This window comes from Cryptomeria japonica, chromosome 4 (assembly GCF_030272615.1).
Source record: "Cryptomeria japonica chromosome 4, Sugi_1.0, whole genome shotgun sequence".
NCBI classification, from domain to species: Eukaryota; Viridiplantae; Streptophyta; class Pinopsida; order Cupressales; family Cupressaceae; genus Cryptomeria; species Cryptomeria japonica.
In genome coordinates this window covers 353444434-353516522 of record NC_081408.1, presented here as the reverse complement: position 1 = coordinate 353516522, position 72089 = coordinate 353444434, and the positions used below count along the sequence as shown (strand labels likewise).

The following is a 72089-nucleotide window of genomic DNA, read 5'->3' as shown; positions in this document are numbered from 1 at the left end:
GGTGCACATTGTGAGCCACTCCCTAAACCCACTTTAGTACCTAGTCCTAGGCTCATCCTATTCAATCTAATCAGGAATGAAAATATAACAATACAATTATTCACTTTTCATATGCTCAATAGTATCAAATGTCTCTTTTACACAATGCCATATCAACCTCATACATGGCCTACTCACTTGGTCATACTAATAAGAGATTGGATCCTCTTAATCTCACAACGAAGTACAATAATATGAAATGATACAAGGTATCTATTTCAATATCCATAAGCACTCAAGCATTCATAACAATTGCCCATATCAAGAACTATCCAAATTCATTACACCCAAGTAGTCACAGGTCAAGCAATAGTAACAACACTACCAAATCCAATGCAAATAAACATGCCAACATGAAATGCATCATCTCAAGCATAGGTACACATACTCATGAGGGTAAGTGCACAAATTTGAGTCCCACTTTGGGGGAAGTGCACACATTGGAAAGTGTGCTGCTAGGAATAGGGCCCTGTTATTTAATAAACGAGGCCCCATTATGCTTCAAGGACCCGAGGCAAAAATAAAAAAATGGGGCTCCATTTAGAAACATAACAAGGCCCTGTTATTTAAGTCAAAAAAATAATGGGACACCATTTACAAAACGAGGACCTGTTTATCAAAATGGGGCCCCGTTTCTTAAATTTTGAAAATGGAGCCTACCATGTGCATCACATTTTGGTTTGGGAAAGGCATTGGATGCCCAACCCTTAGCCTTGGACTTGCAAGTACAAGCTGGTATCAATGACATGGTGAAATACTGACTTCTGGCATATGTTTGATGCCCATTACCATAAAAAATTTCAACAAAAGTAAAACCCATTTTAGACTACACTATATAGATTCCGAATATATAATTTTTTTTAAATATTTGTACTAAATTTGGTCCATTAACTTGAAATACCAGTTTATCTTGTTTATTTAATATCTTTTTTGGTTTAATGTTTTTTGAAAAAAAATTTATATGTCATCAATATACACAAAATTCTTTCAATTTAAATTTTTTTATCAAAAATGATAAGTTTAGGTCAAATTATGTGGGTCATACACGACGAGTTTTTAAAATGACAATTATGGCCAATAAAAAGTTAATAAAAAATAAAATATTAAAAAAAAATACAAAAAAATATGCTCATCAATTTTTAGTGTGTTACAAATCATTTCCCAAGAGGGTTTGAAAATAAACTTTTATTTGTGTCAAAAAGTGTGGGTCGTACACGTGCATGGTATGGTCCTGAAACAAGCATTTTTAAAAAGTGGTTTTTAGAAATCCCTTTTGAAATTCAATTTATATTATCTGGGTATTAAAATAAATAACATATTTGGAAACTAGACTTTGAGTTCTATATTTTGTTTTACTGACTTTTTTCAAGATTCAATCTCTAAGTGCTTCAAATTTTCAGCTCAAATGTGGCAAAATCTGAAAATCAGGGAAAACACTTCCACTTTTTGGCCAAAAAGTGGATTCAACTTCTTGCACTGACCCATGATCATAGTGACATCTCATGAAGTCATACACACAAATCATGTCAATTAATAACTCAAGGAGCAACCTCTAGGTCTCCGAGTCAAAAACTCAATCTTGGAATGAACTCAAATCAAAAGCATAATTGCAAATTCACTTTGGCATCTCATGGAAGCATGCCTAAACATAAAAATCCATCACAACATAATTGAACTAGGTTCATACACCAAAGCATGAAGGTGGGACAACTCATCAGACCTCTAAAAAGGTAAAAAAAGTCAAAAGACAAATTAAAGAAACCAATTGTGAAAGTCTGGAAGCAAATGTGAAATCCAAATAGCAATTTGAAAATTCTATCGGTAAATGTGAAATTCAATAAAAAAAATATGAAATCGAATTAGAAATTGCAAAATCCTATCAGCAAATGTGAGAATCAAGTCTTCAAATGTGGAATTTTGCACTGGGAATGGGAATTCGATAAGAGACTTAGCTAGGGCATCGGAATTAACAAGCATAAGGCATGAAAGGACTAAATCCATGAGAAACTCATTTGAGAACACCCTCAAGGCATCTCGAAAAAACAAATACATTATCCTAACAAAAATCTCAAGGGGATTTGGGCCATATTAGCCATTACCTATACCAAATAGGCCATAAGAGGATTTTAGTATGGATTTTGTTCTTGGTTTATTGAGGAATCATAGAGGACATGTTTCCATTTTTGTGATGATGGATAGATTCTCGAAGATGGCACATTTTATTCCTTGTGTAGCATTCTAAATTGTACTCCCTTACATTTGTGGCCCTCACCTTAGTGTTTGCATCCCTATGCTTGACTAGGACCTAATTATGCTTACATCATGGAAACATGGCCTTATTTACAAACTATATCAACTGCAACACCAGGGACCTGAAATTATAGGAGTGCAATATCTATAGAGGATGAAAAGTATATCCAAGTCCACAAGACCATATCTGCAAATGCAGAGGAATGCAAAGTATTCTTCCAAACATACATTAATACATACTTTTGCATCATCTAACATTAATAAACTTCTAGGAGCCAAACTATCTCGAAAACAACACCTTCTCACTCAACACACCATCTTCATTATAGTATCATGCATCTAATCCTCATCCTAATATCTTGACCCATCTGAACATCAACATACCATCACTACCATTAGCATTATCAACAATATCAATATAGACAACTCAATGTAGACATTAGACACCAAGGAGGTGGGCATCCACAAACCATCTTCAACGAATATTCATTATGTTCTTCACATTAACCTTTTCATACTAGTCAAGTAAATCATGACAACAATAGACAAACAATAACCAATGTAGTCTCACACTCACATCCTCAATAAGTTGGTCAACCATACATACAATCACTCATGTAAGTCACACCAGTACTGCCAACAAACACTTCCTCAACCACAACAACAATCATTGCTTTCCAATACACTAATCAAGAATCAATCATCTCTATACTACTACATATCTAACATGACAAATGTCAGCATCATATAAGAACAAACAACTTTCTCCATAGAGAAACATTCAAATATTAGTGTTGTCAAACATGTCACTATTGTATGTTAGATATTAACACCAAGATGGTGGACATAAAACACAAAGAATCTACTCAACACATCCTTGACAATCTGTCGCAATCTTCTACACAAGAACATATCAGACATACTCTTCACAATCCATAGCCTTCTTCCAACAATGTCTTATTTAGTTGCACCAAGTGACAAAACTTAGCCAATAGAATCAATAAGCAAGCAAAAAACCACCATTGAGAAAGCATCAACCAATCTCAGTGTAGACATCATACAACTTCAATGTAATATTCCCACTAATTTTTTCGGTTTTTGAGCACAACAAATATTACAATGCACCCATTAAAGTTAGGAAATATAATTCCAATACTACTAGAGGTAACCCTTCCACTTTCTGATCACCAAGAGCCCAATGTGGGAAGGTGAGAGCATACGGTGATAAGGGGTTCGTTAGCTCACTAATCCGTTGGAAATTACAATGCAAATACAATACTGGGCAGCAAGCGAGCCCCTTCCACTTTTCAATGGGATGAAGAACAAGAACTTGGCGGTAAACCACCCAAGGTAACAAGAGCATAACAAAACCAAATCACTCTACTGCTTATGCAACGGGAGGACTTTTATATAAAACTATCACTCAATCACATATTTCAGCGGGAGGACAATATCACTCAACCACTTGCTCAATGGGAGGACAAAGCTGAATTACAAAACATACAGGCGGCTAAGCCATCCTCTTCCACTTGTTCAGCGGGAAATGCAACATAGAATGAATTGGTCAGTACTATTGAAGCAATTATTAAAAAGATAGAGATGTGAGAGAAGATAGAATGAGGTACATACCTCAAGAATTCAATAACACATTCTCACCACAAACAATACTTGTTGTTCTGAAATCAGAAACAATGAAACACAGAACCAACCATCCCAAAAACCACTAAAATACTTGTAACTCTCTCAAAATTGAATGGAATCATGCCAAACCAAATGCAAATGAAGCGCATAACATAAACAATCAGATCAATACCTTGAAACTATGACTGGAGAGAAGCAACTATGATGCACACAACCCAAGGTAATTCTGGAAATGGTATTTTGGCTTAATATTTTGATTTGAAACTATAAATTGGAGAGTTCTCCAAATTCCACACCAATGTAGGAGAATTATTGTCTCTTTGATACACTTCCAACAACCCTCACCCAAAACGATGCACTCAACAAGTAGATAGCTACGAGCAAATACACTTCCAGCTAACACACACCAGCAACACCAAAAAATGCAGTAGCACACAACTCTTCACCAACACACCCAAAAATCACCAAATAGCTCACAATGTCAAACCACAGCTAGGAGTGATGTCTCACACTCGAAACCGGAAGGAAAGATCTAGGAGGTATTCACCGTCGAAGAAGTCTGGAGTCATTCCGACAATATAACGATATATTTTCTCTGGATACCAAATGAGGAGCCAGTCACCTGTTTATATGGCTTTTCAATTCTGGAATTCAAATGAAATTGCCTCCAAATTCTCCTCATTCAAACTACATTTCATTTCATGTGGTGGACCCAAGAATGGCGCCCACTTCCTAAGTCCAAAAATCACGCCTAGGAAGAAGACCACGATTTTGGCATGATATAACTTTGAAGTAAATTGAAATTAAAGTCTCCTTATAAGCATCAAATAATTTGCCCAAGCAAGACTTAGGAGAAATATCAATTTCTGCACAATTCCCCATAACATCAATCAGTAATAAAATAATTAAATAATAACCTTAGGATAATGAATAATATTTAATTAAATCGCTTATAACTCAAGTATTGATTATCAACAAAATCCGGATGAGGCTAAGCAATGATATTATTGAACTGTGCTGGATCAGGACCAAATCCAGGACTGCCGAAAATAGAATGCCTAAACTGCCACTTACTAAAAATAGTAAGTCATAAAATAATGCTCTAAAAATCGTGATCTTTGCAACTAGAGAAAGAGCTTGGCGAGCTTAGCAACTCAGCACCATCCCGACGACCAAACACTGACTTACTAAAAATAGTAAGTTCACAATCCATCCCTGACAAGCTTGGTCGAAACTCCAAAGAACATGGAAACCCTAATTCACCTTTACATACAACCTACGGGTCTCCGGAATAGGCCATTGGACCACTGAATGCATCATCATAAGAAAGGGGACATTACAATCCGCCCTTCCCAAAATTGCTTGTCCTCAAGCAATCACAAGCCAAGATTTTGTTAAACCTCCTCATTCTCCCATGTAGCATCCTCAATTGGTAAGTCCTTCCACTTAATGAAATACTCTCGAATGGTCCTCCTTCTCAACAATCATTCTTTGACATCAAGGATGGCCTCAGGAACTAGCACCAATTCTCACTTTTCATCCGAAGGAGGCAAATCAGAAGAGACTATCACATTGTGCCCAAGCGCCTTTTTGAGGCATGACATGTGGAAGGCATTATGTACTCGGCTACTTGCTGGTAGCTCCAACTCATAAGCCACAACTCCCACTCTCCTGATGACCCTAAATGGTCCATAAAAATGTGGCTTGATTTTTTCCGCTCCACTCTTCTTGAGAGTAGACTGTTTGAAGGGTTGAAGTCTTAGGTAGACCATATCATCAACCTCAAATGAGCGCTCACTATGTTGCTGATCAACATACAACTTCTGTTGATTCTGTGCAATCTGGAGGTTGCCCTTCAATGCCTTTAGAATATCCTGACACTGTTGAACCATATCCCTAGCTTGAGGTGCTCTGCTATCTCCAAACACCAAATCAACAAAACTAGGGGCCTCATAACCATATAGTGCCATGAACGACGACATCCTGATGGACATGTGATAAGTGGAATTATAGCAGTATTCACCAAGATGAAGCCATCTTACCCATGTCTTATGTTGCTCTAAAATGTAGTTCCTCAAATAAACCTCCAACCACTTATTTACTATCTATGTTTGTCCTTCTGTCTGGGGATGGTAACTCTTGCTTGGGGTGAGCACAGTACCACATAATCTAAAAATCTCTTGCCAGAAGAAGCTTAGGAACTTGCTATCCCTATCACTCACAATATTTTAGGCAGCCCATGTAGCCTAAACACCTCACAGAAGAACAAATCAGCAACCTGAGCTGCTGTAATGAGCTAGTTATGGCAAAAAAATGAGCAAATTTTGTCAATCTATCCACCACCACATAGATACAATCCTTCCCACTAGCCTTTGGCAACCCAATGATGAAATCCATGGAGACACTTTCCCATTTCTGACTGGGAATTGGCAATGGTTGCAATAAACCAGTGGGTGTTGTGTGTTCATCCTTGTTCTTATGACAAGTATGACATTCCCTAATGTACTTCAAGATGTCTCTCTTCAACCCTTTCCAAGAGAACCTCTCTTGGATCTGCTTGTAAGTCTTAAAAAAACCTTGGTGGCCAGTAAGAGGGATTTCATGAAAATCCTATAATACCTTCTCCTTCAACTTAGATTCAAGTAGAAGAAGGACCCTTTCCTTATACAAAATCAATCCATCAACCAAACTGTACTTTTCAACATGAAAAGTGCCTTCAACAATGCTAGTTGCAAACTGATTTTTAGCATAATCAGCAAGCAATAAGTCCCTCCAATCAGCAGTGAGCTCACATATAAAGCTTAGATGAGGTCTCCGTGAAATGGTATCTGCCACTATGTTGTTCTTCCCTTTCACATACTCAATGTTGAAGTCATAAGCCTGAAGCTTACTAACTTACTTTTGTTGCCTTTCATTCAAATATTTCTGGTGCATGAAATTCTTAAGACTGTTATGGTCAGTCTTAACAATGAACCTATGTCCCACCAGATACTGCCTAAATTTCGCAAGGGCATGCATTATGGTAAGCATCTCCTTGTCATAGATTGAATATAGCCTTTCAGGCCCTCTCAACTTTCTAATTTCAAAGACAATATGATGCTTGTCTGGCATAAAAACTGCACCAACACCTTCTCCTAACGCATCAGATTGCAGTTCAAAAGGCTTGGTGAAATTTGGTAAGGCCAAAACCAGGCATGAGCTCATGATTTCCTTAAACTGATCAAACACTGTTTGTGCCTTTGCAGACCACTCAATGGCTCCTTTCTTAATGAGATTTGTGAGGGGGGTAGCCAACTGAGAATAACCCTTCACAAACCTTTTGTAAAAACCACATAGACCCAAGAATCCTTTCAATTGAGTTATGTTCTTAGTTGGTGGCCAATAAAGGATAGCTCTAATATTTTCAGGATCCACCTTCACACCCTTGCACTGATGATATGCCCCAAGGAGAGCAATTCCCTCATTCCAAACTCACACTTATATTCTTTGGCAGACAATGATTCAGACTCCATAATGCTAAGAATTTCATCTAAGTATTGTAAGTGCTCCTTCCAAGACATGCTGAAGATGAGAATGCCATTGAAGAATATGAGCACAAACTTCCTCAATTGCTTCTGAAAGATCCTGTTCATGTAGGACTTAAATGTGGCTGGAGCATTAGTCAAACCAAAAGGCATGACTAGAAATTCAAAATGCCCAAAGTGGCATCTGAAAGAAGTCTTTTCAACATCAGAAGCCCCCATTCTAATTTGATGGTATCCCGATCTGAGGTCTATCTTGGAGAAGTACACAACACCATGCAACTCATCAATTAGCTCATCAATCCTCAAAATGGGGTACCGATTCTTGATGGTTTTTTGATTTAAGGCTCGGTAATCCACGCACATACGCATGGTCCCATCCTTCTTCTTCACCAACACAACAACCGAAGCAAAGGGGCTCTTGCTTGGCCTAATGTAACCCATGTCTACAAGCTCCTTAATGGCTTTCTCAATCTCGTCCTTCTACTTCTTTGGGTAACGGTAAGGAGTAGTCATGATTGGCTTAGTACCTTCTTCCAACTCAATGATGTGTTTATTACCACGCTTAGGCGGCCTACTCGGGGGTGGAGTCTCAAACACCTTGCTCCTCTTTGAAATCAATGCCTAAATGTCTTCAGGATAACTTCTCTTTTCTTCAGATGAGGGGGATGGCATGATCGTACACTCTGGAGATCTTCTAAGTGGCAAATTTCCAAATACCTCTCTCTTGTATGTGATTAGAGCTTGAATATCAGTATTGTAGCTGCCCTTGTCTTCTAATGGGTTTGATGGCATTATCACACATTCTGCTGCCCACTCTACTTGGTTATGATGGATCAGCCTCTTCATCCTCTTCAAGGATACAATCTGAGGACCCCCATTAGACATCCCTCGCAAAACCACCTTCTTCCCTTCAGTCATGAACTTTAACTCCATGGCTTGCAAGTTAAGAGTGATCTCACCAAGAGATCACAACCACTGAATGCCAAGGACCACATCATCAGTTCCTCCAATATTGACAACATAGAAGTCATCCTTGACTTCGTAATTACCAAGCTTTATTGACATGTTTGACACCATCCGTTTACAACAAATTGTTGATCCATCAATCACCATGACCTTGAAGTCTTCAACATCATCAGTGATAAGACCTCTCTTGGCAACAATCCTGGCATCAATGAAGTTGTGAGTTACCCCGGTATCAATTAGAGCAACAAGTCGATGCTCTCCCAATGCTCCTCTAACTCTGAATGATTCATTCTTGTGGAAGCTAGAGAGTTGGGCAACTATACCCTTATCATCTTGATCACTTTCAGGCCCTTCTGGAGCCTCTTCATACTCACTTTCCTTTGAATCAAGCTATTATTCTGAATTTTCAGAATCTGATCCATCGGCTGAATATGCTTCCATTTGCTGAGCATTACCCTTTCCATGGCATCATTGACCCGGAACCCAAGGTTCCTTGCATGAATAACACAAATTCTTCCTCCTAAGTTCTTGACGGAGCTCATCATCCATCTGGGGAGGGAACTTCTTAAGCTGATTAGAAAATTTCTTCTTGTCTTTATGGAATGGGAAAGGCTTTGACTGAAATTTAGACTTAGGGATAGCCAACTCCATGCTTCTATCCTTCTTGATTGCATTAGCCAAGGTGGGCGGGTCAAAGGCTTTTACCCAACCTCTCAATGGTTCTTCAAGTCCTTCAGTGAATAGGACCACCAGTCTTTTCTTTGAGATACTACTAACCATAACTGAAAGACTTTGAAATTCAATTATGAAGGTGTCCATAGAACCCTGTTGTTTGAGTTGTGCAAGCTCTCTAAACTCCACCTCCAGATCCTTGGTATCAAATATTTCTATCAACTTGTTGGTGAGTTCAACATAGGTATGGATCAAGTTATGACCAAGGGTGATCAACCAATGGTACCACTATTCGTGAGCGGCTCCATCTAGGTGAAAGGTGGCGAACTTGATGACCTCTTCTTCGGGAATAGGTCTCAAGGACAAGTAATTGTCCAACTTCTGCACCCAAGCTCTAGTTGTGCTCACACTGCTTCCATAGAAGTGTGCTAGAGTGACCTTCCCAAGAGCTTGTTGATAATCTCCGGGAGTGGAGTAACAATTATCATATCTCCCTTCCCTTCTCTTCTTTTGATTCATGTATTGGTCAAGAGACATAGCATTTTGAATCTCTTGGGGAAATGCTGCATACTCCACAAAATTGGCCCAAATCTCCTCAGCTACAAGAAGTTCAACTTCAGGAGGTGGTGTTTCCCTTGGAAGAAAAATGGGTTGCAATGGCCTAGACACCGATCCAACATGCATTCCATTACTATTGCTGCCATTGTTGCTACTATTTACATTACCACCAGAGTTGTTGGAAGTGCTGACATTATTACCACTCATATTCTAATTTGGATCTTGATCATGCCCCCCTCCAGCACTCTGCCTAAAGGTAACTATCATCTGGGACATCATGTCCATCATAGTGTCAAATTTCTTCTTAATTTTCTCTACAACCATAGTTGTTTCATTCAGTCCAAATAGTCTTTCCCCCATTGAATTTGTTGAGTCCACTGAATCAACTTCCTTATCTTTGTTTCTCAAGGCTTCTCAAAAAGTCTCTTCAAAAGGCACTACAGGAATTTGATACTGTTGGCGTCTCTGTTCTCTGTTGTAGTAGTGGATGTCTCTATCACTCATGGAGAACTTTGTTTACTCTGACTTCACAGGCTAGCAAGAAAACCAACTCTGATGCCACTGTAATATTTCCACTAATTTTTTCAATTTTTGAGCACAACAAATATTACAATGCACCCGTTAAAGTTAGGAAATATAATCCCAATACTACTGAAGGTAACCCTTCCACTTTCTGATCACCAAGAGCCCAATGTGGGAAGGTGAGAGCATACGGTGATAAGGGGTTCGTTAGCTCACTAATCCACTGGAAATTACAATGCAAATACAATACTGGGCGACAAGCCAACCCCTTCCACTATTCAATGGGATGAAGAAAGAGAACTTGGCGGTAAACCAACCAAGGTAACAAGATCATAATAGAACCAAATCACTCTACCGCTTATGCAGTGGGAGGACTTTTACATAAAACTATCACTCAAATGCATATTTCAACGGGAGGACAATTAACTCAACCACTTGCTCAGTGGGAGGACAAAGCTGAATTACAAAACATACAGGCGGCTAAGACATCCTCTTCCACTTGTTCATTGGGAAATGCAACATAGAATGAATTGGTCAGTACTACTGAAGCAATTCTTACAAAGATAGATATGTGAGAGAAGATAGAATGAAGTACATAGCTCAAGAATTCAATAACACATTCTCACCACAAACACTACTTGCTCTTCAGAAAGCAGAGATAATGAAACGCAGAGCCAACCATCCCAAAAACCACTAAAATACTTGTAACTCTCTCAAAACTGAATGAAATCATGCCAAACCAAATGCAAGTGAAGCATATAACATAAACAATCAGATCAATACCTTGAAATTGTGACAGGAGAGCATAAACTATGATGCACGCAACCCAAGGCAATTCTGGAAATGGCATTTTGGCTGAATATTTCGATTTGCAATTATAAATTGGAGAGTTCTCCAAATTCCACACCAATGTAGGAGAATTATTGTCTCTCCGATACGCTTCCAATGAGCCCTCACCCAGATGGATGCACTTAACAGGCAGATAGCTACGAGCAAAATACACTTCCAACCAACACACACTAGCAACACCAAAAAATGCAACAACACACAACTCTTCACCAACACACCCAAAAATCACCAAATAGCTCACAACTTCGAACAACAACTAGGAGTTATGTCTCACACTCGAAACCGGAAGGAAAGATCTAGGAGGTATTTACCCTCGAAGAAGTTCGGAGTCATTCCGATAGGATAACGATATATTTTCTTTGGATACCAAATGAGGAGCCAGTCACCTATTTATATAGTTTTTCAAGTCTGGAATTCAAATGAAATTGCCTCCAAATTCTCCTCATTCAAACTAGATTTCATTTCATGTGGTGGACCCAAGAATGACGCCCACTTCCCATGTCCAAAAATCGCACCTAGGAAGAAGACCACTATTTTGGCATGATATAACTTTGAATTATATTGAAAATAAAGTCTCCTTATAACCATCAAATAATTCGCCCAAGCAAAACTTAGGAAAAATATCAATGTTTGTACAATTCCCCATAACATCAATCAGTAATAAAATAATTAAATAATAACCTTAGGATAAAGAATAATATTTAATTAAATCGCTTATAACTCCACTACTGATTATCAACAAAATCCGGATGATGTTGAGCAATGAGGATCACTGAACTGTGTTGGATCAGGACCAAATCCAGGACTGCCAAAAATAAAATGCCCAAATTGCCACTTACTAAAAATAGTAAGTCATTAAATAATGCTTTGAAAATCGTGATCTTCGCAACCAGAGAAAGAGCTTGGCTAGCTTAACAACTTAGCGCCATCCTGACGGCCAAACCCTGACTTACTAAAAATAGTAAGTTCACAATCCATCCCTGACAAGCTTGGTCGGAACTCCAAAGAACATGGATACCCTAATTCACCTTTCCATACAGCCTACGGGTCTTTGGAATAGGCCAATGGACCATTAAATGGATCATCATAAGGAAGGGGACATTACATTCAACATTATTGCAACAAGAAAGCAACCACAATTACCATATCCTCAGTGACACCTCAACATCTATCAACAATCACCATATCATCAATGACACCTCAACATCTGTCACCAATGTCACCAGTCAGGGACCCCACATAGAACAATCACAATATCATCAATGATATATCACTATCACTAGCAAGGGACTACACATAGGACAACATATATTGTTAGACATCAAGTTGACATCAATGACAACACATATGGCCAATATGGTTTAGCTATGAGAAGCCATTGGTTGAATTTGTTAATAGGTCTTCTTCAGATGAACTCAAATTTGAATTGTATTAGTTTCAATATGTCCTTGATAAATCCTCTAGAATTTAAAAAGGAATAACTATTCCACAACCCTAGGAGAGAATATTATGGAAACCATAATTTCATAATACATTTTTTTAAAATTTTATCCAAATGACCTCAAATTTTGACTATATTAGCTTCAGTGTCCTCAATCAAACCTCCAATTAAAAAAAAATGCAAAATTTAGAGAGATGTAATTCACAATTCAACCACTTGAACTAAAAAAATACCTTGTGTTCTTCCCTTATAAATGCAAAGATCGCGCTTTGCTACCACTGATGAAATTACTTAGAAAAGAGAACAAAATAGGAAACACATTACAAATGCTTTAGAATAATAATCCTCTTTAAGAGTAGCACACCTCTAAAAGTGTACAATAAGAATACAATTTGCAATATGATGATAATAACTAACCTCTACATCATATAACTACCATACTTATGCCATGGACACCACATAGGACAACCTAACTACATAAATATGACTTTATAAATTATCTTACAACTTATTCAAGGGTTATTCTATTCACAAGTCAACTTCACATTTCCTCATTTACAATATAGGATAAGGATTAAAAACTCACGCAAATTTTTAAAAATTTCTTAATTCCACTCTTTTAGTCTAAACTTTAGGGCTTTTAGGCTTTAATTGAGAAACATACATTTTTGTTCCATAGTCATCATTCTAGATCTTCTAGAAGGAAGACACTGACACTTCTAAATTAGGGTTAGTTAGCCCCATGTTTTCCCATCTCAAAGTAGTGTATCCAAGGAAGTTATCAAGATTAGTAGGTAGAGAATCTGGCCAACGATCACAACATCCTTACATCCAAAATTCAATGTTACATATAAAATTATTGTTAATTCAAGAAGTAGAAACCAAAACACTATCAAGTCTAGCCAAAATATGATCTCTCCCTTTTCTTCTACAAGTCCATATAAACCAACCTTTTGTAATATGGATATCCTAGAGGACCAACTCTTTGTAGAGGGAAAATAGGCCTCCCTTGTCAAGAAGAAAGAAAGATTCCCCTTTCTTTTTTGAGTCGAATTTGGCATCAAAATCCTTGACCCATCCACTTCACTTCTTCAATTTGGCCCCAATATTGATTCTTATCTTATATTGTCTAATGACCATAAGCATTAATAAAAATAAAACCACATATTAGAGGAAAGAACTTAGACCACACTAGCCAACCACTAATCCACGAAAATAATTTCTTACATGTTAATTTCCTTGCTATTCCAAATGATGGCTAGACGACTAGGTACAATTTTGGCTTCTCTATGCATTATCCCCCATTTGCCGAAGCATGTTTGGAATTCCTAAATAGAGTTTATTACTTTCCTATCATGCAAATATTCAAATTGATTTTCTCCAAGAATATTTAGAGAAACCTTTTCTTAGAAGGGGAGTACATTTATCTAATGTTATATGAGAAAATATTTATTTGATAGCCTTCATTTTCTTAGTGTTCACCAAGCCATTATTAATTGACATTGACTATCAACAACTATATCAATCAAAGTTGTAGATTGTAAAGTGGCGTGTTTATTTGATCTTCAAATCTTTGCATATCCAAAATCCCCTTTTCTTCTTTCATCTCTTTTATGAGTTATAATCTTGCTTGAAACTTCTAGTTCCACATTGGATCCTTCTTGGTGATATGAAAAGTTGTTTGGCTTCCAAAGTGCCTTAGTATTGAAATTAATTTTTTGAGGATTGGTATTGTTGTCCATGTTCATTGAAGGATCCATCTCCATTTTGGTTCAACTACTAGCTTTTCAATATCTCCTTCAAATTTATAAGCTTTTAGTAGATCTTATTAGCCCTCACATTCATTCTCCTAGACTTAAGCTTTTTTAACAATGTATATACCTTCTTGTGAATATCTCTCTTGATTTACAAAAAAATTCTTTGTGAGGGAATTCATTTCTAATCATTTGCCTCTTTTTGGATTTAACAAAACCCTCCTAACCTTTCTTAGAATCTTCATGAATCTTTTGTGTTAGCACTTTTCCATGAAGAGTAAATTATTCCATGATGTCTATATTCATGGCACCACTAATATCTAAATGAAAACCTTTCACAATCCAAAGCTTGAACCCATTCTACTTAACTAGATTTCAAGATATTGCTTTTGGAAGAGGAACCAAACAAATCGAGTTCAACACATATTATAGTATAAATAGATAGAAAATTAACATTCAAGTGAGGTCAACTACTAATCCTGAAGCTTTGATAATTGTCCAAAAACACGTTGGGACCAACACTCTTTAGGGAGAGCATACATGTGAATTGAAACTAGTCATAGAAAGTGTTTTCTTTGGGTTTGAAGTCCACATGTCAATGCTTCATGAATAGTCTAGTATTTTGGCATAACTAGGTGCCACTTGCAAAAGTGCATTTTTATCTAATTCATTAGCATAGATGGCAATAAAATATCCTTTTGTACAAGTTAATAACTTGAAGTTCCCCTTAGGTTTCTAATTCTTGGAATCCTAGATATATAACCCTTCCAAAGGTAGCTACATACTAATGAATCTGTAAAACAAGTTTTACAAGATCCTTCCATGTAGAGAAACCACATTCTTTAGAAATACATGGGCATCAATATCGATGATTGGAGAGTCATTTAGAGTTGCCATGTACTAATTCAATTTCCTTACCATGAGATGAAGATCCAAAACATATTAGCGCATTATGCAAAGAATAAGGGGGGATATATACCCCATACTTGAATCCATGGAGAGTAAATCAAAAGAAGGGATAAGTGAAAACCAAAAATTTTAAAGAGAAAAAGAAAAGCAAAAAAATACAAAATCTTTGGCAACTTCATTTTCTTTTCATCCCATAATTTGTTAAAAATATATTCAGATTATAAAGTAAATATACCTAAAACTTTATCAATATTTATTTGCACCATAAAAACCCTATTAAACAATATGTTGTTAAAATATTAACTTTAGATGTTAGAGTGATCTTATGTTCATTATTTCTTTTGACATGCAATCAAAATGGACCATCCTAATAAAAAGTTACAAACCACGTACAAGATTTTTATTTACAATTTTCACTTTGATAATACCATGAAAAAATTAAAAAAATAAGAATAGTAGCATGGAAGGAAACCCACTATAAGATTATTTAATTGGAAAGCCACAACATAAAGGGCAACTTTAGAAGCTTATAATTGTATGCATTTTGAATCTTTTTCAACCATGGGGGCCCATGAATATAATTCACACCACAATGTTATCTTTTAACAAATCAAATTTGTGCTTAATTTCTTACCCCAAAAGACCAACTTATAATATATCACTACAAATAATTCTGGCTGATCTACACTAAATGGTTATTCTTTGGCATGTGTACCACAAGTCGTATATGATTAAAGGCAATACACTGTCCACCCACACTAGATACAAATGAAGCCCAATTTCATTAGAGCTTGAAAAGTGCTAATAATTTAATATATATTTTTTTGAGAAACATGTGTTGATATGCATAAAAACAGAATCCTAAGAATTTTTGAAGTGTCAAAGAAAGATTTGTGCACATCACATTCATCAAGAAAATTTTCCACCACCTGTAATGCAAGTAAAAAATGGCTGGCTATTAAAGAGACACAAGCAAAGATTTTCTACTAGATCCACCTCTAAATTACTGCAGAAACATCATTAAATTGTTACCAGCACAATGAATGGCTTTTCAGGTACCATACAACCTCACGCGTGTTGTGATGCGTGCACGACATATAGGGCAGTTTGACAAATTTTGGCTGCATTCCCTACAGGTCTGTTACATGGCATCAAGGTCATTGAGAGAAGCTTAATTCAATAATCTTGTAAGTGCTTCCTTACAAAAATAAAAAGTAAATAAAAATCTTAATCTGGAAAATACTCACTATATGTCCACAACCAAATGCCATATTTTTAGGATTGGTCAAGCAAACGGGGCAAGCCTGATTAAGAAATAAGGTACTCAATATTAAGAACATACCCAGCAATTCCATACTTAGATACAAATATAGAGCAAAGATTCAGAGGGAGAACAATTAGAACTCATGCATAAAGAATGAATTGTTCAAGGAGAAGAAATCTCTACCTGTCTCTCACCGTCCAAATTTGTTTCTGGTTGAGAGATCCCTACTGGACTGGTGCTCTCAGAAGCTCTAGGCTGGGAAATTGATGGCTGACGAGAACTTGACAAAGAAGCATCATGTGAAATCACTGATAATGGAGGTCGAAGTGGCACTATGCTTGCAACCTTTCCAACTTTTCGCCTATAGAGATACAGCATTAAATGAACTTCGTCTGTTAGGAAGCAAGCTAAAGTCATCATTCAAAGGACTTGTTCTGACTAGCACAGTCGGAAGTATTCAAATACCCCAGAATGTTGAATTCTATTGTTGCTTTATATTGAAATGGGGTTTCCATAAGTGCAGCAAGCGCAAAATTAGCTTCCTTCTGAGATTGCTCTAGGTCGCTTGACATAAGCTTTGTGAAGTTCACAAACTGCAAGATGAATGCAACTCTAAATCAGAAGCTAGCATGAATGCCAGCACTATATTCCAAAAATATTGACAATACATGAAAATTAAACTTGTGACAAAGCCTAGCATGCGGAAGATGGTAATTAGCATCATAAGTGGCTACTTTGCAAGACCCTTGCTTGAAATTCTCATTCTGTCTGGTACTAACGATGCTGCTATTTTCAGTGTCATGCCTTGCGGATCCTCTCTAGCTTGTGGTCGTTATGTATGCAATCTCTGTAACTTCAAACTATCTACTACATTGACACAAACCTATAATGTGATTTAGTTTGACATTAATACTATACTGCATCTCTCTAAAACTGCTGCCACCAGCAACTTAATGGCATCAAGAATACACATGGATCCACATGGATGTTGAAGGATACATGCAAGACGTAGAATTAATCAAGGTTATCTGAAATAAATTGGTAAATTGGAACCTGGAAATCGTCAAATGAACGTCGAGGGATTTTATCATCAAATTGCTGCATTGTTTCTCAGGGCCCGTCACCAACTCCAACCAAAACTATTGATAGTGCATATTGACTGTGCATTGAGAGGTATAAGATTTAATCATTGACATAGCATATAAGAACTACCCTGTATAAGGCATATATGGTATCATACCTTGCAGCAACTATAGCATCTATTGTCTTCTGTTCTTGTGGGCTTAACTGACCGGGCTCTAGATCACTACTCCTGCTTACCTATAAAAAGTAGTGAATCATAGAAAGAGTGCAGATATGAGACGTTGCAAAACAAATATATCATAGCACATCACCAACGAAAGAAAGTACAGGTTTAGGAATAAATTCCTAAGAACTGTATAATATAGAGTGACTTGGCCGGGCCAAAAGAAAACAAATGGCAAACTAATTACCTGTCCATCAGCAACAATAACAAGAATATGATATTGGCCACCACTCTTCTCTACAATATCCATTGCAACCTCAATAATTGGAGCAAAAGAAGTTGGCCCTGCAAAAAAAGTCGTAAGAAAGAACATATGTTGTCAGATACAAATCTACATAGAAATCATGTTCTCATTGCCTATGCAATGAATGAGGAAGGAAACTGAATTTTCAGGCATGCATGTATTCAATAGTCATTAGCCCAGCTTATAAATTAAAAAGATAAATACAAAAAATTATAATGTTTCTTTGTCACCATGTGCCTTGACCACTTTTCCCAGTTACTGAATTGCCAACAAAATTTCAATGCATTCAGTGAGAGGGAGCTCCAAGATGATCTAGAAGATAGTGAAGCCTATTTTAAAATTGAAGAAGAGACACATAAAATTAAATCTTTATTGTGTGATGACCAAAGTAACCTTGATCTAATTTAGATCAAAGACCTAAAGAATTCTTGGTAATAGAAGACAAAATGGTAGAAATTTTGACTAAGATTTGATGGCACACACAAATTTATTGAAGACCTTATTTGCGAGGCCCAAGTTGAGAAGGGACAAAAAGGCATTGAAGGAGGATCTGCTCTTGCATATTTACACACAGTTAAAAATGCTTTGGAAAAAATGAACTATGATTATTTGACTTACATTTGGATAGGAATCATACCCTCAAGTTTGTAGAAGAGACCCTTGATGCATTGAAATGAAAAGAACAAGAAGTTGATGAGTTCGCCTTTGAGATTAAATCAACAACCATATATATTAGAAAGTGTCCAAATGACACTTCTAGAAGCAAAAAAATCAGCTTGATGTTGCGAAACAATTCAGAGAGTGAGAGAGTGAGAGAATGAGGAAAGGACTAAAGACATTTGGATGCAAGGGGTGGATAAATCCAAATTTAAGACTTTAGGGAGGTTGGTAGTTCAGAAGAAATATCATCGATTGAAGCAATTAAAAGTTTTGAAATCTGAATCCGACAAAGATTTAAATCCAGCACATGAAGCTTTCACATCCAGGTGTTCCTTTTATAAAATCTATATTTAGAGTTTAAGGATTAGGTGTCTCCTAGAAGTGACACTTTTCAAGACCTCAATAGTTCAAAGAATGGCTAAATATAAGATTCAAAGGAATTCTTGATTTCAATGTTGTCACCGACACTTAACAAAGCCAAAACTGAAATGAGAAAATAGATCTTATTGGATTTGACCCCTCAGCAAGTCTAGATCTCAAGAGAGAACAAACTAAAATATGTGAAGAATGCTTTGGAGGGATGAGTCTAGCAAACATAGAATCTAGTTAAAACTCATTTCAAATCTAGGAAAGGCACATGAAGGAAGTGAATAACAAAACTTGGATGTTAAAGACAATAAACCAGCTATATAAAAGGCTATTGGATCCAAGGAAGACTTGGGGGATAAAAGATAGAAAATACTAGGTTGAAGGCCTCCAAAAAGGGGACTCGATGGAGCACTGAAAATAGATTAAATTCAGTTTGGAGTTTGAGAACAAAGTGACCTAAACAAGAGGAGACAAATTAACCAAGAAAGCTCAAACCAAGAAAACACAAACCTGAGAAAATGATTAACTGAACTTTAAAATTAGAGAGAACAATTATCAATCACACAAAACAAGGGAATACACAAGTGAAGCCAAGAAATCCCAAAAGCGTAAAGCAAAGGGAAACCAAGAGAAAACAATAATAGAGATTTTAAAATGAGCACACATACATTAAAGGCAATGCACTTGGAGGTGCATACCAGGAAATCAGAAATAAAAATCAGGGGAATACAAATGAGTGTTAAGTGGATCATTTGTGTTCATGAGAGATGGGTTTTTCTGAACCTCTACTCATAAAATTTGGGTTAATAATTTTGACTCAAAAACTACGCACTTAAATCCCAATAAAACATCACATGAACAAGGGGAAAGGGGAATATCAAGAAATATTACCCAGCTCACATTTTCGTCAGCATTTTCATCCTTAAAGGGGGTCTCTGGTTCAAGACAAACTGGGGTGTGTTGTGGCAATAGTAGGACCCATTCAATGGGGGTGTGGGAGCTACTTCGACATATCTTACAAGATGGCTTTAAAATGAAGCAATTTCTTTGGATTTTCATTAATTGAGATCCATGAAACTGTTTTTAGTGCTTGATTTTCAAATAAAATAGAAGCAGTCTTTGGACACAACCAAAGCTACCATGTCAGCCTACAAGAAGAGATATCAAGCTATTACTGTCTAATCTTTACAACACCAAGTAGTTGATTTATACAAGTGTGTCTACAATAAAGTGAATGAAGCATTGTTGGAAGATGAAGTGGTTTATCTTCCAGTGTATACTGAAACATTGAATTGAAAGTGCTTGCCAAGAGGCAACAGAATCGCAAACTTGTTTAGAACTACAGATTCACCATGATTACCACTTGATGGAATTGGAAACAGTGTTCTTGATCTGGTGATAAGGACTGTTTCTCCCATTTTTACCCATTTCTCTCAAAATTTGGCACCCGTGACTCCTTTTTCAGTGATAATTTCAAATCAAATCACTAAAAAGCCGAAATTTCATTTATTCCATCTCCGAGAAGACTTTTTTGTGCTTGCCCAATGTCTCAATAATGGGATACTTATTGTAGATAGAGAGAGGCATTACTGATAGGAACAACCTAGGAGCTACAAGGCAATAAGATTAAAAGTCTTGTTCCCATAGATATTTGGTGAAGGATGGAATCAAGTAGATGTGTTTACATTGAGAAAGGAATCGTAGCATACAGGTGTAATCGCTGAAGAAAGATTCTTTAAAGAAGATGTGTGCCCTGCTATATTTGATCATCTTAATACCAAGGCTTTCCTTCATGTCTTTCAATATCCGGGCATCCTAATGCGACCTATAAGACAAATCTTACCATATTAAGTTATAAAAGGTCTATGAAAAGGTTATGTTGTGTCCCAAAATTTATTTGTTTTGCAAATGATTTATCTTTATTTCATTCAATGTGCACTCTTAATTGTGACACTCTACAAACCTGACAGTAACAAATGTGGAACAATCTGCCGGTAACGTGATAGTGCTTCTTCAAGCCCACGGCAGGGTCGATGATCCTCATAAAAGCTGAACACAGTATAATCATGCGTGGATACTATGCCATGCACAAATGAACATTAGCAAAAGTCAGTTACCTTTGTGTAACAAATACTGAAATATGATCATGCAAACAAAGTGAGAATGCCATAAGCAAAATGGACAAGAGCTTAATAGTTGCCAACCATCACCAAAACCAAAACAAGGGATTAGATTGTCCTCATCAAAGGGTGACAAAGTACGCCCAATGATAGAAATAGCTTGTTCGTAGGGATTTGGAATGTCACCAATTGCATGTAAGTTTCGTCCATTGAAAGTGTGCTTTCCTATAGTCAGAGAGAATGCTGAAATTAACATTTTAAGGCTCAATGATGTAATCAAAGAAAATCTACATATGTAGACATCTAATTTTCCTTGCTCAAGAATATGTAGAAACACTACTAGTTGTTTTTACCTGTCCACTCATTGCTCTTAGTGAAGTCAATACCAACAATAAGGTTAGAGGACTCAAGCCCATTATCTCTCAAGGCAAAAATCACCTGTAAATAAATTTAAAGATTTTGGTCCTGTATCTTATATTGCAAAATTCTAGTGATTGAATAAAAAGCTATATAAATCAAAAAATAATTCATAAACAATTATAAGAAACAAAATACAATTACAGCAAATGGGATTTTATAAAGCTACCCTAAATGTTAGTTTATGAAAGAAGATTCAAGTCCAGAAGCTTGAATCAATGTTTTTGAGTTTTCAAAATGGCATAACACAATTTTCCTAGAAATAACAAATCGTAAAATTATCGTGTTCCATTGGTTGTCCCCGTATGGTGATAATCCTTTCAATCAAGACAATTTAAGATTAATTTCAAACACGGGGTTTACTTTTTTTAAATTGAGAGCTTAGAGGTGTTAAGAAATGAGTGTGTGACATAAATTATGGTTCATACATGGTTTTATAGAGGGTGCAACTCATGAAATATGGGATTCATCAACTTTTTTGCCCAATGGATAAGGACATAAAACAGTGCTGCATTTATGATAGGCGTCTAGACATAATTAAATTTATTTAATTCTATTTAGACTAATATTTTATAAAAGTGTGCAAGCTTCAGCTGTTATTACCACATTACCCTTTGCACATTATTATTATATTTATTTAGTTCTTTCTAGAATTAATAATTTAGAATGGTGTGCAAGCTTCAGTTATTATAACTTGACGAGCTTGGCAATAACTTGACAGACCCGATAAATTCAAAAACTTAGACATGGCAGAAACCCAGGGAAACTCAATAATATCGGGGAAAAAATTTCAAACATAATAAAAAACATAAATTTGTAAAATATTCTTCAAAACAATGCATATGATTGAATTTAGGGAATGTTGTACCCATATGTAGAAATTTCATATGAGGTCAAATCTGAATCTAAAGCCTCATCTTTTTTATAAGTCATGAGTCATATTTCTGAGTTCTGTTTGTCTGTCTATGTTGTTTTTGCCATCCCTCGTCCTTTCTTGTGCAGGAACAGCAGATGGAGCTTTTGAATGGTGTAAGAGTTGCTGTTCAACAACTGAAAGCTCACCATTGAATAGATCAGGAAATAGAGGATTTGGAGCAAAAGTCCGCAAGTCAAAGAAAAGGAAATCAAGTTTCGATGCTTCATATTTGCTATTGTATATGAAGCACACACCTAGAAGTGGTCTGCAAAGGTTCCATGTTCAAAATATGCAATTTCATAGATGAGAGCACACCAAAAATAAAAGAAACAAATTTGTTTGTGAAAATCATGGCCTAAGGGTAAGGTTCCATGGAGGGGGCCTCCTAAAAAATTTCAGTAGGTGCTGCTGATATGTTTTAGGAATATTTTTAAGCTGGTGATCCTATGATTTAGTAGAGCAGATCAGCTAGAAAGTTTAAGCTCCGAAATTTAGGAAGATCTCATGAAGAATGCTGCAAATAAAAAATTAATAAATGAATGCTATTTTCTTTCTATTTCTTTTATGGCGGGAATTTAAAATAGTAGCCAATTGACAAGTGGCAGAAAAAATCCCTAAGCTGGTGGGGCAATTTCTTGCCCCAGCCCAATTGCACCCGCTGAAATATGCAGTCCTAAAATGTGGGGGCTGCTATTTTCCAGAAAATGATTCAAAATTATCCTGTAGCATAATTTTTTTGATTCATGGGACCTCCCACTCCATGAAAATAGATCCCAAAACCCCCTCATAGGAGCTTACCCTAATAGAGGCACACATGAGAATCTAGGGAATAAAAAAATTCACTTAAATGTCAAAGTTGTGGCCATACTAAGATGTGCATGGGAAGATGTAGGAAAAAGCAAGTTTTGTTTGAAGCAATAAGGTCAAATATTTAAATAAATATTTTGGTCACCTTTTAATGTTGCAGTCTTATTGTAATTTGCATTCATTTTGGAGGCAATTTAAGGCAAATATTCAAATATGCCTTTCTTGGTGTTGATAATGGGAGTTGTAGCTTGCCATAACTCACATATTCTTTCCTCTAATGATAGACATTCAAAATAGGCGCCTAAGAATGAGAGGGTCTGCTTTTCCTATTTTGGGGTCTTGGTGAGTTAAGTGGGTGTCATAGTTGCCTCCTATTGTTAGGAGGTTGGTGGGTGGAGATGGCAAGGCATCATTGAGCAATTAAGGCAAGTTTCTAAGTGTGTGAGAAGCCTTCTCTTGTTTGGTAAAAGCATTTGGGAAGGTTAACAAATCCAAGGTTATGGTAACTAGAGTAGTTATTGGCAACTACACCTTTCAACAAAACAATCCCATACTTTGAATTTTTCAAGTTGGGCATTTTGGAGGGAGTGGGAAGAGATTGAGAAAGGGGGAGCTAGTTGTGTTGTTGTGTAGCTAGGTCGGATCCCTTCTAGGGTCGACCTAGTGCACAAAATGTCAAGTGGCCTGTCGGCCTTGACATTTAGGAATCTCAGTCGTGATATCTGGCCCTTAATAGGGCAAATTGATTAATATATAATTTGTAAATTGTAAATAGGTCAAGACCTTTATAAATTGAATTGATTATTATTTCAAGTTGTTTGCTGATTCACAGCATTTTAATTCATGATAATTTCTAGTTTGAATGTGGGTGTTTAATTCATGATAATTTCTACTTTGAATGTGGGTGTTTGAGAAAGAGAGCCTCCCTACATCACTTTAAACAATCCATCTCTCTTTGAAGAGGGGTGGATTTTAACTGCATGTGCACATGTTGAGTGTGCACATGTTGAGTGAAGGAAAAGCAAATTTGATTATAGGAAATTCGATCCTTGACTCACATCAGATTTCAGTTGAAATAGCATTAAAAGTTCCACTTTATATTGGGTGGATTTTAACTGCATGTGCACATGTTGAGTGAAGGAAAAGCAAATTTGATTATAGGAAATTCGATCCTTGGCTCACATCAGATTTCAGTTGAAATAGCATTAAAAGTTCCACTTTATATTAGCATTCAAGGTTCCACTTTATATTAGTTTGTTAGATGGCTGAACATGAAAAAAGAGGGCATCCATTGTTGCATTTACGTCCAATATTTTATTGTTATACCTACTGAAACCGATAGGGACCACAAGTGTCGTGTGAGAAATCAGTGTGACATAGTAAAGGGCCTTAGGTGGATTAATATGACAGGAGTATAGTCAATCAAACTAAATATTATGTATCAGATATTACTTCATAGTCATTATAAAACCAAGAGAGATAATATCTTGTTTTGTATTCTAGACCTACTGTAACCCTTTTCCACTCCTAATCTATTCAGTCAGACTATAATAATGCAGTCCTACAGAAAATATGATCTTCAATTGGCTTTAACCTAACACACCTCCAAGGATAATTCCCTTGGCCGTGGCTAATCATTAATACTGGATGATCCCAGAAACTTAAAAGATGATAGCTATCAAGAAAAATGCATAGATGGTGGCTAAACATCTCACTTAAAATTTTGAATATAACAATTATTACAATTGGCATGAATTGTTTCTGAATTTGACTGAGATTATTTTTCTTTATACAATCAAATACAGAAACAATTCATGTCAATATCATTGATTGTGAATATATTATGTCTGCGATTAATACTCTTTATTGGTAGGAATTATGGTAAGGAAAAAAACTCATGCCAATATCATTGACTGGGGAAATTATATGTCTGCAATTGTTATAACTTGTTAGAAACTAGTCAAAACACAAAATTATAAAATATAACAATTTGTTGGAAGTCTGTAAACAACTGCTTGCCCCATGCATGAATAATTGGACTTCTTCTACTTAGTGTCAAAGGACTGAGGATCTGCATGCCCTCAATTTCGCCAGATTATCATATCAGTTTGATAACTTTGTGAGGCACCAATATCAAATAACAGATTCCTACATCTTAGCTTTGATAGTTTCTGGATTTGACTAAGAAAGAATGCCATGCAGGCCTTTTGAGTATCTACCTGGTTTAGGGAAGAAAACTATTCTCTTTAAAATAAATATTGCCACATTTCTCATTTAATTTAAGCGATTGCCATGTTGCGTTGCAGGCCAAATCTATTGCCGGCGGGTGCAATCCATAAATAAATTAGTATCAATAAATTATTATCACAGAAAGGCATAGCTCAATTACAGTGGGAGGCCATATGACAGTTAAGATTTGCAAATCCTCATGTTGTAGCAAAGAATAAAGATGTACCTGATCAAGAGTTTGAAAGTTATCTCCAATAAAGGCATATTTGTGCATCGCTGAAATTTCTGTAACCGGTTGCCTAGATGCGGGTTCTGGTTGTGGTTCTGGTTGAGACCCGTCTGCTCGCCCTGGACTGCCATTGATCGGTTCTCCGACACAATTACCCATAACAACAATTAATGTCTTCACCAAACTTCCCGCCAATCGGATACAATCCCTGAAATGATTACCAATTTCTACATAAATTTACACGACTCGCCCTCGGAATTTTAAAAAACATTTGCTACTCTTGAACCCATAGATTGATCGATTTTGTGGACGTTATTAAATTTCTTTTTATTTTTACAAATTAAACTCGTTAATATTTTACAAAGTTGGGCTTCGTAATGCATTTTTCTGAGATTTTTATTTAAATAGTTTTTCAAAAAAATATTTAATATTCGATTACTTTGGAAAGTAACGGTCCTCGCTGCAAGCCTTCTATATTACGCTTAGTAAAGGGAGAATATATTTTTTATTGACTCAAAGAATCACAACCTATTCTTGCTTAAGTTAGTAGATCAATGTCACCTTTATTCTCCGAATGTCAAAGAAAAAGAATAGAATAGAAATATTTTCAAGAAGAGTAAAGTAGGTGGTGAGAATATAAAACGTAAACAGTGCTCGGAAAGAAATTCTTAATTTTTTTATATTAAATTAGTATTTATTAGTTCCTGCCATATTTATGTATTCATGGAGGTCAATTTTTAATTATTCTGGTCATTCAGAGTAAAGAATTAAAATATTTAGATTAAAAAAATTATAATACAAATATAATTTTTATTTTAAAAAATATAATTTTTATTTTAAATAATAAAAATAACATTTATCTGTATTTTAATTGATTTGAGTGGATAAAAAAATAAATTTTCTTCACCGAAAAAAATGTCAAATCATATTAAATATATAATTTAATTGTTTGTATTTTACTCATAATTATCCAGGCTATCCACTTTAACACGTAAAGCTTTCTGTGGGGTCCTTGAATATATTTTAAAAGTAAAAGTACTGAATTAATAATGAGCATATAGTTAAAAAAAATAAAAATGAGCACATAGTTCAAAACAATGGTTTGCAAGTAAAGGCGAGCTCTGATCAAATGCAATTTCAGATTTCAGACTATCAAATGCAATTTCAGATTCACTTCGTGGAAAGAAAAAAGGTGGGGCCCTCACTTTACTACATGTCATTTTTTTATATTTTGTATTTTGTGTTTGTTGAGTGGTCAAAATATTTAGAAGGCATTGAGAGTTAGAAGCATATTTTTTTGGGACTGTTTATATATTAAAAGACAATGGTCTAAGACTTTTCTATTATATTTTATCATGAATTGAATTGGAAATTAGCTATTCTTGGTTTTTTCAACGGCAAAAATATATGGAAAAACAGATGTTCTGTGGCGTTTTCTAACAATTTTCATCTGGTTTTTCTTTTCTCACAGATGCAAACATTATGCAAGAGGAATGTCAGGGTTAAGCAATAGCTTCTACAGATCAAAGATCAAATTATGAAGCTTCAATGTCAAAAACAAGTTTAGTTCATGTAAAAATGTGATGTACTATGTGTAATTCTTGTCTTTTTCTTGTTGATGTATATTTCTATGGTCACATGGATAGAAATTCAAATATTAATATTATTTTATTTTAAATTATATGCATATAAATATTTAATAAATAGAATTAATTTTTAAATAATAATAATATATAAATTGAATTAAAGAAATTATAGAGTGATTTTTTATTGTTTTTATTTTTTAAATTTAGTATTAGATATAATTTTTAATATAAAAGTAATAATTTTAGTTTCTAACAATTTAAATATAATTTATTTTTATTTTTAAATTTTTTTAATAAAAGTAAATTTTAGTTCTTTAAAAGATTTAATATAATTTTAGTGGTCTCATCCACTTTTATCAAAAAAAAAAAAAAAAATTTTAGTTCTTTAAAAAAATTTAAGAATTTCATTATATTTACGTTTCAATTTATAATATTTTTAATCTATTAATATTAAATTTATCTCTCAACTAATGTCAACTATTATATTAATCATATTAATTATAATATTTGGGTATATATATATATGTGTGTGTGTGTGTGTGTGTGTGTGTGTGTGTGTGTGTGTGTGTGTGTGTGTCTCCCCATATCTCTCTCACTCATCCACACACGCTCCCTATTTCCCCATCCTTGTCTCTACCTCTCTACCTTTCCCTATCTCTTCCTCTCCCTCTCGTCCCTCACTCTATCCCCTATATCTCCCCCCCTCTCTATTAGTATCTCTCTCTCTCTCTCTCTCTCTCTCTCTCTCTCTCTCTCTCTCTCTCTCTCTCTCTCTCTCTCTCTCTCTCTCTCTCTCTCTCTCCTTCATCCCTCTCTCAATGTATTTCTATCCATATCTTTCTCTACCTCTATCTCTCTCGTTATCTCATTATCTCTTTCTAGATCCCTCTTTATGTTGCTAAATCATCCTCTATTTATATCTCTCTCTCCCTTTCCCTTTCCCTCTCTATATATTCATCTATATCTCCATCTCTTTTCCTCTTCCCCCTCTTCTATAGGTTATTTACCTATCTCTCTCCCTCTCTCTATCTCCCTTTCTCACTCGGTCTTTGTATCCCCTGTCTATCTCTCCATCTCTATATGCTCATCTATTTATCTCCTTCTTCCTCTCCCAGCCTACCTTCATATCTACCTCTATCTCCCACCTTCCCCATCCCACCCTATTGGCAGGAACTTGATGCTTTGCATCTCTTGTTGTAAGGGTAAAAATTATAAATTTAAATGTTTTAAATGAATAAATATTTTTTATATTATTTTATAAATGATATATTAGAATAGAGATATATTTTGAAATGTATAGATAAGATGAAATTATAAATAGAAAATAATAAGTTGTAAAAGTTATAGAATTAGAGGGAGGAGATAGTAGATGTAATTAGATGGTTCCCCCAACCACTTCTTGGTCATAAAAATTTGCTCCCATCTTTCATCATTTACCTCTCCATTCGGGTGCAAAAACTATCAAGTAAAAAATAAGAAAGATGCACCCTTAGATTTCTCTATTGGTAAAAGTTGAATTAAAGAAGCTATAAGATGTCAGTTTGATTAGACCTATTGACTACCCTAAGTGGATATCTAATCTAGTGCAAGTCACCAAGACAATTTGGGGCATCCAAATCTATATAGACTTCAAAGATTTAAACAAATCTTGTCCAAGGTTGATTTTCCTATGTCAAAGATAGACTTGATTGTGTATCTAACAACTGGATATAAGATGTTGTCACTCATGGATGGATTTTCTAGCTATAATAAAATCAAAATCGCTTCCAAGGACCAACACAATTCATCTTTCATGTGTCCTTGGGGTACTTATTGTTGGAATGTTATGCCTTTTGGTCTCAAGAATGGTGAGACGACTTATTAGAGAGCCATGATAACTATCTTTCATGAAATGATGCACACACTAATGAAGGACTATGTAGACGATCTCCTTGGTAAATCAATCTCACGAGAAAGTCATTAGATGTTATAGCACTATGCAGTTGATCTCCTCGGTAAATCAGTCTCGCAATAAACTCATCTAAATGTTCTAGTACTGATGTTTAATAGATTAGAGGAGTACAAAGCAAGATTAAATCCAAATAAATGTTGGCACTGTCATTGTGATAGTTTTAATCTAAAGTCATGGCTCTTTCACCAAACTAATAACCATCATAGTCATAATGGAAACTTGTCATAGTCCCAACATAGCATCTTATGATACTAGTCTCATAAAAATTAGGAACTCCAAAAGCGGGCTCCAACTTCATAGAAAATAGGAATCCATGTCATACACTCACCTTTCATATAGAATGCCACCTCACCAAAAGCTCTCACAAAGATGACATGACATTAGGAAGTTAGAAACTTAGAATAAAATAATAAATGCATTAATTAATTAAATAGTTCTTAATGCGAGGGCTCTAAGATTGAGACACCTTAATCCCAACATAATTTATTTATTTATTTTATTATTTCCAAAAAGTGAAATGTTAATGGAGTCTAATAAAGGCAAAGTTAGTTCACTTCCACACATAGTTTTACTTTGGAGTTTTTGAGTGCTCAAACCCCTCACCATGCATGGATTTTGATTTGGAGATTGTGGAATGAATTGGGAAGTAAATTTTGTGGGGATTTTTGTATTGTAATAGGATTGAAGTTTTTTTAATGCTACTTCGTGGTTTGTGGTTGTGTTTGGTGTGTTTAAAGAATTTCAGGTTTGAAGTTTATGGGCAATTTTGAGGCAAGATCCTCATTTCTTCATTGTTTTTCCATCCTTTTGATTTTAAATGGCTTCAAATGGATTGAATTAGGGTTTGATACATTTTATTAGTTAAAAGAAATCCATTTCAATTAGTAAATCATTATATGTGAGTGAGTTTTTATGAAAATTGTATTTTAAAATGATATGATTCCAATTTTCTACATGATGGGTGAATTGAATTTTTTATCTTAAAAGAGGGATGTTGGGCACCTATATTTCAAAAGGGTATTGTTATATTTTTTAATTCGAGAGTTTGAATTTTTATGAAATTTTGAGCTCCTTTAATGGAGGATTTCACTATTCATTGGGTTTGGGTGAAATTGATAAATTGCTATAAAAGTGGAATTTGTGTCAAATCTTGGTAGATTATTATGTGGAAGGATAGAATAATGGTTTGAAATTTTGAATTGGTATCAATTCAGATTCATTTCCTGTTATTATTGTAAATTTAAATTTTTAAGCTTTGTTAATGGTGGAAATCACTATTCATTGCTTTTTGAGGTAATTTGGAAAAGAACTAAAAAGTGGATTTTTTGTGGTATTTTGATTAAATGTAATGTGGAATGATGGAATTAGTGAATGGAATTTTGAAATGGATCAAATTGGATCCCATTACAAGTATTTATCAAGAATTGAAACTTGAAGTCCATGTTGTGAATAATAGTGTTTAAATAAGAAATTTTGCTTTATATTTGGAATGGATTTTGTTTTGTTCCATGTTCATATAGAATGACCCTTAGGATTATGTACTAGAGTGGGTTGAGGGAGTGACTCCCAACATGTCTCTGGCCCAAAGTAGCACACTTGCAATCACAGTGTGGGGAGTCATCTAATCACTATTAAAACACCACTAATAAACTAATCAAAATATTTAGATGCCCCTTGCATGCCTTAAGCGCTTGTATAGGCTAAATATGACTTTGGAAGACCTACCTGCTTGTGGAACACCAGATTGAGTATTTCTCATCTATATGAGAGAGTACTAGGATCTTTCATGAGGCAATCCCTTTGTGCTCATGTGATGACACTCCCTAACTTGTACTCTAGCATCTAATTCCTAGTAGTTTGAGTAGCACCCAAGAGATGGTGTACTCCTTTCATTTTTGGCATTTACCTTATGATATTTGTGTTGGCAAGAGACACTATTTCGGTGAAGATTGGTACGTGATTGATGCTTAGGAAATATCATTGATGGAAACCTATTTCAAATATCACATCCGGTGTACATAGATTTGACTTACCAAAAATCATTTTGTTCATAAGGCATAAGTCTAGAAGGTGGAACATGATAACCAGTAGAGCATGAGATCATGGTGCACATCTTGATTTTGGTTGCGGTGATTAAGGTATATGATTCGAGGTTTGGGACATCTTATCTTGTGATCCTGATATCCGGTGTTGATTCATGAGCAAGTTTAGAGGTCTATGGCAATTCAGTTAAAGTAGAGCTATTTTTGTGTAACGTGTGTTGCGAAATCTTAGGATTGATTTCAGTGATTGGTTTCATGTTCGAGGTTATGGAGACAACTTATGGGAAGCCTATTATCATCTTGTTTCAGTCCACATTTGGATTTATGGATGGATTAAGCAGACTTGGTGATACACGTTTCAGGTTGTGTGTTATGCAGTTTTTGGAAGCCGACATGGTTAATGATTCTTTTTGTTGGTGTAGATATATAAGATCTATTTAGTTGAACATTTTGAAATAGATTAAGAGAGAGGGAAGTATGTATGATCTAATTTGAAAGGTTGGTGAAGGTGATTGAAGATTTTGGTGCTCTGGTGCATGACAGTGCAGGAAAACAGAGCAGCGAAACAAATTAGTTGCAAAAGTAAAAAATAAAATTGTGTTTTATAGTGTTAATTGTCAATTTAATATTTGAAATGGCTAAATATGACATATTTATATTCATTATAATATGCATAAGGCATATAGATGAAAATAGGGAAACAAAAATGTTATTTATTTTATAATTTTCAAAAAGTGAGTTGTTGATGGAGTTTTATGTAAGCAAAATTAGTTCATTTCTACACTTGCTTTTATTTTGGAGTTTTTGAGTGCTCAAACACACCCCCAACACACCTTCCACCCTGCCATAATGCATGGATTTTGATTTGGAGATTATGGAATGAAATGGGAAGCAAATTTTGTGGGTATTTTTGCAATAGAATAGGATTTGGGAAGTGTTTATGCTGCTTCGTGGATTTGTGGTTGCATTTGGTGTGTTGGAAGAATTTGAAGTTTGTCTGCATTTTTGAGGTAAGATACTCATTTATTCATTGTTTTCTCTCTTTTGATTTTAAATGGTTTCAAGTGGATTGAATTAAGATTTGATGTATTTCATTATTTCAAAACAATTCATTTCAATTAGTAAATCATTAGATGTGAGTGCTTTTTTTAATGAAAAAAATTGCATTTTGAAATGTTATCATGTCAAATTTTCTATATGATCGGTGAATTGATGTTTTTATCTTAAAAGAAGGGTGTTGGTAACCTATATTTCAAAAAGGCATTGCAAGATTTTTAGATTTGGGAGTTTGAATTTTAATATTTAAATTTTGAGTTCCTTCAAAGGATGATTTCACCATTCTTTAATTTTGGGTGAAAATAGAAATTGTTATAAAAGTGAAATTTGTGTTCAAATCTTGTTAGATTATTATGTGGAAGGCTAGAACTATAGTATGAAATTTTGAAATATTATCAACTCATATTCATTTCAAATTATTATTGCATATTTAAATTTTAAGCTTTATCAATGGTGGAAATCACTATTCACTAGTTTTTGAGATGAATTGGAAAAGAATGAAAAAGTGGAATTTTTGTGGTATTTTGATGAAATGTAAAGTGAAAATATGGAATTAGTGTATAAAATTTTGAAACAAATCAAATTGGATCCCATTACAAGTATTTATTGAGAATTGAAACTTGATGTCTATGTTGAAAATAGTAATGTTTAAATGAGAATTTTGCATTATGATTGGATTGGATTGTTTTCTTCCTCATTCATAAAGAATGGGATGAGCCTCAGGATTAGGTAGTAGAGTGGGTTGAGCAATTGTTTCTCAATATGTCCCTAGCCGAAAGTGTCACTTTGGTAATTACAATGCGGGGAGTTGTCTAATCACGTGATAATTAATAAAACATTGGGAATAAAATAATCAAGATAATTGGATGCCCTGTGCATGCCCTGAGTGCTCGTATGGGCTAATGATGAATTGGGAAGACCTGCTTGCTTGTGGAGCATCAAATCAGGTAGGATTGAATATTTTTCATCCATATGAGAGAGTACTAGGATCTTGCATGAGGTCGTTCCTTCATTCTCAAGTGATGATACTCCCTAACTCCTACTCCAACATCTAAGTTCTAGTAGTTTAAGTAGCACTCAAGAGATGCATAAATCCTTTACTTTTTGGTTTTTATAATATTGTACAATGAGTATACTTTGTGATTTGTGTGTGTTAACCTTTTTCCCCAATGTATTGTGTGCTTTTTGTGTTTGGGTCTCGTGTTTTTCTCCATAGCATGATGGGGTGGACCTCCAAGTCCCACATGGTCAGGTGGCATGTATAACCACCATTGGGGACCAAAGGCTTTAGCATTGATGTTGTAATTGGACTCATTCCTCTCACTTCCTTTTGATGCTTTCAAGGTATTTCAAATCATGTAATTATATAAATCAAGGAACTTGTGCCCTATGCTATGCAATTATATTATTGTATATTGAACCTTATTCAAGGAAATTATACTAAAATGTAAATAGAATTGATTATTATAGTTCATGTGTGTTGGTGTTGTTACCATGGACAAGTTATCTTTTATCCTTTCTTTCCATTTCAAATGTTGCAAAGTAGTTAAAATGAATGTAGGGATATTTATCTGGGCTCTAAAATGAATCTAGTTGTGTTTGAATGGTCTAGGATGGTGTTGTAGACCCCTCATGTTGTTGTTTGGGATTTTAGCCTTGTTTAGAGTCATTTAGAGTTGAGTTGTGATGTTTCCAAGTCCGTTTAAGGTTATTCAAGATGTCTTGTAAGCCTTGAAAGTGTGTTGTAGCATCAGTATGATGCATTTGTGCATCTCCTTTCTTAGGTCAAGAGTTTCAGAGGTGTGTGAGGTCATTATGAATCTCCCTATCCTCTTTTATTGAGTATTGATAGGTTCTAGTGTTGGTGAACTACTTTACTTTCTCCTCCCCCAAGTGTGTTTGTCATTTTTGTGTTCTCAAAGCATATTGGGCTCTTTTGTTTTTTCCTAACATATTCATCACATCTTGGTGACTAATCTATGCCTTTGGATTGCTTGTTGGTCAATATAGATTCATGTTCAAAGGACAACAATATGGATGCAAATATATCAAGGAAACTTGTGCCTAGATTGGAAATTATCATGCCCAACGGATGCTAGTGTCCTTCTATCATAGTAGCATCCTAGGTGGGTGCCCAAGTCCACCTAAGGTGCCATAGTCCTTAGCTTCTTTTTGATAGGCTTTTCAAGTCTTTGAAAGGGGGTGTGTTGTCCTCATAAGTTGTGTGTCAATTCTTAGAGAGCCTAGACAACCTTTGAGGTGCTCCTTGTGTGTTTTTAGTGATAATTTGTTAGTGGTGTGTGCATCAGTTCGTGTACCTTTTCTTGAAGATGGCTAATTGTCACACTTAGGATTGAGGATATGACCTATTTTGTCAAGAGAAGGTCCTTGCAAAGTCCCATAGGGTTTAAATCTCTTTTGGATAATTTATAAGGTGTCCTAATTCTTCCTCTATGGTTGGTTGGTGTTTAGGGGCCTCAATCATCCTCTTGTGCATCATCAAGTTGCAACATCATGTAATATGTTCCAGTTTGAGCTAGTGAATAGCTACAAGTGTCAAAGTTTCTAGGATTGAGTTGGTAAACCTCATTGTACATGGATTGGATATTGATTATTCCCTCATCCCATCTTGGTATTTTTTTATGAGAGGACACAATAATGGTGCATGTCAATCATTGCCAAGGAATCATCTTCCCTCTCTCTCTTCTATAGTTTCAATGTGGTTAGTGGTATTAGATTGTTAGTCTTTTGTTGTTGGTATCTTTCTTGTGTACTGGTGAGGTTTTTTGTAGTTCTTCCTATGCATCATGGTATCCCTTGTGACACTTATGTGCACATTGTTGTGCAAGTGAAACATGTTGTGTCATATCTTTGTGTTGAGGTTGCTAGGTTGTTTTGGAATTTAAAAAAAAAAAAGATTCCATGTTTCTTGGCTTGTTTTCTTGAGGGTTCCTTGGCATGAAATTCAAAAAAATAATCCACATAATTCATCAAATTTGTTAAAATTATTAGTTTTGTTTACATTTGCATCAATAGTTACTTATCTTCCTTGAGTTATCCTATACAATCTCCATGCTTGTAATAGTTAATTTTACATTTCCATGTGAAAAATTATAATAAACACAAACTCACAATAGAAACATAGAAGAATCCTAAAATTCATTAACCCCCTCTTCCCGAAAAAAATAATGTTACCATTTTATATTTTAGTGTGATTATAGATTATTCTAATCACATGTTTTTATCTCTACAATAATTTTACAACATTTTAGACAAAAGGGGTGGAAACTTAAGCTTGATTTAATCTTTGGATTATGTGCACAACAACTTAAATTTATTAAATTTGATAAATCAAAATTAAATGTAATTGTGATTTTGGAAAATATCATCTATGGGAGACAAATAGTAGACTCAAAGCACCATTTAGCAATTATTTGTTGATAGTGGCACATGGGTGTGTGTGTGAAAAAGTGAACCTGTAGCTGCAAGCACAACACTTCAATTAAGTCATTATATGCATGGTTAGTAATCAATAAGCAATAAGAAATAAACCATAGCAAAGCGACTAATTGCCTTCTAAAAGATGCGAGTATAAGATTGCTCTCAGATTTTTATAAGCAATACCAGTGACTAGACTACACCAAGACGAAGGATTTAATCTATATGATATTAAGCTATATGGATGCAAGATGGATGAGTAATTCAAGCAAATTCAAGCAACAATGCATGCAAGCAATAATGAATGTAAAATGGATGCAAGTAATCTAAAAAAGCACAATGATTTCAATGACTCCAATTATAAGTTTAATTGAAATGCATTCAAATTAGAAGTCCAAGTTGCATTGGAAAATAATAATAAATTAATTCCATGCACATCTGATAAAAATAGATAATTCTTCAATTTAATCAAGAAAAGAGTTTTCTTAATGCAACTGAACTTCTTTTTCTGAAAAGCTTTGAGTTCCAATTTTAGAGAATAATTCAACAATTCAATTAAATTGCTTTTCTGATTTCAAATTCTAAATTTAGAAAAAGAAATAATATCTCAAGTTTGATTTCTCTCTCTCTTCAATTCTTTTTTTTTTTTTGACTTTTGTTTTGTTTCAATTCAACTCTTTGTAATAAATTAATCCTTTCGCATGATTGAATGGCAAATTTATTAATTAATTAAATATGCAAAGATATTTAATAAATTAAAATGGGATAATTGATCAAAATGATTATTCTTGAAATAATTCAATTAATTAAATAAATATTTAATTAATATTGAGTGGTTGATTTGCCATGTGATTTTTGATAAGGAATTAATAATGTGCTCAAGATTGATTTAATTGCCTTTGGTTAGGACCTTGGTGATGTTGTCGAGATTAGGGGCCCATGGTTTAGATGACCAATTTTAGGGTATTACATTTGCCCCTTTTTGAATTAATGTGCGAGCAGCGCTTTGATTCAAAGAATGTGTGATGTCCAGGAGATGCCAGTTCTGAACTTGATTGATCACGAACTAGATAAAAAGCGAGGTGTTAGCTTGATTCGAAGCGACAAAGCTAAATGAGGTCTGATTAAAGTGATACTGATCCCGAACTTGATTGAACTGAGGAACGATAGAAAACAAAGATACCGAACTTGAACTTGATTGATCAAGAAGCGGATCTTACTGATCTAGAACTTGATTGATCTTAGATACAGTGAATAATGATAAAAATCGATCTTGAACTTGATTGATCAAGACACGATGAGCGAAGAATAAACCATCCAGCTTGATCAAGAAACGAATACTAAACACCCGCTTAGATTTAGAATGACCAAAGAAACTCTTTAAACTTTTGATTGAGTTTAAACGAATAATCAGTTTGATTTGAAGCGATGAAACTGATTAATGTTAAGAGATTAATTCAGATGAAAGACAAATATCAGCTTGATTTGAAGTGATGAAACTGATATGCCCCTAGTGATTGATTGATTCAGATGATCGAGAGATTTCAACTTGATGTGAAGCGATGAAGTTGAGATGCCCCTTAGCGATGAGGATTTTAATTAGAAAGATTTTGCTCGACTTTTGATGAAGATTTGAAAAAAAATTCTCAACTTGTGAGATGTGAAGTCATAAGATCATGAGTATGCCCCCTCGGGAGCGAAATCGAAAGATAGCGAGGGTAGTTGATTATAGGCAATTGTTTGGCGAAAATAAGTGATTTAAGCACAAATTGATTTTGAGGATTTTTCTAAAGATTTGGCAATGATTGATGAGAAATTGAGCATAGAGTTGATAGGTAGAATTGAAATGTGGATGTGTAGAATTGAAATGTGGATGTGTAGAATTGAAATTGAATTAAGATTCAGCGTTGAAATTGAGCGCAATTTGAAGAAAGAATGAGCATTAATGAAAAAAAACGCTAAGTGGTCAAAATTGTGAAATGGACTAGCAAGACGATCTCAAAGTTCGATTTCGATCCCAAAAATGGAATCAGAGTAGGCACATTAGCGAAGGGTACAATTTTTGTGTCCATCGGAGCAAGTTGAAAAATTAGGTTTTAGGCTATATATAAGACAAAAGTGTCATTTTCAATTCATTTTAACCCTCCAAGTTTGAAAATTCAAAAAACCTTCTGCGAAGAAAAATGGTGGTCCCTACTCGTCAGCATCGATTCAAGCGGTAGAGATGACATAATCGACCCCGAAACTACGAGCCAGTGGTAAGTGATCAATCTTTAGCCTCTGTATGTTTCCAAATTTGAATTTTTTTGTGTATTTTTCACATTTTTGACGGGTTTGAAGTCAGGTTTCTCGGTTTATCGTGCGAGACAGGATCCTGTCTCGTACGAGAAACTGGCAAATTTTGTTTTATCGTTTCAACCCATTAGAATTGGCGTACGAGAGCAACCCTTGTGTCATACGATAGGCCGGTTAAAAGACCATTTTTTCATGCGGTGTATAAACATTTGTCGTTTGAGGCTGTTTTCTCGTACGATAGCCATTTCTAACTCGTACGAGATTCTGTTTAACTGTGTTTTGTCGTTCGGAAAACAGTGACAATTTTTGAAAGTGTAAACATGAAATTTTGGTTTTGTATTTAACTTATTTGGATTTGCGTGATGTTTAACTTCTCTTGTAGGCTAATTTGGAATGTTTTCTGATGTTCGTTGTTGGGTTTTGCAAGTTTGTTTACCTCCTGTGCTTTTCAGATGTGTATATCTGCCCACAATGGCTTTAGTTCGAGATTTGTCTGAGTTTGAGCAGGCTCATGTTGATTTATGTGGCTTGGCTCATTTGATGAGGTTACTTGATATCCGTGTGAACCACGGGATGCTCACGACATTAGTAGAACGATTTCATTCGGAGCATAATACCTTTCATTTGCCGGTTGGGGAGTTGACCATCACTCCTAAGGATATGTACAGGATTCTTCGTATCCCTTTTGTTGGGGATAAGGTGAACTATGATACCGCATTATTACCTGGACTGTAGGCACTGAGGAATGTATTCAGGGATCCAGATATCTTGACTCATTCTATGAGTTGGGATATACTGATGAGCAGGTACAGTGAGGAGTATCCGCTGGCATGTGTCTTAGTAGGGTTTATTGGGTGCTTTTTGATGCCAAACCGAGGGCAGCAGGGTTTCCAGAGCGGATGGGGCCGGATGCTTGAGTGATTGATAGAGTCCCCTCAAAGACTTGGCTGGGGTTCTTGCTTACTGGCCCACATGTATCGAGAGATGCATGAGATTGTTTATAGAGAGGGGCGGAGCATGGCTGCTGGGGTGTACATTTTGCAGGTGTGGGCTTGAGAGCACCTTCCCGTGTGTCGGCCAATAGTGACAGATAGTAGGGAGCCCGGACAGCCGATCATTTATAGATATGCTGGATATATCACGTAGCCCCATCTGGGCCAGACAGACTTCTGGAGATGGCAGCTCGATGACTTGATAGCTGTCGTATGGCAACCATATAGAGGGTTAGAGCCATGGGATGACTGGCGGGCAGTGCGCAGAGATCTATTTGTCACACGCCCACTGATTGGGAGATCGTAGACTATTGTGGAGCGATTCGTCATTTCACGAGTGATGAGGCAGTATGGCCAGCCTCAGGGGATCTCATAGGAGTTTACAGCATATGCTAGGTATGCAGACGAGGAGAGGCAGGGTTGGGGACCTAGGCTATCTTATGCCTTGGCTATGCAGGAGCTGACAGGTTTACCCCGCCTGAGGTGGGATTACTTGGAGGATATAGCAGATGTGGGGGTATTGCCCCAGTATAGGGACTATTTGCAGTAGCATCCATTCTCTCGGTTTACGGATCCTGGAGAGCATGCTCCTCATATCGAGGATGTGGAGGATGATGCCCCCGCATCGGCACAGGGACAGGCATAGAGACAGGGTCATAGGCAGGGATAGGGCCAGAGACCAGATGCTCCACGACGGACTGGTGGTGATCTTGGTGCCAGCAGCAGCGGAGTGCGAGCTGACATTGGATAGCTAAGGGGTGAGGGTGGATCCCTTGGGAGAGTAGGCGTGAGGTTTGGTGGGGGAGAGGAGGAGCGAGCAGCTCCGAGGCAGGTCCATCAGCAGCGAGAGGAGCAGGGCAGAGCCACAGGTGGAGAGGGTGGTGGAGATGGTGGCGGAGAGCCTACGAGAGAGCAGGGGGCTGACATGGGTCGGTCAATGAGAGCACATCTTGCAGAGCTACAGTCACAGTTCTTAGTGGTGCAGACTCAGCTAGCGGAGCGAGACCGACAGCTGGTTGAGGTGAGGACTGAGTGTGATTGCCAGATTGCGGCTTTGAGAGCAGAGTCGAGAGTAGAGATAGAGTCTCTACGACAAGAGGTCCTTCTCCAGAGCAGTAGGGCATCTTATTATGTAGCCGCATATAGTGTTGTAGTTCCTGTTGCACAGCAGGTGCAACCTTATTCGCAGTATATGGCCAGATCGGAGGGAGCGCGAGCACCTCGACAGGATCCCAGGCATCAAGCTCCTCCTCCTCCACCAGGCGATGAGGGAGAGGGTGCCAGCTAGATGATTCTTTTTGTATCTCAAAATTTTTTTTGTAGACACACCCATTTGTGTTTTTGTAGCCTATACGATTCTTGCTCCGATGGGAGTTTGTACATGTCATTGGACATCATTTTGTACTCTTAGACTTGAGATGATTGATATATATATATATATATATATATATATATATATATATATATATATATATATATATATATATATATATATATATATATATATATATATACGAGATCTGATTTGACTTCATTGTACTTGTGTCAATTCGATTATGAGATGTTTCTATATGCTTTATTCTATATGTATGCATTTCTTTTTCAGCATGAATGTATGTATTACAAATGATAATGGATGTCTATGTTTTTGTTTCTTTTCATATGCAAATAAATGCATGAAAATGAGCAGTGCAATTTTTTTTTTTGTTTTCTATGTAATAAGATGAATACAAATGATTAATAATAAAATGAATGAATCTATATGAAATGTTATGTATGCACCTAAACGTCTCAAAACACAAGTACTCGATCAGAGAAATAATGATAAATAGACCACTTAGCGTAAGAAATGATGATGTTCTCAGCTCGAATTCTGAAGATAAAGAGATTATTATTATCACACCAAAATCACCCTAGATTCACTAAAATGCAGAATGAAATGCAAAATGATATGCAAAATGCAACCTAAACCTAGTCACTAGATTTAAAATACTTAAGATTCATCACTGAGCATAACGAACACAACAGTCAAGGTAGAGTTCCTTTCTTTTTCAATGTGCAATATTAATTATCTTGTCCGCAATGACCCTTTTTTTGTTCATATCCTTGGACAGATTTCGCAGGGACCTGAATTGCATCATAAATAAATTCCCTCAAAATAGACAAAGAAATGACATGGACCTCCTTGTAGCATATAATTAAGCGGAGTCGAGGTATGTGAGGCGATTTCACCTTAATGTGAAGGCTCTTATCATAGACACCTAGCTAATTTATATGTTTCCAGATCATCGGGATCATTCCTACAGGCAGAAAACAAAGAAAATATTATGCCCCCAATCCTTGCACCTCTTAGTCAATACAGACTTCCTCGAGTTACTCAGGGGGATAATAATCGAAAACCAATATAAAAGACAACATACAGAGAAAATTTTCCATTCATAGCTCAAACTATTTAGTAATTGTTCTTTGTTATGTTGTTTTGCTTGTGAACTCAGTGATAAAAACTCTGTAGTAGTCAGGAGATAGGTGACTGACTCGGAGTGGCTGACTAGGTTTCACTGACGAAATAATGACTTGGTTGACACTGCTTAGGATATGTAATGTGCTCTGTCGAGTAACCTAAGACTAGGACATTGATTTGTTTCAAGTCATGAGGGTTCCAACGAACCAGGATGTCACAAAAGTGACTGAAAATATGTACAAGCGAAAGCAAAAGATACTTGAAAGCGGGAAATGCCAACGTTGCGTTGATAGATGGAGCGCTTGAATACAAGAGGCGCCTGTTTACCAAGTTTTCACCTGCTTGGCAGAGATTCTTTTTTTTTTTTTTTTTTCAGGACTTTTTCTGATTTTTATGATTTCTTCAGGACATTTTCTGATTTTTATGATTTCTTCAGGACATTTTCTGATTTTTATGATTTTTTAGGACATTTTTTGATTTTTATGATTTCTTCAAGACATTTTCTGATTTTTATGATTTCTTCAGGACATTTTCCGCTGTACAGTTTGCTGGAGCACATAATGCTAAGTAAAGAATCTTTTTAGGTGGATGGTGTTAATCAGTTCTCGGAGCTGTTCTCCTTTTGATGTTGAGAGTTGATAGGCACCAGAGCCAAAGACTGCAGTAACGATATAGGGACCCAGCCAGTTGGGTTCAAACTTCCCTTCGTTGTCTCAAAAATGTTGATTTTTTGGATTTTCTCTCAGAACTAGGTCACCAACTTGAAATTATTTTTGTCGAACTTTCTTGTTATACCCTCTGGACATTCTCTTTTGATACACTCTGAGATGATTAAACACCACTTGTCGACGCTCATCCAGCAATTCGAGTTCTTGCAATCTAGATATTCTACGATCTTCATCAGTAACAAGACCTTGCAACGAAACTCTTAGAGATGGTATTTCTACTTCAATAGGTAATACTGCTTCGGACCCATACACCAAAGAGAAAGGTGTAGCCCCAGTAGGTGTTCTGATACTTGTTCTATAAGCCCATAGTGCCGGATTGAGCTGCAGATGCCAATCTTTCTTGGATTTGTTCATTGTTTTGTGCAAGATAGTTAGTAGGTTTTTCTTAGATGCCTCGGCTTGTCCATTACCTTGAGGGTAATATACTGATGACCAGTGTTGCTTTATTTTGAATTTCTCACAAAGTTCATCCAGGTCTTTATTCTTGAACTGTCCTCCATTATCAGTCATGATGGACGAAGGTATCCCATACCTGCAAATTATATAGTTTAGGATGAATAAGGCGACTTGTTTACCAGTTGCTTTGATGAGCGGAATCGCCTCTACCCACTTGGTGAAATACTCAATGGCTGTTATGATGAATTTATGTCCATTGGATGAAGCAGGATATATCTGACCAATGAGATCAAAGGCCCATTGCTGAAAAGGCCAATGTGTAATGAATGGTATGAGATCCCTCGCCGGGGCATGTATGAGATTTCCATGAAGCTGACATTTCTCACTAGTCTTAACAAATTTTATGGCGTCTTTTTCCATATCTGGCCAGTAGTAGCCAGCCCATAATAGTTTCTGAGCTAAAGTAAAACCATTCGAATGAGATCCACAAATACCTTCATGGACTTCCAATAATGTATGTTTTGATTCTTTAGTTTCTAGACATCTAAGCAAAGTACCATCCAAACCTCGTCTAAATAAATCGTTAGCTATGATAACATATCGCAAAGCGTTTCGAGTTAGGCTTCTTTTCTAGTTACAAGTAAGGTTTTCAGGGATAATTTGGTCACAAAGATAGGAATAGGTGTGGCTGTATCAGGATGAATCGTGTCCAATAATAGAACAGACTATTTGGGTCTCAGGAGAATCATAAGCAGGGTAATATAACTCTTCCACCAGGAAATCAAAGCGAAAATTGGACTCCTGTAGCTCAGGTATAGATGCCAAGGTAGCCATAGCATCGACTGCTTTATTTGCTGATCTAGGAATTTGTTGGAATGATACAAAAGCAAAATACTTCTTGAAATCATCTACCATCCTCTTGTAAGGCATCAATTTCTCATCTCGAGTCTGATAAGTATTGTTGATTTGATTGATGAACAGCTGAGAATCTCCATAAATATGTAATTCAGCAACCTTCCATTCGATGGCTAATTTTATTCCATTTACCAATGCTTCATATTTTGCAATGTTGTTTGTGCAAGGGAATAGAATCTTATAAGATTTTGGAATGGAGTGCTTCTGAGGAGTAATGAATAGTATGCCAGCACCTGAACCATTTTGAGTAAAGGACCCATCAAAGAACATCTTCCAGGGTTGTTGAGTAAGATGCATTATTGATTCATCTGGGAACTCAATGTGTAGTGGTTGAGTATCCTCAAGTGGAGCTTCAACAAGTTGATCAACAATTACCTGTCCTTTTGTGGCTTTGCATTCCACATATTCAATGTCAAACTTTGTAAGGATCATTACCCACTTTGCCAATCGTCCGGTGAGTGTTGCTTTATTAAGAAGATACTTGAGTGGATCAATTTTGGCCACCAGCTTGACTGAATGTGCGAGCATATAGTGCCTTGGTTTCTGTGATGCGAAGACTAATGCCAAGCATGCTTTTTCTATTATACTGTAGCTCATTTCGTAAGACACCAATGTCCTGCTGATGTAATAAATAGCTCTTTCCTTTTTGTTGTCATCCTATTGCACCAGAAGTGCCCCCAATGATGAATCAGTTGCTGACATGTATAAAATTAATGGTTTACCTTGAATAGGTGGTATCAATATCGGTGGATTTGACAGATACTCTTTGATTTGCTGAAGATGTTGTTCACATTCTTGATCCCAATTGTATAATACGCTTTTCCTTAGTACCTTTGTAAAAGGTTGATCTTTGTCTGCTAGTTGAGAAATAAATCTTCTAATGGATTGGAGACTTCCTTGTAGACTTCTCATTTGACTGATTTTATTTGGAGGCAGCATTTCCATTATAGCCTGGACCTTCTTAGGATCAACCTCGATGCCCTTCTTTGAAACGATGCAGCCAAGTAGTTTACCAGATGTCACTCCGAATGCACACTTCTTTGGATTTAATCGGAGCTTGAACTTTTCCATTCTATCAAGTATAGGACCTAACTCTTGAATATGCGTTGATCTTTTCATAGTCTTCACTATGGTGTCATCAACATAATCTTCCATATTCTTATGCATCATGTCATGAAAGATAGTTGTAACTGCTCTTTGGTAGGTCGCTCCTGCGTTCTTTAACCCAAATGGCATAACGTTCCAGCAAAAGGTTCCCCATGCACAGGTGAAAGCTATCTTTTCTTGATCTCCAGGAGCAATTTTAATCTGATTATAGCTTGAGAATCTGTCCATTAGTGAGTACATCTCATACCCAGCTATCATGTCGACTATCATATCAATATTTGGCAATGGAAAGTCATCTTTTGGACATGCTTTATTGAGATCTCTAAAATCTATACAAACTCTGATAGATTTATATGCCTTTGACATAGGTACTATGTTGGAAATCCATTCAGCATAATCTATCGCTCTGATAAATCCAGCTTTGAGTAGTTTCTCTAGTTCAGCTTTGACCAATAGTGCGACATGCGAGTGCATCTTACGAAGTTTTTGTTTAACTGGTTTTACTCCTGGTGTGATTGAGGGATGGTGCATAATGAGATCAGGATCTAAGCCTGGCATATCAGAGTATGTCCATGCAAAATTTATTTTCTTCTCTAGGAATAGCTGAGTGAAATCCTTCAATTCCTCTGCTGATAGTGATTGAGCTACGTGAATAATTTGTGGTGTGTCTTGATTCCCGATATTCACTGGCTGATTTGGCTCGATCAATATGGAAGACCACTCCTGAAAATGACTGGGCAGTATACCAAGTATCTCACCTTCAGGTGCCTCAAAGAGGTTTTCACCTTTGGGTACGTCCTTTATTTTCTCTTTTTTAGATTCTGACATCGCCACAATGTGGTTTTCACCATCAGATCTTTTATTTTTATCTTTCTTGTTTTTGCGACTAAGATACTTGATATCCTCTTCAGTCATATTTTCACTCCATTCATTGGTGGAAGAGTTAAGAGGTTCGACTGCATTGAGATAATAGGATAATGTATAGTCATTGGCAAAAATAGGTATATCCATGGGTTGATTCTGTAAAGTACAGTCAATCAATTCAAGATGTATTAGGGACAAATTTTGGATAGGTTCAAGAGCATTCACGGTATTGTTATCATAGTTGCGGATCGAAAAGTCGAGTTCCAGAATGATACCTTGCGTAAGTGTCTCAAGACCAAGAAGATTCAGATCATGATTATTAAAGTTCACGTTAATATTTAATCGATCTAATCCATTAGGCATACCTATAACATCATTGACTAAGTCAAACTGGACGTCATGTCATGATTTAACAGCAAGAAGACTAGTGGGCAATTTTTCATTATTTGTATCAGATGATTTAGCATTTGAGGATGAGTGGGTATCATCATGAACATGACTATCATTAGAGTCATCAGAATCATCATAGTTATCTGATGAAGTTTCCAAGTCTCTTTTAGGTGATTTAGTAAGCATATGTATAGTATCAATACTAACATCTTTAATGCTACAAATTCCTTCATATTGTAGTTCATTTGTCATTTGTATCTGACACACCTGTTGACATGGTCTCATTGTTTCTGCGGCTTTCTGTCGTCTACTCCATTCAGCTTCTTCTAGACTGACAACTGGTTCTTGTCCTGTAGCTTCTAACTCTTCCTGTGTAGTGCTATAACTGATTTGTTCTGTTTCGGGATAAGGACACATAGATGAGAAGCTTTCTGGTATTGTTCCTTCTTTCAATGCTTGTTCATAATTTGCTTGCCTCTTTTGTCTAATTTCTTGTATTTCCTTCTTTAGTTTTAGGCGCATCAACTCTTGAGTATCATCCATGATACCACTAGATTCTTCTGGAGTTTCTATAGTGGATGTGTCTGAAAGATAGTCAGGACCCCATTCATACTCATTTGAATCAGTCTCTGAATCATCTACCTGTTGCCTGCTAGTATATGTGATTGGAATTTTTAATGGTGCAAACAATTCTCTGATTCTTACAAATTCATCTCTTATATCTTCAGGAACCTCAACTTCTTGTATTATCGTAGTTGATACCGTTGAAGCTTGGGCACTGACTATTTCTTCTTTCTTGACTGTTGATTCCTCTCTCTCTTTTCTACGCTCTTCTTTCATCTATTTAGCGTTTGCTTCATGTAATATCAAAGGCGATATCTTTTTCAAGCCTTTAGACTTAGAAACATGTTTTTGTTCTGATGTCTTTTTAGGATTGTATCCCAGTCCAACTTTATCATGTGTGGATTTGGTTTGTAGCTGAATTGGTTCAGTAATACCTTCTTTTTGTTTGCCCAAAGGACCAGTACCTGAGTACCCCATGCGCTGAATCATTTTGTAACCATGACCATACTGGTTTGAAGAAATCTCACAATGTCGTACCTCCTCATTTGGACTATCTTCCTTATAGAGCCAGTTAAGCACAACATCCTCTTCTATTTCATCTGCCAAGGAGGTAGAAGACTGTATAAAGAGACCATCATATATAATATTCGGAGCTGGAGTTTGGGTTCTCATAGCCTCTGATGGCTTGCCTAACTATTTTGTCGATGGAGGAAGAGAAACTAATGATAATACTAGTTCTATCTTGTAGCTATCCATGTCGGTATCTATAATCTTCAATCTCTTTTCTAAGTCTTTGATCAATATTTCTGGATCTTCATTTGGAGAGGCTGCCTTATTATGAGGCACAAGAGTATCTGCACCTTTTGTCAATGCACTACAGATGACATTTGTATCAGCCAGAATATTGACTTCAGCTCCATTATAAGGAAACTTTAAGCATTGGTGATATGTTGAGGGTACTGCCTTCATTTCATGAATCCATGGCCTGCCCAACAATATATTGTATGACAATGGAATATCGAGAACTTGGAAAAGGACATCTCTCTCTACCGGTCCCACTCTGATTGGTAATGATACCAAACCTTTGGAGGTCCTCTCTTCTTCATCATAGGCTTTAATTGTTATTTTCTTGCCTGGGTCAATGACATTTTCAGAGAATCCTAGTTGTGTAAGCAGATGATAAGTACAAATATTCAACCCCGCACCTCCATATATCAAAACACGTTTAACTCTGTGTTTGTGGATCATGGCTTCAATATGCAATGGCTAGTTATGTGGATGATTTAATGAGTTGTCATCTTCCTCAGAGAAGGTCAGATAGTGAGGTGAAGTCAGATGACCCACCATAGACTGAAACCGATCAATGTCTAAATCTTTTGGAACGTTGGTAGTGAGCAATGCTTGGTGTAAAATTTCCTTGTGAGCAGATGAGAGCTGTAGCAATTCAAAAATTGAAATTTGAGCATTTGTCTTTTTCAACTGTTCAACCACGCTGTATCCAGAGGATGATGATGAGGAGGTTAATCTTTTAAATTTGTCCAAGGTTGATTCCTTCTATTTATTTGGCATAGCTGTCGGATTTGATGTTTCTTGAGCCGGTTTGGAAGAGCTAGCTCCTTGGAGGGTGACTTTCTTTTGAGATCTGGTCAGAGCTTTTGCATATTGTGATTCATTTGGTTTATCTTGAACTATAATCACATTGCAATATTCTGAGTGTGAAGGTTCAATCATGTTGATAATGTTGTCCTGGCTGGCATAAGCATAATTTACCTTGGCACCTCCTTTGGTCTTTGAGGAATCACCTTGTTCATAAGTAGGCAAAGGGTTTTTAAATGCTTTATGATCAGCATTGGTTGGGTGATTCCCAACAACAACTTTACCAGCATTTATGAGATCCTGAATCTCATGTTTTAGCTTTATGCAATTGTTTATGTTATGACCCTTATTCCGATGGAAGTCACAGTATTCATTTTCTCTCCACCATCTTGGTTTGACATCTGGATCATATGGTCTGGAGTTATCTGGTAGTGTTATCAAGTTGTTTTCCAATAGCGTTTTGAAAGCCGACTCATATGATTCTTCAAGAGGAGTAAAATCATGCTTAGGTCTGGAAAGGCTTTTCTTTGAACCATTCCTTTGTTTTCTTTGGCTGATTTTCTGCTGTAATTTCAGCGGCTTTAAGCGCTTGTGTTGCACTGACCAGATTGAATATTGTTGATTTTGAGTTGGTTTTGACAGTGTCTACTACTCCATCACTAACAACATTCTTGTTGTTGTCTTTGGCAAATTTCCAATACTTGTTCTTCTCTTTAGAACTGGATCCTGTTTGTGTTTCTTTCCAAGGTGTGATATCTCCCTTTTTTATGAGCACATCTTCCATTCGAATGGCATTATCTACCATTTTGTTAAATGATGGGTGTACTTACATTTGTACGCTATATTTCATTTTGGGGACCAAATTATTGACAAATATATCCATTTTCTCAGAGTCCGGGATAGGTCGTGGGTACGTAGAGAACATCCTTCTCCAACATTAGAGAAAAGTAAGAAGAGGTTCCCTTGTTTTCTGTTGAGTATTACAAAGATCGATCATAGTCACAGGATGTCGAATGTTGTATGAGTATTGTTGTAAGAACAGTTGGATTAGTTCTTCGAATGTTTTTATTCCTTTGGGTAGACTTGAGAACCATTCCATTGCTTGACCCCCTAAACTCCTTGGGAAGAGACGCATAAGGTACGTTTGATCGTGCATGAATTCCATACAAGCAGCACTAAATTCCCTGACGTGATCTTGAGGATCTGAGGTACCATCATATTTATCAAATTTTGGGATTTCCACTCGTTAAGGGAATGGAGGCATGTGTAAATTCTTGTCAAATGGGAAGGGACATATTGCTTCCAGAGAATATTGGTTCGGGGAATTGTCCTTGTAGACACCTAAAAATGGTCAACGCTTGCGGAATCGTACTTTAACATTTGCGCATTGCCTCATTTTAGGTTTTTGCGTCGCATTAACATTTCTCCTATGATTCATACTTGGTTTTTATCATTTGCGAGCATCGAGTCCTTCTTCTACATTCTTCATTCATCTTACTCTCGAATTTGGTCTTGTCGACAACACTCTCCAGTCATGATTTTAATCAATCTTATCTTATTGCATCAATGTGCGTGCTCATTTGTCATCATTTTGGACATCGTCAATCCTAATTAGGGTTTTGTCCTCCTGTCAATCTTGCGATCAATTTGTCATCGATCGTTGTCCTCTTATCAATCTTGTTGATTTATTATCAATCCTTCAATCTTGTCGATTAACGATCGATTTGTCATCGGTCGTTGTCATGTTCGATCTTGTCATTTTACGATTGATTTGTATCAATCGTGGTCATTTTCAATCCTGTTGTCTTGCAATCTATTTTGTCATCAATCCTTGTTCTCTTGTCAATCTTGTCATTTCGCGATCGATTTGTCATCGATCGTCGTCTTTCTCAATCGTGTCAATTTGGATCAATTTGTCATTGTTCCTCGTCAATTGGCGCATTTTATCAATTAAATCATTTATCACATTGGTCATTTATCAATCCAAAATTAAATCATGATCGAGTCAATTATCTTTCAAGACCTAATTGTCATTCTTGCATTGCTAATTCATCTTCTAGGGTTTTGTGATTTCATCATTTAACCTAGTTTGTCATTTCCTCCTCTAGGATTAATAAATTATTTATTTATCCTAAGTTTTCTTGTCACAATTAAATGTTCATTTAATTGGCTAATTATTCCTCTTTGTGAATTAATTAATAAATGATAAATTATTAATTAATTTACCTAATGTCTAATTTCCATCAATTTCTTAATTCCTAAATTCTTAATTCTCTAATTTCCTAATTTTCTAATTCCTAATTTCAATTTCCTCCTATTTCTCTCCTAAATTCATGGAAATGACATGTCAATTTGTCATAATTTGTCATAATTGACAATCAATCAATTTTTGACATAGAAATTTGTCATAAATTGTCATAAATCATCAATCAACAAACTTTGCATAGAAGGTGCATAATTTGTCATAAATTTGTCATAATTGACATAATTGATTTGCAATTTCCATTTGAATTGAATCATGCTAATCTTGTCTTTTCTCCAATTTATCTATAAATTGGATGAATTTCTTCAATCAATCCCCTAATCCTTAATCAGACTATCGAATTTACGCTTCTAGTACTCTTGATCAATAATCAATGTCAATCTTGCTTTCAATCATGTATGTGCACTTGTAGGTGAGATCCACAACCAAACCATTTGAAGAGGAAAGAAGAACAATGGAGCCGCATGAAGGAGCATTCAAATCTGCTATTGGTTTGCATATGTCTTTAATTGTGAATGTTTTTATTTCATGTCTCTATTGAGTGTTGTTTAGGATAGATCATTGCAATGAATGCATTTGTGATTGAGCTATTACGTTTATCTTGTTTGTGATGATTTCCTATTTCATAACGTACATTAATTGGTGAACCCGACGTGAACACTAACCTTCCAACCTCTTTATGGTGTTTTTGAGTGCTTTCAAGTTGATTTGCAGGCCAAAAAAACCCAAAAACAGCGTCGTGCAGGGTTTTCTGGAGACTTCTGCGCCTGTGTTGAGCAACCTGCGCCTGTGTTGAGCATTCTGTGCTTGTGTTAAAGACATTCTGTGCTTGTGACATGGGTTCTGCGCCTGTGACATGGGTTCTGCGCCTGTGTAAAGTCCAGAACAGGGGTAAAAATGCAGTGTTTTACTTGGAATTGGTTTAGTTTTTGCATTCTGTTTTCTGTGCTTTGGATTTTGGTACTAATTATCTGTGCAGAATCTTGGCATACGCATGGCAAAGAGAATAAATCAAACTACTAACATGTGTTATGCAGAATCGATAGTCAAAGACAAGAAATCAAACTTCTAACTTGGGTTTTGCAAGTTGCCTTGGAGAAACAATTAAACTTGGTGTTTGTCTTTAAATGTTTTAGGCACCTAGTGATTTCTAATAGGTTGGAATGAACATGTTTTTGCTTTGATTGTTGAGTGTGACATTGGAGTAGGAGAGTATGCTCTCATCCTTTCAGGGTGATCAGAAATCCAGATCTTCGATACCATCCTTTTGTCTTTGATTGTGTGTCTCCTTTAGAGGGCCTGCCTTCCCGACCACTTTGCTTTTGCAAGCAAGTGATAATCGTGAGAAGGGAATGACCCAAAGTGAGTACAGCTAGAATTCCTTGGCATTCTAACTCACTATTAAAAAATACCCGATGAGCGAAAGCTTTGAAGGAAGTGTTACGTGGGAATTGCAGTTACTTGGGAAGTGATGACCCTTGAACTCTTTCTCATATCAACATCTAAGTAGGGCCTCTTGGTCTAAATCGTGCTTGCGCGACTACATTTGTTTGGTATCTTGATGGGCTTAATGTCTCAATCACGCTTGCGTGACATCAAGGAGTAACGCTTAACAGAAATCCTTACTAAACACCTTGTTTTTAGAGGCCAAAAACCCTTCTAGTTGCTTGAGAAGGACAAATTCGGATACTTGGAAGAGATACTAAGTTCGCCATGGGGAGATTTCCATGGGGACTGATGCTTGGCTGCCCTGAGAAGTGAGTGTCATGGAGGGGAGCCCGTGGGGTCAAGCATCTATGTATTCTCCTTGAATCCCATAATGAGTCTACCTCTCAAGTACCTAATGTCTTTGCCTACCATAAGAAATGTGGAAATGAGCATGATTGTCTTGAGTCTAAGTTGCAATATCTTGTTTTCTTTGCTTGTCAAAAGTTGAATTGCATCCCATTTCAAAAGCAAAAACAAATTGATTCAAAACATAAGATTAAACACAAGAGACATTCATCCAACAAAGGTCCAACAAATTTAAATACACCTTCAAACATGGTTGTCAAACATTGTTCAAAATCTTGTCTCAACATTCATGTCACTTACATTTAGGTTCATCTTAGGTTACATTTTGCAGAAGTCATTGTCAAGTACCAAGGTTAGGTTTCACCTAAGTCATACTCCTTTGCATATCAATAAGGTTCATCCATTTGCATGTGTCCTCTTGCATTAAAGTCATACCATTGTCATACATTCATATTTGCATACCCTAGGTCCCTTCATTAAGATTAGGTCATTGTCATATCATATTAGGGTCATTTGCATAGTAATTGTCCCTTTGCATATAGTGTCAAAACTAGGTTTTGTCATACTTGAGTAATCCAAATCTTTGATAAACCCTAAGTCATTGTTAGGAGGTCTAGACCTTATCAAACCTTTTGTCTTTTGTCATTATTGTCATTTGGTCAAACCTAGCTTAGTATCCAAGCATATAGGGGAGACGTTGTCACCTTGTCCTTTGTCACTTGGTCCTTTTGTCCTTTGAGGTCTAGATATCATTTCAATTTCCAAAGGGTCTCTTTTTAGATTTGCATTCCAAAAAGTTTGTCAAAATCTTGAAAAACAACCAAAAAACATAGGTTGCATTCTTGCCATAGATTGCATTCTCATTCATTTAGTTCGCATTTAGTTGCATATCATATATTGTCCTTGAAAAATTCCAAAAATATTGCATTTGCATAGTGACATGTCTATTGAAACAAGGTTCCAAGCACCAATGATGCAACAAAGTTTGACATATCAACCGACAATGCAATCACAATTCTATCCAACCCAACAACAAAGCAACATTGATCAAACTTTTTATGATGAAACAAGTCTCCAAATACAAAAACTAGAGGAGAAACTAGCTCAAGAACAAGAGATTTTGGAACAAAGAGTGAAAAACATTGAGAAGAATAGATCACAAATGTCCAAAATGTTTAAAAAGTTTCCAGGTCAAAATCCAAATATTGAGCCAATTGATGTAAGATCTCTTCTTGAATGATCAGACATACCAGCTCTCCTCTCCCAAATAGAGATGATGAAACAATTTCAAGAAAGGAGACAACATCAATTCCAACAATATGTGCCTCCACAACAAGAACAAGGTGTTTACTATCAATCAGATTTTCAACCATCACAACCAATTGTTCAACATATTCAACCAACGCAACCAATGATTCAATTTCAACAATATGTCCAACCTGCTATACAATGTCAACAAATAGTTCAACCAATGGTGGAATATCAACAAGTTCAATCAACATATCAATGTCAACAACCACAATCACAAATTCAAAAACAAAACTTGCAACATGCACCAAGCCAAATTTTGAACATGTCAAACCAGTCTGATCAACATCTAGTTCAAAATCAAAACATGACACCAAACCAAATTCTTTCCAAACAAGTTCGAATTCCAGATACAACTATGTCAAAACCTCGAAAGAAAGGTGGATTTATTGCAATTATCTTAAGGAAACTACCAAGTGAGTTCTTTGAGGAAGATCAAAATAATACAATTCTGTCTAGCAATGCCTCATCCCCCCACAAGCAAATTGACTCTCCAGTGGCATCTATCCCTACACCTCTAGAAGTTTCACAAGAACCTTCCATATTATCCTCATTAAACAGTACACCCAAGGATGAAATTATCCAAGGGCTATCCATAATTGATTGCCAAGAGAATCCAATTCATGATGCACATCCTTGTCATGTTTCAGAAATACAAGACCCAATGCCACCATGCACTTTAATGCCATTACCTATTTTAGAGGACCCCATTCGAAGTCCCTCTTCCTCATGTTCAAGAATTGATTCCTTGCCAGAATCCATCATAAATGTTCAAAGTGCATTTCCTTTGTGCCAAAGCATTGATCCCTTGCCAAAATCCCCCATACATATCCAAAGTCCAACCCCATGTCAAGAGGATAATTTAGAGCATGAAGAAACGTGTCTTAAAACAGATCAAGATCAAACCTTATCATCCCATCCAATTGTTGACCAGGACCCCATGTTCCCAGACACTCACGATGATTCCCCTATTCTTGTCCATCCTATCCAAAGTCCTATTGAAACTCCATTCCCTAAGCAAGATCAAGATATCCCAGTTCATCCAATCCCAAACGATCTCCTTCCATTCCAAGAACACAATGTCCTTTCAAATCCCATTGACATTCCACTTCCTGAGAAAGATCAAGATATCCCTTCCATCCTTTCCGATGAACCCATTAAAAGTCAAGAGCAAAGCATCTTTAAAGAGGAATCCAATCATATTCCTCCTTGTCAAGATCAAAGTATTCTTCCAAATTCATTTCCAACACAAGACCCTATCATTCCTTTAGATCCTCCACAAGATCCACTTGTTCCTCCATCTCCACATCCTAATCCAGCATATCCACTCCAAGATCTCATTCCTTTTGATGATCCCATTATTTCTCCCATTCCATCTCTTGAAGAGCCTGTCATTGAACCATGTCCATTACACAATCCTAGTCCCCCTCATGATTCTAACGTGTCAGTGCAAGATGTTCATGAACCCTCGACATGCATAATGGGTTCTTCCACTTTGGTGCAATCCGATCCACTTCAAGATCTCATTATTTCTCGAATATCATATCCACCTCATGATGGACTCGTGTCTTCTTCCCAAAGAAAAGAGTATCCTACAAGTCAAGATATCCATAAAGGCAAAGAATATACTAATGGTCATGGCTACAGAGCTCACACTCAAGGCGTTGGTATCCCTTCAAAGTCAAAATCCAAATGTCCACCTTCCCCATCATCGCTTCCATCCATTCTAGGTCCCTATATCCCTCCATCTCCTATGCAACATCAGCAAAGGTACACATCTTGGAGAACCTTCCATCCATCCCACAGGCCTCCATATCATTCCCATCCACACCGACATTCATTCCCTCTTCCAAGCAATTTGGATGCCAAGTATAAAAGTCATAAGTCTAAAAATCCACATGTATTCAAGGATCAACATGTCCAATATAATCGACATGTCAAAACAAAGAACAATATGATCTATAAAGAAAAAGAAATATCCAAAAGGCCACAAAGGCCCATTGAGCAAAATAAAGAAAAGTCAAAATCTATATGGGTTCCTAAATCCCTTGTGCAAGCAATGCACTCCAAGGAACCACAAAAGCATGAAAAATAAAAAACCATGTGGATCCCTAAGCGGCTCCTTGAAGCACAAAAGCCTTAAGAAAAATCCAACTTGGCATCCAAAGTTGCTATTCCTCCATCCAAACCTCTCAAATTTGTTCCTCCACCACCTTCTTCATCCATTTTGGGCCCTTATGTCCCAAAATCCATAGCCTTTCCTTCGTCAAAATCTCAATATCCAAAATACGTCTTTCCTCCATCAGTCCATCACCCCTCAAGGTGTGTGCCAATGTCAATCTTGCCAACATTTCTATCCACTCAAGCACAATTCTTCCAATACCCTACCTATTATCCAATGCATATTTTTCATCCTTCGATCCCTTTGGTCTAATCCTTTGCATAAATCCTCGCCTTAGTTTCATCTCTTTTTCCATGTCCTTATCCTACCAACGTCTTTGAGCATACTTTTAAAGGTCATGGTCCATTTTTTTCAAGGCTACTATCCAAACAAAAAGATGCTTGAGTCCTTCTTCCATCCCCTATCATGTGTCCATCTTCTCTTGAAAAAGTCAAAATGCAAAAAAATACAAAAAACAAAAGAAAAAAAAAAAAGAAAAAGAAAAAAGAAGAAAAAAGTAAAGAAAAATAATTCGTCCACTGGTGAAAACCTGGCAAACAGGCACTTTGGACAAGTACCATGATGAAAACCTGGCAAATAGGCGTCATGCGTAATCTATGAACTTCTTGCACACCACACTTGGGGGCAGGTTTCCTCCTATCATATCCTTTTGTCCTTCATTATTCCATTATCCTATCGAACCCCTGTCATTACCCTTCATATCCTATTGTCCCTCATGTCCAGTTTCCCTTTCCACCTTTTGATCTTGACAAGGCTGACGATCGTCATGAGCATCATGCATCTTGTTTGCAGCTTTCAGTCTATCATAGCTTTTGGTCATTTATCCATTTGCTTATTATAACTTTTCATCCATATTCCCTAGCTTATTGCAACTTTCTGCCACTATCCCTTAGCCTATCCCGACTTTCAGTCCATGTCCCTTATCCATTCTTGGTCTTTCTTATCCTATCCATATCTTATCACTATCCATACACTCTTTTTCATTCCTTGATCTTGATCTGATATAAGGACGCAAAATTTAAACATGGTTTCAAAAACCTCTTGACATGTCCCTCATGCCATGTCACTGCTTTACATTGTCATATCCAGTCTCTTGTCCCATCACGCAATAGCCCTTGGAAATTGCATCCATACTGTCTCCATGATAAAAGGCCTTTGTCTTCCCTCTATCCACCATCATTTCAGCAAGCCTATTTATTCACCTATCATATTCCTTGCCGTGCTAGACACTGGGGGCAAAATCTTAAAAAAAAAAAAATTAAAAAAAAATTGAAAAATGTCCTAAAAAAATCATAAACATTTAAAAATGTCCTAAAAAAAAATCATAAAAATTGAAAAATGTCCTGAAAAAATCACAAAAACATTTAAAAATGTCCTGAAAAAATCTCATAAAAATTGAAAATGTCCTGAAAAAATCCCTAAAAAATCAAATAAAGTCTTGAAAAAAAAAAACAAACAAAAAAATTGTAAGAAAATCGAAAAGAAAAACAAAAACATAAATAACCCCTCTGTGCATAGACAGCTCGCTGAGTATACATCCAACGACAATCAATCCAACACTGTGCTTTAATGAAATCACGCTTAAACAGATGAACTTTTTACTCAAACCAGACATTCAAACTGATCGCACTTGTCATATCAATCAACCTCCAAATCAATTTGTCCTTGGCACATTATCATGGGTCTTATACAGGGTGTGGTATACTCGAAACCATACTGTGTCTTGTCTTAGACGGGGTACCGCATTCCCTGAAACCAGACAACATGATCGTCCTATCAACACTTTCAACTTTTGACAATGAAGATCAAGGTGTTTGTTTGATTTGTTGGAATTTGTGCATCTTATCTTTTTATTGATTTATCTTTAGCTTCGGTCATGTTCCTATGTTGCTCGATGATGTCACTGAGTGATTTAGAGTGACCAGGATGGATCATGGTCCTTTTCTTGATTGTGATTGTTGTTTGTCTGTGATGTGTCTATCTTTTGCAAGAAGGGTTGCATTTCAGCTCTGGGCTTCAATGCCATGATGCTATGCATCCATTTTGCTACATAAAAATAAAGGTTCTCACCTACAAAGTGCATTACTGAAAGCAAGTTTTTCTTCATCTCTAACTATTCTCTGTTTCATTTTCTTCTTACTAACATTTCTTCCGTCCAGTCGGCTGGTCAGTTCGGTCTAGTGCTCTGATTTCCAACCATACATACTGCATCCTGCATCCATTTGGTTAGTACATTTGCATTACATTAAGCATCATATCAAGCATTTTATCCATTTCATGTTATCAATGCATCAAAACACATAAAACAAAATATGCATCCATACATGTTCCACAATGGTACATAAACAATGCATAAGTCATCCATACATAGAAAGTAACATCAGTCATAATATATTGCATCCCATCATATCGATGCATATCATATGTCACAATAATATCGGAGTACAAAATCGGACTATCTGTCCTAAGTATGGCCCGCAGGCTGACTACAAAATGTCAAACTACATAATGTCTACTGTTTGTCTAAGGAGCATGTGCCTCTGTCACTGGGTGCTCCCTCAGTCCTCCTCATCCTTGCAAGGTCTTGCGGATGATGTCCCTCCTGGTCCTGGCTGTGGTGGTCTCATCGGTCCACTCACCCCCATGCTGCTCAATGACCTCCGAGAGCGTGCCCTGCTCTCTGTCCTCGATCGTGCCCGATATGAAGGTGCTCTCTGCTCTAGTGGAACTGCACTCTCATATAGTGTCCTCCAATGGCGTATCTCCTCTCCAGTCTCTACCAGCATATGTGCCATCTCGCGTGCACTGGCATCCCGAATCGACCCAATATACTCAGTGACTCTTTGTTCCTCTCGCTGTGCCTGAGCAATTGTTGTATCTCGAGCTGCTGTGAGTCTAGCTATCTCCGCTCTAAACTCATCATGCTCTCTCTCTAAAGTCGCAATGTGATCCTGCTGACTCGCTATGGTAGCCCTGCACATCTCCATCTCCTCTGTCCTAGCTATCTCCGGCTCTATGGGTATATCCTGTAATGCCTCATGCTCGCCTGAATCTGGCTCATCCTCGTCACCCCCACCATCCTCGTCTTTGTCCTCGTCATCCTCGTCATCCTCATCATCCCCCTCATTCTCATCCTCGCCCTCCTCCTCGTCCTCGTCCTCATCATCTCCCTCCTCCTCTCCTGTGAGTGGAAAGTCCTCCTGTCTCCTCGGCACTGGAATGTCTGGATCTATCAATGGCACTGGCCGCCGTCATGCAAACCATCTATCATACTCATCTGTCATCCCAGCGTCCACCACATCTGACCTCCAATCCCACTGTCTTGGCTGTAGCTGTGCAAAGTTGGCATAGGCTATGTGTGGCTGAATCATACTCCCCCACTGACTCGTCTCTCTATGAGATCGGGCAAAGTGTGCAGTCCTCCTAGGTACATCGTGCCTCTCTCCAAACTATCGTCTGACTCTCTCTGGTAGGTACAACTCAATTACTCTCTGGCGATTCACTGGTCGCCCAATCAAGTACCTCTCCTGTCTACAATATGGTAGCTCCTCACTGTCATCTGACCATCCCGGACAATCACGATATGGCCTCCATATGAACTCTCTCAGTCTGTCTAGCTCATGTCACCAGTATAGTATGTATCCAAAAGGACCCTGTCTCAGTGCTCCCCCATAGCAGTACACATATGGTCGGTGTGGTACTACTTGTCTATCTGTAATCGGTCGACATATGGCTATGTGCTCAAATGCCCATACCTGTAGCAATGTGACTCCACAGCTCAATGTCTAAACTCCCTGATATGCTATCTGATGCAGCTGAAAATACAACATAGCTAGTACACATAGTCCCCATGCGTACACTGTCCCCTCTGTCGCCATCCGCTCCAGTACTCTTCCCCATCCAATAGGGAATCCATGACCTCGTCTATCTCCTACTAGTAGACATGCTATAACCACGGCTATCACCACGTACCGTCGATCATACTCTGATGCCATAGTCTCCTAGCCAATCTCTCTCTCCACGATATCCAGATCATCTGGTCGCACTCAAACAATCTGCACAATGCGTCTCTCCCTATCACTGGGTCATACTCTATCATCTCTCCATGAATCGGAATGCGGAGGATACGCCATACATCCTCCAGTGTCACCGTCGCCTCTCCAGTTGCCAGATGGAAGGACGAAGTCTCTGAATGCCATCGCTCTGCCAATGCGGTAAGTAGTCCTGTGTTTGCCCTAATCTCGGGCATGAATGTGACATAGTATATCCCAAGTCCTGCTAAGGTATCTCTCTCTGTGCTCCTGAGTCTATGTCGTAGCATGAAGCAATCTGGTCGATTCTCTAGCGTGATCAACGGATACTATCGACTCTGCATCACAATTGGGGCATATTTTGTCAGTTTTAGGGTTTGCTCCTACAGGTTGCATTTCCTCATTTTCATGTCTAATCAGGGTGTTTTTCATCTAATCTGACCTATCCTACCCTTGTCCCCTTTTTCCAGATCATTTGCATGTCATTTTGACCAAAATTAGGGTTTGCATTGCACAATTGCGCCTGTGTTAGGTAACCTAAATCTGTGTCAGGTAACCTGCGCTTGTGTCTCCCTACACAAGCGCAGAAGACCCCACACAAGCGCAGGATTCACCCTACACAAGCACAGGAGTCCTCTTCTGCATCCCCTGTGGGCCCCGCAATGTCCCGCATGCAATTAAAATTCATGAAATTGAAAACATGGGTATTTGAGATCCATACCACTGCTCCTGCGTCATCCAGTCGTCTGAATGTGCGTACACGTTCACCGAGGTGATCCGCCATTGGAATGTTTGCCATCTATCTGCAAGTGTCCTTGTCCAAAGCAACAAATCCTTCTCTTTGTCTAGTGCAAATGAGCAAATTGTCACTCTCTTGGTCTCATTTATAGATGTTTGTCAGTGCATAGATGGACGTGCACCCTCTCCATCTTATGTTGGTCGCGGTCTTTTGTGTCTTCAATTGCTTGTCCTTCATGCATTCGATCTCCGATTGTCAGTCCGTTCGATCCTATCATTTTTATCGATCAATTGGCCTCTTTCTGCACGTTTCCGGCCAATTCCTCGAGGGGGCATGCATATGTCATTGTCATTGTCATTGTCTGGGGCATTTTCATTATTGTTCTTTGAAACAACGCTTAAAATCGCATTGTCTCAAAGAGGGGCAAAATGTAGACACCTAAAAATGGTCAACGCTTGCGGAATCGTACTTTAACATTTGTGCATTGCCTCATTTTAGGTTTTTGCGTTGCATTAACATTTCTCCTATGATTCATACTTGGTTTTTATCATTTGCGAGCATTGAGTCCTTCTTCTACATTCTTCATTCATCTTACTCTCGAATTTGGTCTTGTCGACAACACTCTCCAGTCATGATTTTAATCGATCTTATCTTATTGCATCAATGTGCGTGCTCATTTGTCATCATTTTGGACATCGTCAATCCTAATTAGGGTTTTGTCCTCCTGTCAATCTTGCGATCGATTTGTCATCGATCGTTGTCCTCTTATCAATCTTGTCGATTTATTATCAATCCTTCAATCTTGTCGATTAACGATCGATTTGTCATCTGTCGTTGTCATGTTCGATCTTGTCATTTTACGATTGATTTGTCATCAATCGTGGTCATTTTCAATCCTGTCATCTTGCAATCTATTTTGTCATCAATCCTTGTTCTCTTGTCAATCTTGTCATTTCGCGATCGATTTGTCATCGATCGTCGTCTTTCTCAATCGTGTCAATTTGGATCAATTTGTCATTGTTCCTCGTCAATTGGCACATTTTATCAATTAAATCATTTATCACATTGGTCATTTATCAATCCAAAATTAAATCATGATCGAGTCAATTATCTTTCAAGACCTAATTGTCATTCTTGCATTGCTAATTCATCTTCTAGGGTTTTGTGATTTCATCATTTAACCTGGTTTGTCATTTCCTCCTCTAGGATTAATAAATTATTTATTTATCCTAAGTTTTCTTGTCACAATTAAATGTTCATTTAATTGGCTAATTATTCCTCTTTGTGAATTAATTAATAAATGATAAATTATTAATTAATTTACCTAATGTCTAATTTCCATCAATTTCTTAATTCCTAAATTCTTAATTCTCTAATTTCCTAATTTTCTAATTCCTAATTTCAATTTCCTCCTATTTCTCTCCTAAATTCATGGAAATGACATGTCAATTTGTCATAATTTGTCATAATTGACAATCAATTAGTTTTTGACATAGAAATTTGTCATAAACTGTCATAAATCATCAATCAACAAACTTTGCATAGAAGGTGCATAATTTGTCATAAATTTGTCATAATTGACATAATTGATTTGCAATTTCCATTTGAATTGAATCATGCTAATCTTGTCTTTTCTCCAATTTATCTATAAATTGGATGAATTTCTTCAATCAATCCCCTAATCCTTAATCAGACTATCGAATTTACGCTTCTAGTACTCTTGATCAATAATCAATGTCAATCTTGCTTTCAATCATGTATGTGCACTTGTAGGTGAGATCCACAACCAAACCATTTGAAGAGGAAAGAAGAACAATGGAGCCGCATGAAGGAGCATTCAAATCTGCTATTGGTTTGCATATGTCTTTAATTGTGAATGTTTTTATTTCATGTCTCTATTGAGTGTTGTTTAGGATAGATCATTGCAATGAATGCATTTGTGATTGAGCTATTATGTTTATTTTGCTTGTGATGATTTCCTATTTCCTAACCTACAGTCCTTATTCTTCAGGTCTGTGAGCTTTGTTCGCAAAGCTATTAACTGTTTGTGTACCATGAGTATAGGTGAGTCTTTCCTCTTAGTAACAAGTGTCTGAACATCATATCCAACAAGAAGTTTAGCACCTTGATTTGCTAGTTCTAAGAAATAGTCTTCCTTTTCTTGGAGCATGATAGCTTTCATCTTTTTTCTAAAGTCTGTCTTTTTGACAGTCAAGGATATCTTTTTCTGGAGGTTCAGTAGCTTCGTCAGTCTCACTTGATGATGAGGAGTCATTATGATTTTCAGGGATATTATGGTCGTTTTTGTTTCCATCATTGTATTCTGTCTCATGTATAGTGGGAGATTTCGGTTCATCAAAAAGTGGTCCGCCTGATGACGATGGTATGTCAGTGAGGGGATCCTTCACGTAGAATGGATTATCTTGATAAGTGAAGGTTTTCTCTTTGGCCTTTGTCTTACGAGAACTCCTGGTTTGAATAGGCATTTTTATGGATTAGTGTGATCTAGAGTTGTTTTGTGATGCAGAGGTCAAGATCAATTTCAGAGCTAGTTTGTTCTGTTTAGCGTATTGTTTTGGGAGAAACAACTGAGATTTTGTCTGATTTCAGGAATGATCTATCCTGTCTAAGACATTTTCCTGGGTTGATTCTAAAATTGTAACTAAGATTCAGTCTGATTCAGGAACGATATATCCTATGTAAGACGTTATCTAAGTGACTTGAGTTTGATAGGTAGTTTTGATTGAACTAGCTGAAGGGTGATTGACCAAATCGTGCAACAAAAAACGACAGAGGTACACTATCTTGATCTGTTTTATGATCAGGAAAATGATAACCAGTATTATGTTCGCTGTAGACTGTGTTTTTGGCAATTTTGAATGTTCTGTCTGACAAAACCAGAGACTCGTACGACTAGGTTTTTGAACCAGACGACAATTTATCAGTTACAGGACGACAGAATTTCTGTTTCGTACAAGTTGTTGTCTTATACCGTACGATTAATGGGCATGTGCAGGACGACAACAGACTGAGGTCAATTCTGTCTCGTACGAGACATAATACAGTGCAAGATGATGAATGATTTAGACTCGTACGACAGAGAATCCGATATAGAATGATAATTGAGTAGATTCGTACGACACAGGACTGGTGCAACACGATAAATTATCAGACTCGTATGACTGTTCACAGGGCAGAGACTAAAAATTCTGAGTTTTCTGACTGCTGAGCATGACCAACTGAGTATGAAAAATTCTGAGATGGACTGATTTTTGACTGGGATTGACTATTTTCTGACATAGACAGAGTTTTGACTTAGGATGGACTAGTTTCTGACATGGACAAAGATTTGACTTAGGATGGACTAGTTTCTAACACGGACAGAGTTTTGACTCACTGAGTTGTTTCTGGTCTTCACTGATTTTTGGTATTTCAGTTTTTTTGTTGTTTCAGGGATGAAAAACACAGAAAACAAGTAGTATTTATAGTGACTCCAATCACAGCATGCAAACCCTAAGGAATTTGGTGAGGAAAGAAAACCTTTGCTTGTAGACTCAGGTACACACCCAATAGCTAATCAGAATACAGCCACTGAGTCTCACACAATGGATTCTCAATGTCGTATTATCCGACTCCAAACACTAATGGGGGCATGAAATGACAAGTATCTTGGGAGAGTTACTATCTCTCTTGCACAAAGATTATCCCCCTTCGGAGATGAACCGGGTAGCTTCTAATTTTAAATTGGATTTAGTCAGGGATCCGTTCGGCGCGTCGAGATATAAACTCATTTAAGAGGTCTCCCAACCTTGAAAACCAAGGTTTAATATACTCGAAGGTACAGAGGAGAGCTATTCCCGAGCACTGCCGTTGACTTGATTTTCATCAAATCACGTTTATTTTATAGTGGGTTGGATTACTTGGCGTCTAGCCGTTCCCACTTAGGTCGTTCCCCTCACACCGGCCGTAACGGCTTTAAGAGTTTTCAACCTCTCGGGAGGGTAGGCCTGCTAAAGATGTACAAATCTCAAACAAAGAAAAAGCTTCAAGGGTCTGGATTTCTGATTGTCTAGAAAAAGACGAGAGCATACTCTCCTACCTCTCAGAATTTTCTAAAAAGCACAAAAGACAGATTTGTTCTTTAACTAGATAGCAAGTTAGGTTCCTAAAAAATGAATTTAAAGAATACACGATGTTTAGTTGATTCTCCTTAGGCAACTTGCAAAGACAACAAATCAGTAGTCACATTGTCTTTGTGCGACAAGCAATATTCTTCGACAAGCGTTCTGCAAAAAACTAGTTAGGTTGTGAAAAACTCTGAGATAGACAGATAAACAGTCAAGATCAGTCGTCAGAAATGAAAAATATGAAATTTTGCCTCTTTTACCAGAAAATACAGAATCATACGACAGAGTCTCGACTCATATGAGGCAGGAAATAGTACAGTACGAGACCAGATTGCTGATGATGTTGGATCGCACGGAAGATAATTACTACTTGTACGACAGAGTGTATGCTCGTACGACTGGCGTGTCTACTCGTACGATAATATGTTTGTAATTCGTGCGACACCTGCAATTTGTCGTTTCAGCCTGTAAGAATTGTCGTACGAGATGCACGGATGAAAAATCGAAAAATTTGAAACCTGGAAAATAAGAAAAAAAGAAAAGAAAAAAGCAGTCAGTCTTGGAGGCTGAAAAAAAAATGTAGTCTTCAGGCCCCACGGTGGGCGCTAGAAATGTGTGTGTGAAAAAGTGAACCTATAGCTGCAAGCACAACACTTCAATTAAGTCATTATATGCATGGTTAGTAATCAATAAGCAATAAGAAATAAACCATAGTAAAGCGACTAATTGCCTTCTAAAAAATGCGAGTATAAGATTGCTCTCAGATTTTTATAATCAATACCAGTGACTAGACTACACCAAGATGAAGGATTTAATCTATATGATATTAAGCTACATGGATGCAAGATGGATGAGTAATTCAAGCAAATTCAAACAACAATGCATGCAAGCAATACTGAATGTAAAATGGATGCAAGTAATCTAAAAAAGCACAATGATTTCAATGAATGATAATAATTTTCAAGCGTGTTCTCAAAAATCTCTGGGGTGAATTGGAATGAGAGCTGAAGACTGAATTTATAGAGAATTGTGAAAAGCTCAATTTAGGATTAATTGAAAAATAATTGAGAAATCAGGTTGAGTTAACCTTGAGATAGATTCCAATTATAAGTTTAATTGAAATGCATTCAAATTAGAAGTCCAAGTTGCATTGGAAAATAATAATAAATTAATTCCATGCACATCTGATAAAAATAGATAATTCTTCAATTTAATCAAGAAAAGAGTTTTCTTAATGCAACTGAACTTCTTTTTCTGAAAAGCTTTGAGTTCCAATTTTAGAGAATAATTCAACAATTCAATTAAATTGCTTTTCTGATTTCAAATTCTAAATTTAGAAAAAGAAATAATACCTCAAGTTTGATTTCTCTCTCTCTTCAATTCTCTTTTTTTTTTTTGACTTTTGTTTTGTTTCAATTCAACTCTTTGTAATAAATTAATCCTTTCGCATGATTGAATGGCAAATTTATTAATTAATTAAATATGCAAAGATATTTAATAAATTAAAATGGGATAATTGATCAAAATGATTATTCTTGAATTAATTCAATTAATTAAATAAATATTTAATTAATATTGAGTGGTTGATTTGCCATGTGATTTTTGATAATTAAGGAATTAATAATGTGCTCAAGATTGATTTAATTGCCTTTGGTTAGGACCTTGGTGATGTTGTCGAGATTAGGGGCCCATGGTTTAGATGACCAATTTTAGGGTATTACAATGGGTGGTGCTAAAACAGTGCTTGGGTAGAACTATCTACATATTGGATTATTGCTTGGACAAAAGGACATGCTAACAATTATTAATATAGAAGGGTCATAAGCACACATGTGGTGCTCAAACAATGCTTGGATAGAATTACCTATGTAGGGGTTTTTAATTGGACAAAATAACATGCTATTAGCTGCTAATGTGTTGGGTCATCAATATGTAAGTAGTAGCTATGGTTGTTGATGGTTGCATCAATTTTGTTGCTAATGTGTAACATATAGTTGGCCACCAAGTTTGTTGACTAGGACATGATTGTTGGCACTAATTAGTATGATGGATGGATAGAGATAGAAAAGACTTGGTGGAGACATTGATGGTGGTTGGTGATTCTAGTGGACCTTTAGTGGTGCTCCACCCAAGGCACATTATGCATTTACTTAGACAAGTGTAGCACTACACTTGTCATAGTAAAAATATCGAGCTATACTTTGCATACTGTGCACATTGTATTGCACTCCCATATTGCAAATGTTGAGAGCAAATAGTTTTTTTTTAAATTGTAACTTATCATCAAATAGTATGTTGAATGGAACAACTTGAAAAATGTGCACTCCTAGAAGAGATGTCCAATAATTTAACAAGTGAACTTAAAAATTTCAGCCACCTCAAGTATAATTGTAAGCTTAGATACAATTTCTTTAAAAAAGTCACAAACACCCAAATACCCAAACAACTAAAATAAAATGAAATGTAACTTTTCCTTAATGCAAATTATTTTTTGATAGCATGCAAGCTTTTAGGTTATAACATGAAACATCTACCCAAAAATAAAAAATACCTTCAAACTATTTATAATAACCTAGTTACACAAAGAAAAGTAACATATACTAAAAATGTAGTGGAAAAAATATAGTAATCTATTTGTGGTTGATATAAAAAAGAGAGAAAAAATAGTTAGTAACTTAACTAGGACCAAACTCTCTCCCATAAAAAATTGGGATACAAACAAACCAAAGGGGGCATATGTCACTAACTCTAATCAAAGAGAGTCAAACAACTTGGGTTTTATCCATTTGTTGCATATGAGGTAGGTTGATTCAAATGTGGGGTAATTAAGTCTACTAACATGTATAAACAAGAGCATAGACTGATAAAACATAATTGTAGAGATATAGAAGACCACTGATAGCTATAGAAACATAACAAATATATAGAGGTGCACCTATTACAACAAGAAAATCTCAAAATCGATGGACTATAGAGCTAGGTGAATTAGTCTTGAAGGTGTCTAAATTGAAAGTATATCTTGGAAATGAGATCATGAAGTTTGGTAGGTTTGTTCTCTGGGAATGCAACCAAATTTTTTTGTACTATGGAGTTGTGCAAATTCACCCAGGTGTTTCTGCTTGGTCAAAGTTTGGAATAGTATGTCTTAGTAAAAACTATTCTCTTCTAACAAATTTATTTTCAAGATTTTTACCTACACAATCATAAAGAGAGTAAATGGGGTTGTGGCTATATAGAGGTTTTCCTTAGTTAACAAGTGGATTTAGGAACCAAGAACATATCAATTATTTTCCAAAGATTAAATCAACAAGTGGATTTAGGAACCAAGAACCTGTCTTACCTGGTGGGAAAAGTTATTTCACTGCGATTTCAAAGAAGAGATTGGTGATGCAATTACTCTTTTGAGAAGAATCATGGGTTTAGAGCATTCAAATGTCTTTGAATCATGGATGTACTAGTTCATTGTACTCATTAGAAAATCCCAACACATCTTTTGGGGTGAAATCATTAGCAACGCTTTGTGTGAGCAACTTGTCAGAGTTATCACCACTTTGACATTCTACATGAATACATACTTGTTATATATAGCAACATCACTCAGACACTTCCTTGGTCTTTCTACCAAGGGTGATTGCTTGCTTATGCCTGTATGGGATTATTATGATCACCTGCCTTTGAGACCTAGCATACTGCACTACAGGAGACTTCAGGATGCTTTCTATGGCCACTACATGTGTCTATTTGACAAAACATTGAATAATAGAAGAGTGTCAAATGTTGCATGGGAGAAGGTAAATGAATATGGGTGTCTTTTCCTTCAATTCCCAATATTTACTTACTTGAGAGTTGGATGCTACAATGGGCAACCATACATGCTTCCAAGATATCCAACCGACAAAATCATTCTTATGGATTTTGGTAGACAACTCATGGCAATTCATGCACAACAATCAGGTTGACATAAGGCCGGGATGGGGATATCTTCTAATAACCCATTGCAGATTGGTTGATATTCTCTCATGACATCCACAAAGGCCAGAGCGATGGAGACTGAGATGTAGGAGATCAAACTCAAAAGGTTCAAAGTGAGGGCAAATTTTAATTACAGGAGCATTAAAGAAAGGATTAAAAGATCCTTCATACATGTGCATCGCACAGAGGACATTTGGATTGATCTTCGCACATAAGAGGAGATTCGTAGGATGGACTATTGCAGGTTCACACTTGAGCAAATTTTTGATTTGAACCTAGTGAACATTCCTGAAGGAATGATTGATGATGGGAACGTACTTCATTTTGAATATGTGGAAAAGAGAGCTGATGAATTGCCACTTTCTTCAATTCAATGGTCACATTAGGAATGTACTTCTAATCTTGATAGATTTCAGCCTGTCTTGGCTAACACTAAAACTTGGCTCAAAAGTAATGGTGTTAGACTCATTAGGATTAAGATTGGTAAAGAAGATAGTACAACCTAAGTTGGCCTAGTGGTGGAGAACTTGTGATCTTGAAAGAGAGGTCACAAGTTCAAATCCCACAAGGGGGTAGGGTATGTACACCTTATCGGCTTCGGCCCATTACCGATCAAAAAGAAAAAAGATTGGTAAAGAAGATGATTCTATAGAACCCATTGGACACAAGTTTGAAGTTAAAATTGATAACAAAGAGGATGCATCTTGCATCCTCTAGTACATGAATCAAGTTGAGAGTCAATAGAGAAATGGTACTTCCTCCTGAAGAAGTGATAGTGAAAGGGAAAGAGAAACCACAACTTCATATTCGCGTCATTGATCTTGAAGATCCAGAAGAAGAACCATAGTGAGATGATGCTCCTAAGTCTACAACTTCAGAGTCACCTCATGAAGTTCCTTCTCAGATCTCTCTAGATGTGCCTACATCTCCATTTGACAATGATGTGGATTCTTTTTCCACCATTCACATTGATCTTGTTCCATTGAGTGTGTCTGCACAAAGTGTCATTCCAATTTTAGCATCAGAGCCATCTCTTGATCACACGCAGGAGGATTTGTTGAATATCTTTGAGGATAATCCTATAAATTTCTCCTTGCCTAGCTTGTCATTATTAGAAATTGATACTTCTACTTCCAGTTTTGACAAATTCATGTTGCAGGCATCACATCCTTTGGTTAGTAAACAGGCAATGGTTGTTGTTCAAACAAAAACTTCTCCCAGAGTGACGACTATAGTTCAAACATAACCTGCTTCTTCCTCACCTCCAGTTGTTTTAGAGATGAATTCAATGGCTTTACCTCCACAACTAAGCTCTTTCACTCCTAAAAGAAAGAAGCAAAACATTTCTCCTGACATCTTTGATTTTCAGCAACTCAAGCCGCATGAAGAGATGCAAGCTTCTGACTACAAAATCACAAGGGTGAAGCTAGGTAAACAAACACATGTAGTTTTCATGAATGATGCTCAACATTCAATGACTTCATTGGTGGAAAGGTATGATGAACTCCTGACGAAGAAAGACAAGTTGGAAGAAGAAAATTTGTAGCTTATCTCAGTCATTCAAAGAATCCCCGAGTCTTCTAAAGAAGGAATCAATCCTTCAACTTCTTTCCTTGCCAAAGAATTAGTCTGAGAAATTGAAAGAGCTGCTTAGAAAGTGCAAGCACTAGATTCTTGGGTAGATTAGATTTCTGATCTATGTGTTCAGGTCTTGAAGGAAGTTTTCCAAGTAATGGTCAAGCTGGAAATGATCAAAGAGAAATTGAACCAGACTTCTGAAGCTTTCAAATAGAATTTGGATAAGGTTGAAAGTAACTTGAGAGTTTGGCACAATATGCCACAGGAAAAGCTGAGTACTCTACAAGGGAGTGGCATTATTCCTACTAGAACCATGTATCTAGAATTTGGAGAACTTCTAGAGAATAAATCCCTTGTTCTAAAGGCACTTATTGAAGATATTGATGATGCTTTAAGATTGCGCATGGAAGTGTTGCAAGATATTGTTTCTCGTTGTGAGAAAGTTTATTGTAAGATTGTAAATTAGAATGGAGAATTGTTGTTAGAAGAGGATGTTCTCTCAGATTTGAGAAGGAAGTTTCAACAGGAATGGACGGATGAACAATTTTCAGTAACATCAATTCAAGCCTTGGTGAAGTATCAAATCTTTCTGTAGGAAATCCAAGCTACTCTTAAGAAGCATAGTCCTACGATTCTTAGTTGCAGTGATACTATTGTCAAAACAGTGATTGTTGATAAGAATACTCATGAGCCAAATCCTAATGAGCTGAAAGGAATTATCCACAAGTTTGAAGGATACATGGCCAAGCACTTTCAACACTTAGTTTACATTTCAAAATTGTAATTTCAGAACTGTAGTTTTCCTTTCAACAAGCTCAACTATAAAAACAATTTTGTAATTGCAAGTTTATCACTTGCACTTTTATAATTACAAGTAAGTTGATTACAAGTCAATTCAGAATAGGACTTGTAACTTTGAATAAGTCTTAGTTAGTAGTTGGAAAACTTGGAATAAGTCATGGTGGTTGAGAGAATTTCTCAAGTTAGTTGGGATCCTCCCACCTTTTTCTCAAGGCCCCTCTCTTATAAATACTTGAGGGGGTCTATTGTATCTTTTATCTTTTTGGAAAGCAAGAAAACTCTACAGGATTTTCTACTCATAAAGACTTTGAGCTTTATAGTTGTAAATTTTCCATTTTGGAGTGATATAAAAGAAGTGTGAAGTTTCAGAGTTTGTGTTGAAATCTTGCTTTGTCCCTTTGTGTTCTTATGTCATTTTGGGATATATCTTTGTGATTACTTGAGATTGTGGAGAGCTGCTGAAAAGAACTTCACTTCACATATTTGCAGACTTTGTGTTGCAGCTATTAGAGGTGAAATTAGTTTAGAAAGTTATAGTTTGGGTTGAGAATTGTTTCAAGACTTTGTGTTTGTGATAATCCCCATATAGAGTAGTTTTAAATTGCATTATATTTGCAGACTTGTGCTACTATACACTGCATATGTTTCTGGAAGTTATCATCATAAAAGGGTAGATAGGATTGCAGATATTCAATACCTTGTGCTTGATATTGTTTTCCCATCCTGAAGGAAGTAATAGAAGTCTTTGGGCTTTCAGGAAACTTCATTTCCTCTCTCTCATTTTTACTGTACAAGTTATTGCTGATATTTGTTTCTAGTTGCTATTCTTTTCTATGAAGATAGAAGAATATAGTTTTTCTTGAAAGAAGAAGGAAAATTGTTGTCCCATCCATATTTAATTAGTTTGGATAGGGGGAGCCTTCCCTTAGAATTAGGAGAGTGTTTACTCACATGCTGTGGCTGAAATCCACAATTTTGTATAGTTGTTGAGGTGTACAAAATTTTCAACCAACACTTAAGTTATCTATTCTTGTTCATGCTTCGTGGGCATTAGCAAAAACCCTCAATCGTGCCCCTGCTCCATCGTTATTGTATCTCCTGCAGTGCTATGATCAGAGCTCTCCGTCGTCACCAACTTGCCCAGGTAGGTTGTAAGATTTCATATTATATTTTATTTTGTTTTTTAGGTTTCCTTAAGTTAAGATTTTAATTGAGTTATTAATATTA

General features: G+C 36.6%; 1 pseudogene; it reads right to left on the bottom strand.

Annotated features, from left to right (window-relative positions):
- Window positions 1-15837: 15837 nt before the first annotated feature.
- LOC131063639 (E3 ubiquitin-protein ligase RGLG3-like) lies at window positions 15838-26041 on the bottom strand (annotated as a pseudogene).
- Window positions 26042-72089: the final 46048 nt, after the last annotated feature.